We start from the raw sequence: 62,818 nt of genomic DNA, 5'->3' as shown, positions 1-62,818 counted from the left end.
GTGTTATCATCTGTAGGGTTCTAGAGACAGAGACTGTGTGTTATAATCTGTAGGATTCTAGAGACAGTGTGTTATAATCTGTAGGACTCTAGAGACTGTGTGTTATAACCTGTAGGATTCTAGAGACAGTGTGTTATAATCTGTAGGACTCTAGAGACTGTGTGTTATAATCTGTAGGGTTCTAGAGACAGAGACTGTGTGTTATAATCTGTAGGGTTCTAGAGACAGTGTGTTATAATCTGTAGGGTTCTAGAGACAGAGACTGAGTGTTATAATCTGTAGGGTTCTAGAGACAGAGACTGAGTGTTATAATCTGTAGGGTTCTAGAGACAGTGTGTTATAATCTGTAGGGTTCTAGAGACAGAGACAGTGTGTTATAATCTGTAGGGTTCTAGAGACAGAGACTGTGTGTTATAACCTGTAGGATTCTAGAGACAGTGTGTTATAACCTGTAGGATTCTAGAGACAGTGTGTTATAATCTGTAGGATTCTAGAGACAGTGTGTTATAACCTGTAGGATTCTAGAGACAGTGTGTTATAATCTGTAGGATTCTAGAGACAGTGTGTTATAATCTGTAGGATTCTAGAGACAGAGACTGTGTGTTATCATCTGTAGGGTTCTAGAGACAGAGACTGTGTGTTATAATCTGTAGGATTCTAGAGACAGTGTGTTATAACCTGTAGGATTCTAGAGACAGTGTGTTATAACCTGTAGGATTCTAGAGACAGTGTGTTATAATCTGTAGGGTTCTATAGACAGAGACTGTGTGTTATAATCTGTAGGGTTCTAGAGACAGAGACTGTGTGTTATAATCTGTAGGGTTCTAGAGACAGAGACTGTGTGTTATAATCTGTAGGGTTCTAGAGACAGAGACTGTGTGTTATAATCTGTAGGGTTCTAGAGACAGAGACAGTGTGTTATAATCTGTAGGGTTCTAGAGACAGTGTGTTATAATCTGTAGGGTTCTAGAGACAGACAGTGTGTTATAATCTGTAGGGTTCTAGAGACAGAGACAGTGTGTTATAATCTGTAGGGTTCTAGAGACAGAGACAGTGTGTTATAATCTGTAGGGTTCTAGAGACAGAGACTGTGTGTTATAACCTGTAGGGTTCTAGAGACAGTGTGTTATAACCTGTAGGATTCTAGAGACTGTGTGTTATAATCTGTAGGGTTCTAGTGACAGTGTGTTATAATCTGTAGGATTCTAGAGACAGTGTGTTATAATCTGAGGATTCTAGAGACAGTGTGTTATAATCTGTAGGGTTCTAGAGACAGAGACAGTGTGTTATAATCTGTAGGGTTCTAGAGACAGAGACAGTGTGTTATAATCTGTAGGGTTCTAGAGACAGAGACTGTGTGTTATAACCTGTAGGATTCTAGAGACAGTGTGTTATAACCTGTAGGGTTCTAGAGACAGTGTGTTATAATCTGTAGGGTTCTAGAGACAGAGACAGTGTGTTATAATCTGTAGGGTTCTAGAGACAGAGACAGTGTGTTATAATCTGTAGGGTTCTAGAGACAGAGACAGTGTGTTATAATCTGTAGGGTTCTAGAGACAGAGACTGTGTGTTATAATCTGTAGGGTTCTAGAGACAGAGACTGTCTAATCTGAGGATTCTAGAGACAGTGTGTTATAACCTGTAGGATTCTAGAGACAGTGTGTTATAATCTGTAGGATTCTAGTGACAGTGTGTTATAATCTGTAGGATTCTAGAGACAGTGTGTTATAATCTGTAGGATTCTAGAGACAGAGACTGTGTGTTATCATCTGTAGGGTTCTAGAGACAGAGACTGTGTGTTATAATCTGTAGGATTCTAGAGACAGTGTGTTATAACCTGTAGGATTCTAGAGACAGTGTGTTATAATCTGTAGGATTCTAGTGACAGTGTGTTATAATCTGTAGGATTCTAGAGACAGTGTGTTATAATCTGTAGGGTTCTAGAGACAGAGACAGTGTGTTATAATCTGTAGGGTTCTAGAGACAGTGTGTTATAATCTGTAGGGTTCTAGAGACAGAGACTGTGTGTTATAATCTGTAGGGTTCTAGAGACAGAGACAGTGTGTTATAATCTGTAGGGTTCTAGAGACAGTGTGTTATAATCTGTAGGGTTCTAGAGACAGAGACTGTGTGTTATAATCTGTAGGGTTCTAGAGACAGAGACTGTGTGTTATAATCTGTAGGGTTCTAGAGACAGAGACAGTGTGTTATAATCTGTAGGGTTCTAGAGACAGAGACAGTGTGTTATAATCTGTAGGGTTCTAGAGACAGAGACTGTGTGTTATAATCTGTAGGATTCTAGAGACAGTGTGTTATAACCTGTAGGATTCTAGAGACAGTGTGTTATAATCTGTAGGATTCTAGAGACAGTGTGTTATAACCTGTAGGATTCTAGAGACAGTGTGTTATAACCTGTAGGATTCTAGAGACAGTGTGTTATAATCTGTAGGATTCTAGAGACAGAGACTGTGTGTTATCATCTGTAGGGTTCTAGAGACAGAGACTGTGTGTTATAATCTGTAGGATTCTAGAGACAGTGTGTTATAACCTGTAGGATTCTAGAGACAGTGTGTTATAACCTGTAGGATTCTAGAGACAGTGTGTTATAATCTGTAGGGTTCTAGAGACAGAGACAGTGTGTTATAATCTGTAGGGTTCTAGAGACAGAGACAGTGTGTTATAATCTGTAGGGTTCTAGAGACAGAGACTGTGTGTTATAACCTGTAGGATTCTAGAGACAGTGTGTTATAACCTGTAGGATTCTAGAGACAGTGTGTTATAATCTGTAGGATTCTAGAGACAGTGTGTTATAACCTGTAGGATTCTAGAGACAGTGTGTTATAATCTGTAGGGTTCTAGAGACAGAGACTGTGTGTTATCATCTGTAGGGTTCTAGAGACAGAGACTGTGTGTTATAATCTGTAGGATTCTAGAGACAGTGTGTTATAACCTGTAGGATTCTAGAGACAGTGTGTTATAATCTGTAGGATTCTAGTGACAGTGTGTTATAATCTGTAGGATTCTAGAGACAGTGTGTTATAATCTGTAGGATTCTAGAGACAGAGACTGTGTGTTATCATCTGTAGGGTTCTAGAGACAGAGACTGTGTGTTATAATCTGTAGGATTCTAGAGACAGTGTGTTATGACCTGTAGGATTCTAGAGACAGTGTGTTATAACCTGTAGGATTCTAGAGACAGTGTGTTATAACCTGTAGGATTCTAGAGACAGTGTGTTATAATCTGTAGGATTCTAGAGACAGAGACAGTGTGTTATAATCTGTAGGGTTCTAGAGACAGAGACTGTGTGTTATAACCTGTAGGATTCTAGAGACAGTGTGTTATAACCTGTAGGATTCTAGAGACAGTGTGTTATAATCTGTAGGATTCTAGAGACAGTGTGTTATAACCTGTAGGATTCTAGAGACAGTGTGTTATAACCTGTAGGATTCTAGAGACAGTGTGTTATAACCTGTAGGATTCTAGAGACAGTGTGTTATAATCTGTAGGATTCTAGTGACAGTGTGTTATAATCTGTAGGGTTCTAGAGACAGTGTGTTATACTCTGTAGGATTCTAGAGACAGTGTGTTATAATCTGTAGGGTTCTAGAGACAGTGTGTTATAATCTGTAGGATTCTAGAGACAGTGTGTTATAATCTGTAGGGTTCTAGAGACAGAGACAGTGTGTTATAATCTGTAGGGTTCTAGAGACAGAGACAGTGTGTTATAATCTGTAGGGTTCTAGAGACAGAGACAGTGTGTTATAATCTGTAGGGTTCTAGAGACAGAGACTGTGTGTTATAACCTGTAGGATTCTAGAGACAGTGTGTTATAACCTGTAGGATTCTAGAGACAGTGTGTTATAATCTGTAGGATTCTAGAGACAGTGTGTTATAACCTGTAGGATTCTAGAGACAGTGTGTTATAACCTGTAGGATTCTAGAGACAGTGTGTTATAATCTGTAGGATTCTAGAGACAGTGTGTTATAATCTGTAGGATTCTAGAGACAGTGTGTTATAATCTGTAGGATTCTAGAGACAGTGTGTTATAATCTGTAGGATTCTAGAGACAGTGTGTTATAATCTGTAGGATTCTAGAGACAGTGTGTTATAATCTGTAGGATTCTAGAGACAGTGTGTTATAACCTGCAGGATTCTAGAGACTGTGTGTTATAATCTGTAGGATTCTAGAGACAGTGTGTTATAATCTGTAGGATTCTAGAGACAGTGTGTTATAATCTGTAGGATTCTAGAGACAGAAACTGTGTGTTATAATCTGTAGGATTCTAGAGACAGTGTGTTATAATCTGTAGGATTCTAGAGACAGAAACTGTGTGTTATAATCTGTAGGATTCTAGAGACAGTGTGTTATAATCTGTAGGATTCTAGAGACAGTGTGTTATAATCTGTAGGATTCTAGAGACAGAAACTGTGTGTTATAATCTGTAGGATTCTAGAGACAGTGTGTTATAATCTGTAGGATTCTAGAGACAGAAACTGTGTGTTATAATCTGTAGGATTCTAGAGACAGTGTGTTATAATCTGTAGGATTCTAGTGACAGTGTGTTATAATCTGTAGGATTCTAGAGACAGTGTGTTATAATCTGTAGGATTCTAGAGACAGAGACTGTGTGTTATCATCTGTAGGGTTCTAGAGACAGAGACTGTGTGTTATAATCTGTAGGATTCTAGAGACAGTGTGTTATGACCTGTAGGATTCTAGAGACAGTGTGTTATAACCTGTAGGATTCTAGAGACAGTGTGTTATAACCTGTAGGATTCTAGAGACAGTGTGTTATAATCTGTAGGATTCTAGAGACAGAGACAGTGTGTTATAATCTGTAGGGTTCTAGAGACAGAGACTGTGTGTTATAACCTGTAGGGTTCTAGAGACAGTGTGTTATAACCTGTAGGATTCTAGAGACTGTGTGTTATAATCTGTAGGGTTCTAGAGACAGTGTGTTATAACCTGTAGGATTCTAGAGACAGTGTGTTATAACCTGTAGGATTCTAGAGACAGTGTGTTATAACCTGTAGGATTCTAGAGACAGTGTGTTATAATCTGTAGGATTCTAGAGACAGTGTGTTATAATCTGTAGGATTCTAGAGACAGTGTGTTATACTCTGTAGGATTCTAGAGACAGTGTGTTATAATCTGTAGGATTCTAGAGACAGTGTGTTATAATCTGTAGGATTCTAGAGACAGTGTGTTATAATCTGTAGGATTCTAGAGACAGTGTGTTATAATCTGTAGGATTCTAGAGACAGTGTGTTATACTCTGTAGGATTCTAGAGACAGTGTGTTATAACCTGTAGGATTCTAGAGACAGTGTGTTATAATCTGTAGGATTCTAGAGACAGTGTGTTATAATCTGTAGGATTCTAGAGACAGTGTGTTATAATCTGTAGGATTCTAGAGACAGTGTGTTATAATCTGTAGGATTCTAGAGACAGTGTGTTATAATCTGTAGGATTCTAGAGACTGTGTGTTATAATCTGTAGGATTCTAGAGACAGTGTGTTATAATCTGTAGGATTCTAGAGACAGTGTGTTATAATCTGTAGGATTCTAGAGACAGAAACTGTGTGTTATAATCTGTAGGATTCTAGAGACAGTGTGTTATAATCTGTAGGATTCTAGAGACAGTGTGTTATAATCTGTAGGATTCTAGAGACAGTGTGTTATAATCTGTAGGATTCTAGAGACAGTGTGTTATAATCTGTAGGATTCTAGAGACAGTGTGTTATAACCTGCAGGATTCTAGAGACTGTGTGTTATAATCTGTAGGATTCTAGAGACAGAGACAGTGTGTTATAATCTGTAGGATTCTAGAGACAGTGTGTTATAATCTGTAGGATTCTAGAGACTGAGAACAGCTACCAACAACAAACCACACCCTTTTAGAAAGCTTTCTGAAAAACATACACTAGTTATTTTCTAACAGATCAGTGACAAAGAAGCAGATCTCAATATGCTCTAGTGTAACTGTGTCTGTGTGGTTCTGTTAGATTGTCCGTGTGGCTCTGTTAGATTGACTGTGTCTGTGTGGTTCTGTTAGATTGACTGTGTCTGTGTGGTTCTGTTAGATTGACTGTGTCTGTGTGGTTCTGTTAGATTGACTGTGTCTGTGTGGTTCTGTTAGATTGACTGTGTCTGTGTGGTTCTGTTAGGCCTACAGTCACAGTCAATCTATCTGTTAGGTCTGTAGATTGAACCAAAGATGTCTGCAGGGGGAGATGGAACCACTGTCTGCATCCCAAATGGCACCCTATTCCCTAAATACTGGACTCTGTTTTACCAGCGGGAGTTCTTTAAGGGACAGACCATGTGTTTTGTTTTATCCGTCTGGAGGGAAACCGGTGGGTTCAGCCCAGTGGGTCATGTGGTTCCACTGGTGTTGTTGTCCTGCAACACTAACTCTGACCCTCCCGGTGTCTGTGTGTGTTTGACAGTCGTACCGTGACCCTTTGAACAGTCTCACTCAATCACTCAATCAATCATCAATCAATCAATCAATCAACCTCCCAGATGTCCACACTAAGGTGTGTGTTTGGGGGCAGGGTAGGACACATTGTGTACACTGGGATGGCTTCTAGTGAAAACCTGTCCATCTCCTCTTTCTGCCTCTGGTGAAACCAGTTTTTATACAGTCTGTGTGAAACCAGTCTTTATACAGTCTGTGAAACCAGTCTTTATACAAGTCTGTGTGTGAAACCAGTCTGTGTGAAACCAGTCTTTATACAGTCTGTGAAACCAGTCTTTATACAGTCTGTGTGAAACCAGTCTTTATACAGTCTGTGTGTGAAACCAGTCTTTATACAGTCTGTGTGTGAAACCAGTCTTTATGCAGTCTGTGTGTGAAACCAGTCTTTATACAGTCTGTGTGTGAAACCAGTCTTTATACAGTCTGTGTGTGAAACCAGTCTTTATACAGTCTGTGTGTGAAACCAGTCTTTATACAGTCTGTGTGTGAAACCAGTCTTTATACAGTCTGTGTGTGAAACCAGTCTTTATACAGTCTGTGTGTGAAACCAGTCTTTATACAGTCTGTGGGCAAAAACAATGCACTTGAGATGGAGGTTTTAGTGAAGACTGAAGTAAGCTTCTTCTATCCTGTACCTTCAGTCAAACTACCTCAGCATGTTCTGGTCTGGTACAGGCCGTACTCTACCTTCAGTCAAACTACCTCAGCATGTTCTGGTCTGGTACAGGCTGTACTCTACCTTCAGCCAAACTACCTCAGCATGTTCTGGTCTGGTGCAGGCCGTACTCTACCTTCAGCCAAACTACCTCAGCATGTTCTGGTCTGGTACAGGCTTCTTCTATCCTGTACCTTCAGCCAAACTACCTCAACATGTTCTGGTCTGGTGCAGGCCGTACTCTACCTTCAGCCAAACTACCTCAGCATGTTCTGGTCTGGTGCAGGCCGTACTCTACCTTCAGCCAAACTACCTCAGCATGTTCTGGTCTGGTACAGGCTTCTTCTATCCTGTACCTTCAGCCAAACTACCTCAACATGTTCTGGTCTGGTGCAGGCCGTACTCTACCTTCAGCCAAACTACCTCAGCATGTTCTGGTCTGGTGCAGGCTGTACTCTACCTTCAGCCAAACTACCTCAGCATGTTCTGGTCTGGTACAGACTGTACTCTACCTTCAGCCAAACTACCTCAGCATGTTCTGGTCTGGTACAGGCTTCTTCTATCCTGTACCTTCAGCCAAACTACCTCAGCATGTTCTGGTCTGGTGCAGGCCGTACTCTACCTTCAGCCAAACTACCTCAGCATGTTCTTGTCTGGTACAGGCCGTACTCTACCTTCAGCCAAACTACCTCAGCATGTTCTGGTCTGGTGCAGGCGTACTCTACCTTCAGCCAAACTACCTCAGCATGTTCTGGTCTGGTGCAGGCTGTACTCTACCTTCAGTCAAACTACCTCAGCATGTTCTGGTCTGGTACAGGCCGTACTCTACCTTCAGCCAAACTACCTCAGCATGTTCTGGTCTGGTACAGGCCGTACTCTACCTTCAGCCAAACTACCTCAGCATGTTCTGGTCTGGTACAGACTGTACTCTACCTTCAGCCAAACTACCTCAACATGTTCTGGTCTGGTACAGGCTTCTTCTATCCTGTACCTTCAGCCAAACTACCTCAGCATGTTCTGGTCTGGTGCAGGCCGTACTCTACCTTCAGCCAAACTACCTCAGCATGTTCTTGTCTGGTACAGGCCGTACTCTACCTTCAGCCAAACTACCTCAGCATGTTCTGGTCTGGTGCAGGCGTACTCTACCTTCAGCCAAACTACCTCAGCATGTTCTGGTCTGGTGCAGGCTGTACTCTACCTTCAGTCAAACTACCTCAGCATGTTCTGGTCTGGTACAGGCCGTACTCTACCTTCAGCCAAACTACCTCAGCATGTTCTGGTCTGGTACAGGCCGTACTCTACCTTCAGCCAAACTACCTCAGCATGTTCTGGTCTGGTACAGACTGTACTCTACCTTCAGCCAAACTACCTCAACATGTTCTGGTCTGGTACAGGCTTCTTCTATCCTGTACCTTCAGCCAAACTACCTCAGCATGTTCTGGTCTGGTGCAGGCCGTACTCTACCTTCAGCCAAACTACCTCACTATGTTCTGGTCTGGTGCAGGCCGTACTCTACCTTCAGCCAAACTACCTCAACATGTTCTGGTCTGGTGCAGGCTGTACTCTACCTTCAGCCAAACTACCTCAGCATGTTCTGGTCTGGTACAGGCCGTACTCTACCTTCAGCCAAACTACCTCAGCATGTTCTGGTCTGGTACAGGCCGTACTCTACCTTCAGCCAAACTACCTCAGCATGTTCTGGTCTGGTACAGGCTGTACTGTATTTTCAGTCAAACTACCTCAGCATGTTCTGGTCTGGTACAGACTGTACTCTACCTTCAGCCAAACTACCTCAGCATGTTCTGGTCTGGTACAGGCTTCTTCTATCCTGTACCTTCAGCCAAACTACCTCAGCATGTTCTGGTCTGGTGCAGGCGTACTCGAACCCATAGCGTCAGTAGAACTCTTTTGTTTCATACCCATGGATTTCTGTTTGTATCTGCTATGAAGTCATCTTGAATGTGAATAGCGACGATCTGCTTGAAGCTGGTTGCTGCTAGTGTCTGGTCTCTGGTTGGCTGGTTGCTGCTAGTGTCTGGTCTCTGGTTGGCTGGTTGCTTTCCTCCAGTTAAAGGGAAGTGGTTTGATCTGTTTTGCACATCATCGTCAGACATCCTCTACTCTCCTCTTATCTCCCCTACTGTCTCTCCTCACTGCTGTCTGTCTGGTCTACAAGCTACTGTCTCTCCTCACTGCTGTCTGTCTGGTCTACAAGCTACTGTCTCTCCTCACTGCTGTCTGCCTGGTCTACAAGCTACTGTCTCTCCTCACTGCTGTCTGTCTGGTCTACATGCTACTGTCTCTCCTCACTGCTGTCTGTCTGGTCTACAAGCTACTGTCTCTCCTCACTGCTGTCTGTCTGGTCTACAAGCTACTGTCTCTTCTCACTGCTGTCTGGTCTACAAGCTACTGTCTCTCCTCACTGCTGTCTGCCTGGTCTACAAGCTACTGTCTCTCCTCACTGCTGTCTGTCTGGTCTACAAGCTACTGTCTCTCCTCACTGCTGTCTGTCTGGTCTACATGCTACTGTCTCTCCTCACTGCTGTCTGGTCTACAAGCTACTGTCTCTCCTCACTGCTGTCTGTCTGGTCTACATGCTACTGTCTCTCCTCACTGCTGTCTGTCTGGTCTCAAGCTGCTGTCTCTCCTCACTGCTGTCTGGTCTACAAGCTACTGTCTCTCCTCACTGCTGTCTGTCTGGTCTACAAGCTACTGTCTCTCCTCACTGCTGTCTCTCTGGTGTACAAGCTACTGTCTCTCCTCACTGCTGTCTGTCTGGTCTACAAGCTACTGTCTCTCCTCACTGCTGTCTGTCTGGTCTACAAGCTACTGTCTCTTCTCACTGCTGTCTGTCTGGTGTACAAGCTACTGTCTCTCCTCACTGCTGTCTGTCTGGTCTACAAGCTACTGTATCTTCTCACTGCTGTCTGTCTGGTCTACAAGCTACTGTCTCTCCTCACTGCTGTCTGTCTGGTCTACAAGCTACTGTATCTTCTCCCTGCTGTCTGTCTGGTCTACAAGCTACTGTCTCTCCTCACTGCTGTCTGTCTGGTCTACAAGCTACTGTCTCTCCTCACTGCTGTCTGTCTGGTCTACAAGCTACTGTCTCTTCTCACTGCTGTCTGTCTGGTCTACAAGCTACTGTCTCTCCTCACTGCTGTCTGTCTGACCATCCTTGTTGTAGTACTGTGGTGGTGCAGAGCGTCAAACTGACTTCAGGGGAAATACACACGTTCCAGTCTGAACGCTGTCAGAGTGCAGAGTATCAGACCACAGGGACATGAAGTTACAAACATCCGCTAATGACGTGTGTGTGTGTGTGTGTGTGTGTGTGTGTGTGTGTGTGTGTGTGTGTAGGAGCCAGGCGGTACAGCAGGATGTCTATAGAAGCTGAGGCGTTGCTGCAGGAGGCTAAGGAGAGTATAGAAGCAGCTCAGAATTACAGGAGCGAACTACAACAACGCCTACATGGACTCAGCCAAGCACGCAAACAGGTAACAACACAACTACACTGGTCCAACCCTCACACAACCAGGTAACAACACAACTACACTGGTCCAACCCTCACGCAAACAGGTAACAACACAACTACACTGGTCCAACCCGCACGCAAACAGGTAACAACACAACTACACTGGTCCAACCCGCACGCAAACAGGTAACAACACAACTACACTGGTCCAACCCTCAGGTAATAACACAACTACACTGGTCCAACCCTCACACAACCAGGTAACAACACAACTACACTGGTCCAACCCTCACGCAAACAGGTAACTACACAACTACACTGATCCAACCCTCAGGTAACAACACAACTACACTGGTCCAACCCTCACGCAAACAGGTAACTACACAACTACACTGGTACAACCCTCACGCAACCAGGTAACAGGTAACAACACAACTACACTGATCCAACCCTCACGCAAACAGGTAACAGGTAACAACACAACTACACTGGTCCAACCCTCATTCAGATTAGAGGTCGACCTACGGCATGGCCAATTAATTCGTTCCGATTTCAAGTTTTCATAACAATCGGTAATCTGCATTTTTGGACACCGATTCTGGCCGATTACATTGCTCTCCATGAGGAGACTGAGTGGCAGGCTGACCACCTGTTACGCAAGTGCAGCAAGGAGCCAAGGTAAGTTGCTAGCTAGCATTAAACTTATCTTGTAAAAAACAATCAATCTTCACATAATCACTAGTTAACTACACATGGTTGATGATATTACTAGTGTAACTAGCTTGTCCTGCATTGCATATAATTAATGCGGTGCCTGTTCATTTATCATCGAATCACAGCCTAATTCGCCAAACGGGTGATGATGTAACAAAAGCACAATCGTTGCACGAATGTCCCTAACTATAAACATCAATGCCTTTCTTAAAATCAATACATAGAAGTATATTGTTTTAAACCTGCTTATTTAGTTAAAAGAAATTCATGTTAGCAGGCAATATTAACTAGGGAAATTGTGTCAGTTCTCTTGCGTTCAGTGTAAGCAGAGTCAGGGTTTATGCAACAGTTTGGGCCGCCTGGCTCGTTGCAAACTAATTTGCCAGAATTGTACATAATTATGACATAACATTGAAGGTTGTGCAATGTAACAGCAATATTTAGACTTGGGGATGCCACCCGTTAGATAAAATACAGAACGGTTCCGTATTTCACTGAAAGAATAAACGTTTTGTTTTCGAAATCATAGTTTCCAGATTTGACCATATTAATTAATGACCTAAGGCTCGTATTTCTGTGTGTTTATTATAATTAAGTCTATGATTTGGTAGAGCAGTCTGACTGAGAGGTGGTAGGCAGCAGCAGGCTCGTAAGCATTCATTCAAACAGCACTTTACTGCATTTGCCAGCAGCTCTTCGCTGTGCTTCAAGCATTGCACTGTTTATGACTTCAAGCCTATCAACTCCAGAGATTAGGCTGGCAATACTAAAGTACCTATTAGAACATCCAATAGTCAAAGGTATATGAAATACAAATGGTAGAGAGAGAAATAGTCCTATAATTCCTGTAATAACTACAACCTAAAACTTCTTACCTGGGAATATTGAACCACCAGCTTTCATATGTTCTCATGTTCTGAGCAAGGAACTTAAATGTTAGCTTTTTTACATGGCACATATTGCACTTTTACTTTCTTCTCCAACACTGTGTTTTTGCATTATTTAAACCAAATTTAACATGTTTCATTTATTTATGTGAGACTAAATAGATTTTATTGATGTATTATATTAAGTTAAAATAAAAGTGTTTAATTGTGCTTTCAGTATTGTTGTAATTGTCATTATTACAAATATAAATATTAAAATCGGCCGATTTAATCGGTATTGGCTTTTTTTGGTCCTCCAATAATCAGTATCGGCGTTGAAAAATCATAATCGGTCGACTTCTAGTTGATATGGTAAATATAAAGATAAATCAATGCGCTGAATAATCAGGGCCGGAACTAAAGACTACACAGACCAGGACCTCATCTAGTATCAGGAAGATGTTACAGCCTTCCCTCTCCCCTCCCCCCCTTCCTCTCCCCCCCACCCCTTCCTCTCCCCCCACCCCACTCCCCTCTCCCCCTTCCTCCCCCCTCCCTCCCCTCTCCCCCCTCCCTCACCCCCACTCCCCTCTCCCCTCACCCCCTCCCCTCTCCCCCCCTTCCTCCCTCTCCCTCCCTCCTCCCTCTCCCCCTCCACCCTCCTCCACCCCCTCCTCCCTCCCTCTCCCCCTCTCCCCCCTCCTCCTCCTCCCTCAGGCTAATTGTAAACAATGTTGTTATTTCCTGCTCCTCTAAAAGTAAAACAGAGAAAGAGAGGTATATGAAAAGAGAGAGAGAGACTCCCCCTCCCCCTCCTCCTCCCTCCCCCTCTAAAAGTAAAACAGAGAAAGAGAGACAAACACGACTCATTGGCCAAACCGGAGGCGGAGTCGTCCTACTCCCAAACTTAAAAGCCCATTCTATTGAAAAAAGGCTGTTTAGTTCAGGTGAGGACTTCATCTGAGTCTGTAACATCCATCCATCTGGCGACAGATCAGAATGTTCTAAAATCCTGATTAAAACCAAGATGTCTCTGTTTCCCCCCCAGAGAGATGTTTCCATCCAGCTGACGTGTTGCAGGTGAAAGGCAGTGTGTGATGACGTAGTGTGTGTATAAAACAACTACTTCTGTGGTTCAATTCCCATCTACTGAATAGGGGTGTAACGGTACACGTATTGGCGCTGAACCATTCAGTACCTGTCCCTCGGTTCGGTCTGCACTGTGAAACCCGGAACACATTAAATCTCTCTATATATTTTTAGATACACGAGGTCTATAGGCTGTGACGATGCTGGGCTGTAGCTCTCTGCCTCTTGAGTAAATCTGAGCTGAAAAACATTCCAGGCTATTCCGTTTTTTTAAAAAACAGAGTCTATGTGCACATTGTGATCAACATTCAAATGTTAATTGGTTCATTTCAAACTTGTCCTTTTGTGAGGCGTAGCTGGGAACTAGTTGTGTATGATGGCGAGTGGTGGGGCTTCAATGAACCAGGAGGATTCTCCATCCTTTAAATCTACATTTTGGCTTAATAATAATAATTTTATTATTATTATTTTTTAACCTTTATTTAACTAGGCAAGTCAGTTTAAGAACAATTTCTTATTTACAATGACGGCCTAGGAACAGTGGGTTAACTGCCTGTTCAGGGGCAGAACAACAGATTTGTACCTTGTCAGCTCGGGGTTTGAACTTGCAACCTTCCGGTTACTAGTCCAACGCTCTAACCACTAGGCTACGCTGCCGCCTCTACGCTCTAACCACTAGGCTACCCTGCCGCCCCAATGGCAATGGACAGAGAGTTGTGGCTGAAACCTTCCCTGTACTGTCACCACTGCTCAGCCAGACTTGTCACAGACTCCAGTCACCCAAGTTATAGACTGTTTTCTGTGCTACCGGAGCACCAAGTCTAGGACCTTAAAGGCTCCTCAACAGCTTCTACCCCCAAGCCATAAGACTGCTGTTTTATATACTGCTGCTACTCGCAGTTTATTATCTATGCACAGTCACTTCACCCCTACCTACATGTACAAATGACCTCAACCAACCTGTAAATAGCCTCCACACTGACTCAGTACCGATACCCCCTGTATATAACCTCCACACTGACTCAGTACTGGTATCCCCTGTATATAACCTCCACACTGACTCAGTACTGGTACCCCCTGTATATAACTTCCACACTGACTCAGTACCGGTACCCCCTGTATATAACCTCCACACTGACTCAGTACCGGTACCCCCTGTATATAACCTCCACACTGACTCAGTACTGGTACCCCCTGTATATAACCTCCACACTGACTCAGTACTGGTACCCCCTGTATATAACCTCCACACTGACTCAGTACTGGTACCCCCTGTATATAACCTCCACACTGACTCAGTACCGGTACCCCCTGTATATAACCTCCACACTGACTCAGTACCGGTACCCCCTGTATATAACCTCCACACTGACTCAGTACCGGTACCCCCTGTATATAACCTCCACACTGACTCAGTACTGGTACCCCCTGTATATAACCTCCACACTGACTCAGTACCGGTACCCCCTGTATATAACCTCCACACTGACTCAGTACCGGTACCCCTGTATATAACCTCCACACTGACTCAGTACCGGTGCCCCCTGTATATAACCTCCACACTGACTCAGTACCGGTACCCCTGTATATAACCTCCACACTGACTCAGTACCGGTACCCCCTGTATATAACCTCCACACTGACTCAGTACCGGTACCCCCTGTATATAGCCTCCACACTGACTCAGTACCGGTACCCCCTGTATATAACCTCCACACGGACTCAGTACTGGTACCCCCTGTATATAACCTCCACACTGACTCAGTACCGGTACCCCTGTATATAACCTCCACACTGACTCAGTACTGGTACCCCCTGTATATAACCTCCACACTGACTCAGTACCGGTACCCCTGTATATAGCCTCCACGCTGACTTCGAGCGTTACGAACTTGACCCCTCTCACAGCAAACAGGTAGTACCCGCTCTATATAACCAAGAGAACAGGTAGTACCCGCTCTATATAACCAAGAGAACAGGTAGTACCCACTCTATATAACCGAGAGAACAGGTAGTACCCGCTCTATATAACCAAGAGAACAGGTAGTACCCGCTCTATATAACCAAGAGAACAGGTAGTACCCGCTCTATATAACCAAGAGAACAGGTAGTACCCCCTCTATATAACCAAGAGAACAGGTAGTACCCCCTCTATATAACCGAGAGAACAGGTAGTACCCGCTCTATATAACCAAGAGAACAGGTAGTACCCGCTCTATATAACCAAGAGAACAGGTAGTACCCGCTCTATATAACCAAGAGAACAGGTAGTACCCGCTCTATATAACCAAGAGAACAGGTAGTACCCGCTCTATATAACCAAGAGAACAGGTAGTACCCGCTCTATATAACCAAGAGAACAGGTAGTACCCGCTCTATATAACCAAGAGAACAGGTAGTACCCCCTCTATATAACCGAGAGAACAGGTAGTACCCGCTCTATATAACCAAGAGAACGGGTAGTACCCCCTCTATATAACCAAGAGAACGGGTAGTACCCCTCTATATAACCGAGAGAACGGGTAGTACCCCCTCTATATAACCGAGAGAACAGGTAGTACCCGCTCTATATAACCGAGAGAACAGGTAGTACCCGCTCTATATAACCAAGAGAACAGGTAGTACCCGCTCTATATAACCAAGAGAACAGGTAGTACCCGCTCTATATAACCAAGAGAACAGGTAGTACCCGCTCTATATAACCGAGAGAACAGGTAGTACCCGCTCTATATAACCGAGAGAACAGGTAGTACCCGCTCTATATAACCGAGAGAACAGGTAGTACCCGCTCTATAAAACCGAGAGAACGGGTAGTACCTGCTCTATATAACCGAGAGAACGGGTAGTACCTGCTCTATATAACCGAGAGAACGGGTAGTACCCCCTCTATATAACCGAGAGAACGGGTAGTACCCCCTCTATATAACCGAGAGAACGGGTAGTACCCCCTCTATATAACCGAGAGAACGGGTAGTACCCACTCTATATAACCGAGAGAACGGGTAGTACCCACTCTATATAACCGAGAGAACGGGTAGTACCCCTCTATATAACCGAGAGAACGGGTAGTACCCCTCTATATAACCGAGAGAACGGGTAGTACCCCCTCTATATAACCGAGAGAACGGGTAGTACCCCTCTATATAACCGAGAGAACGGGTAGTACCCCTCTATATAACCAAGAGAACAGGTAGTACCCACTCTATATAACCGAGAGAACAGGTAGTACCCCCTCTATATAACCGAGAGAACAGGTAGTACCCGCTCAATATAATCAAGGGAACGGGTAGTACCCCCTCTATATAAATGAGAGAACGGGTAGTACCCGCTCTATAAAACCAAGAGAACGGGTAGTACCTGCTCTATATAACCGAGAGAACGGGTAGTACCCCCTCTATATAACCGAGAGAACGGGTAGTACCCCCTCTATATAACCAAGAGAACGGGTAGTGTCTCCTCTATATAACCAAGAGAACGGGTAGTACCCCCTCTATATAACCAAGAGAACGGGTAGTACCCCCTCTATATAACCAAGAGAACGGGTAGTACCCACTCTATATAACCGAGAGAACGGGTAGTACCCACTCTATATAACAGAGAGAACGGGTAGTACCCACTCTATATAACCAAGAGAACGGGTAGTACCCCTCTATATAACCGAGGGAACAGGTAGTACCCACTCTATATAACCAAGAGAACGGGTAGTACCCCCTCTATATAACCAAGAGAACGGGTAGTACCCACTCTATATAACCGAGAGAACGGGTAGTACCCACTCTATATAACCGAGAGACTGACAAAGTTATCAATGAATTGAAACGGACACTTTTATCTACAGAATGGTTCTGTTCTGCTGCTCTCTGGGCCCACTGTTCCCACCCCATTATCTGGCACACATCTCTCTCCTTTCCCAGCTGTAGAGTCCAGTTTTGGGCCATTTTTCCCATAACCCCCCTCTTCCCCAGGGATGAGTCATCATCACTGTAATATGAGACAAGGCAGGCAGGAAAAGCTGCTCTGTCACACACACACAGATTACCAGGATGGTGTGACGTCCGTGAGCAGTGTGTGTGCCTTAGATACTGGCTTCTGGAAGAGAGGGAGTCAAAACATCCTGTAGTTGTCTCTCTCTGGTCTCTTTCTCTCTGGTCTCTCTGGTCTCTCTCTCTCTGGTCTGTCTCTCGCTCTCTCTGGTCTGTCTCTCGCTCACTGGTCTCTCTCTGGTCTCTCTCTCGTCTCACTCTCTCTCTCCTCTCACTCTCTCTCAGGTATCTCGCTCTCTCTAACTCCTCTCTCTCTCTCTCTCATACCTCTTATCTCTCTCTCTCCAGCCTGTATGCCCTCTACTCCCAGTGGACATGTCATTGTATTCCAGATGACAATATTAGCTTTCCCATCCTTCACCGTCCCAAAATATACATGATCTTTGGCCACATCCCAAATTGCACCCTATTCCCTCCATAGTGAACTACCTTTGGGTCCTGGTCAAAATGAGTTCACTATATAGAGAATAGGCTGCCATTTAGGATACTGCCCTTATCTCCACAAAACTGATAGACACCAGGAAGTGATGCAATGGCTCCAGTGAGGCATTTCCTGTGTCCTGCTGTCCATACACACTGATCTCTGATAGTGTTCCATGTAGGTCTTTCCATCCTCATCCAACTATTATTTTATCTTGTTTATCAGTGCAGCTCCTCCTTCTCTTCTGTTTCCTTCTCTCTCTCTCTCTCTCTCTCTCACTGGTCTCTCGCTCACTGGTCTCTCTCGCTCTCACTGGTCTCTCTCGCTCTCACTGGTCTCTCTCGCTCTCACTGGTCTCTCTCTCTCACTGGTCTCTCTCTCTCACTGGTCTCTCTCGCTCACTGGTCTCTCTCGCTCACTGGTCTCTCTCGCTCACTGGTCTCTCTCGCTCTCACTGGTCTCTCTCGCTCTCACTGGTCTCTCTCGCTCACTGGTCTCTCTCGCTCATTGGTCTCTCTCGCTCATTGGTCTCTCTCGCTCATTGGTCTCTCTCGCTCATTGGTCTCTCTCGCACTGGTCTCTCTCTCACTGGTCTCTCTCTCACTGGTCTGGTCTCTCTCTCACTGGTCTCTCTCGCACTGGTCTCTCTCGCACTGGTCTCTCTCGCTGGTCTCTCTCTCTCTCTCTCTCACTGGTCTCCCCTTCTCTGGTCTGGTCTCTCTCACTGGTCTCTTTCTCTCACTGGTCTCTCTCATTCACTGGTCTCCACTGGTCTCTCTCTCTCACTGGTCTCTCTCTCTCACTGGTCTCTCTCTCTCTCATAGTCAGAGTCATAGTGAGAGGAGGACTGTCAGTCAGTGGGTGTGTCCCAAAAAGCTCCCTATATAGTGCACTACTTTTGACCAGAGCTCTATTGGCCCTTCCTCCCTTATGGGCCCCTCCTCTCTATGAGCACTAGTGCACTATAAAGACACTAAGGGTGCCATTTGGGACTGAGACAGTCTGGTAGTTTCATAATGACAGGAGTTCAGCTCAGCATGATTGTCTGTTAAGAGGAACTGAAACAGAGACTAAGTTTCACTGCAAACGACTAACCACCAGCTTCCTGTTCCGTTGGGGGACTGGGTACGATTTGGAAACAGTGCGTTTTAGCATTTTTGGTACAAAGTTAGTATATCAATTGAGCCTCTCCCACCCCCTCTCTCTCTTCCTCTCCTCTCTCTTCCTCTCTCTCTCCCTCCTCTCTCTTCCTCTCCTCTCACTCCCCCTCCTCTCTCTTCCTCCTCTCTCTCTCCTCTCTCTTTCCCTCCTCTCTCTTCCTCTCCTCTCCTCCCCCTCACTCTCTCTCCCTCCTCTCTCTCTCCTCTTCTCTCTCTCCCTCCTCTCTCTTCCTCTCCTCTCCCACCCCTCTCTCTCTCTCCTCTCCTCTCTCTCTCTCTCTCTCTCTCTCTCCTCTCTCTTCCTCTCCTCTCTCTTTCTCTCCCTCCTCTCCTCTCGCTCCCCCTCGCTCTCTCTCCCTCCTCTCTCTCTCTCCCCTCTCTCTCTCCCTCCTCTCTCTTCCTCTCCTCTCGCTCCTCCAGGTACGAGGCAGCTCGTCTCAGGCCAGAGAGGGGTTGAAGCGTCATTTCTCAGAGCTCCAGACGGCTGTGACCCGCCTCCTGACGGAGCGTCTGAGCGTGCTCCTTAGCGAGGTGGATGTCATCGAGCAGGACAGCGTTCGACCGCTGGACGACTGCCAGAAACTCATAGAACACGGAGTCAACACTGCAGACGAGCTGCTCCGAGAGGGTGAGGTATAGATAGACGGAGGGACGCATGGTTCAAATCCCGGAGCCCTTGAGCAAGGCACTTAACAAGGTGACCCTGGCCGTGACCCCACTCCCTGAGACTGTCTCAGGGGGAGTAGGGATATGCAAAATACACATGTCCCTTACACACTGTGTGTAACAGGACTAATATAATATAATAATAATATAATAATAATAATATAATAATATAATCACCTCAAATTATTATGACTCTTACACACCATCAGAATCATGTTTCTCCTGTCCTCCTCTTCCTCCTCTTCCTCCTCAGTACAATCAGAATCATGTTTCTCCTGTCTTCCTCTTCCTCCTCAGTACCATCAGAATCATGTTTCTCCTGTCTTCCTCTTCCTCCTCAGTACCATCAGAATCATGTTTCTCCTGTCTTCCTCTTCCTCCTCAGTACCGTCAGAATCATGTTTCTCTTCCTCCTCCTCCTCCTCCTCCTCAGTACCATCAGAATCATGTTTCTCCTCCTCCTCCTCAGTACCATCAGAATCATGTTTCTCCTCCTCCTCCTCCTCTTCCTCCTCAGTACCATCAGAATCATGTTTCTCTTCCTCTTCCCCCTCAGTACCGTCAGAATCATGTTTCTCTTCCTCCTCAGTACCGTCAGAATCATGTTTCTCCTGTCCTCCTCTTCCTCCGCAGTACCGTCAGAATCATGTTTCTCCTGTCCTCCTCTTCCTCCGCAGTACCGTCAGAATCATGTTTCTCCTGTCCTCCTCTTCCTCCTCAGTACCGTCAGAATCATGTTTCTCTTCCTCCTCCTCCTCCTCCTCAGTACCATCAGAATCATGTTTCTCCTCCTCCTCCTCAGTACCATCAGAATCATGTTTCTCCTCCTCCTCCTCCTCTTCCTCCTCAGTACCATCAGAATCATGTTTCTCCTCCTCCTCCTCCTCAGTACCATCAGAATCATGTTTCTCCTGTCCTCCTCTTCCTCCTCAGTACCATCAGAATCATGTTTCTCTTCCTCCTCCTCTTCCCCCTCAGTACCGTCAGAATCATGTTTCTCCTGTCCTCCTCTTCCTCCTCAGTACCATCAGAATCATGTTTCTCTTCCTCCTCCTCTTCCCCCTCAGTACCATCAGAATCATGTTTCTCCTCCTCCTCCTCCTCTTCCTCCTCAGTACCATCAGAATCATGTTTCTCCTCCTCCTCCTCTTCCTCCTCAGTACCGTCAGAATCATGTTTCTCTTCCTCCTCCTCCTCAGTACCATCAGAATCATGTTCCTCCTCCTCCTCCTCCTCCCTCCTCAGTACCGTCAGAATCATGTTTCTCTTCCTCCTCCTCCTCAGTACCATCAGAATCATGTTTCTCCTCCTCCTCCTCCTCCTCCTCAGTACCATCAGAATCATGTTTCTCTTCCTCCTCCTCAGTACCATCAGAATCATGTTCCTCCTCCTCCTCCTCAGTACCATCAGAATCATGTTTCTCTTCCTCCTCCTCAGTACCATCAGAATCATGTTCCTCCTCCTCCTCCTCAGTACCATCAGAATCATGTTTCTCCTCCTCCTCCTCCTCTTCCTCCTCAGTACCGTCAGAATCATGTTTCTCTTCCTCCTCCTCCTCAGTACCATCAGAATCATGTTTCTCCTCCTCCTCCTCCTCCTCCTCAGTACCATCAGAATCATGTTTCTCTTCCTCCTCCTCAGTACCATCAGAATCATGTTTCTCCTCCTCCTCCTCCTCCTCCTCAGTACCATCAGAATCATGTTTCTCCTCCTCCTCAGTACCATCAGAATCATGTTTCTCCTGTCCTCCTCCTCCTCCTCCTCCTCCTCAGTACCATCAGAATCATGTTTCTCTTCCTCCTCCTCCTCAGTACCATCAGAATCATGTTTCTCCTCCTCTTCCTCCTCCTCCTCAGTACCATCAGAATCATGTTTCTCTTCTTCCTCCTCCTCAGTACCATCAGAATCATGTTTCTCCTGTCCTCCTCCTCCTCCTCCTCCTCCGTACAATCAGAATCCTGTTTCTCCTCCTCCTCCTCAGTACAATCAGAATCCTGTTTCTCCTTCTCCTCCTCCTCAGTACAATCAGAATCCTGTTTCTCCTCCTCCTCCTCCTCAGTACCATCAGAATCCTGTTTCTCCTCCTCCTCCTCCTCAGTACCATCAGAATCCTGTTTCTCCTCCTCCTCCTCAGTACAATCAGAATCATGTTTCTCCTCCTCCTCCTCCTCAGTACCATCAGAATCCGGTTTCTCCTCCTCCTCCTCAGTACCATCAGAATCCGGTTTCTCCTGTCCTCCTCCTCCTCAGTACCATCAGAATCCTCCTCCTCCTCCTCAGTACCATCAGAATCCTCCTCCTCCTCCTCAGTACAATCAGAATCATGTTTCTCCTCCTCCTCCTCCTCAGTACAATCAGAATCCTGTTTCTCCTCCTCCTCCTCCTCCTCAGTACAATCAGAATCCTGTTTCTCCTGTCCTCCTCCTCAGTACCATCAGAATCCTGTTTCTCCTCCTCCTCCTCCTCCTCAGTACAATCAGAATCCTGTTTCTCCTGTCCTCCTCCTCAGTACCATCAGAATCCTGTTTCTCCTGTCCTCCTCCTCAGTACAATCAGAATCCTGTTTCTCCTGTCCTCCTCCTCCTCAGTACAATCAGAATCATGTTTCTCCTCCTCCTCCTCAGTACCATCAGAATCCGGTTTCTCCTCCTCCTCCTCAGTACCATCAGAATCCTGTTTCTCCTCCTCCTCCTCAGTGATGTCCTATTTAATGACTCATGCTGTAATTAAACACTGATTAAAGGTTTTAATCCCTCCCCCTGTCTCCAGGTGAGGTAGCTATCCGTTGTGGTCTGGGGGAGAAGGAGGACCTGCTGGGGTGTTTCACCAAGAAGGCCCTTCAGATCCATCTGGACAGGTGAAGGAGAGAGAGGGAGTTGTCGTACTCTCTTTCACTATGTCATAACTCTAAGACGACAATGTAAAGGTTAACTCGGCGTATGTGTTTATTTTAACGGTGTGTGTGTGTGTGTCTCAGCCTCCCGGAGGTACCAGTATTAGTAGACGTGCCGTGTGTGTCTGCCCAGCTGGATGACTCTCTGCTGTACGCGGTGAGAGACAGAGTGTCACGACACGGATCAGTCTCTTCACACCCTCCGGTCCAGATAGAGGAGCTCCAGGAGAGACCTGGCAGTGTGTTAGTACGCTGGTGTAAGGTGAGGACACACACACTCTACAGGTGTTTTGACACTGATATTAACTAACTACTACTACTGTACTGTGGGGGTGTGTGTTTCATAACATCTCTGTCTGTGTCTTTCTGTGTGTCTCTCTCTGTGTTTCGCTGTCTCTCTGTGTCTGTGTCTCTGTGTTTCTCTGTCTCTCTGTGTCTCTCTGTGTCTGTGTCTCTCTGTTTGTGTGTCTCTCTGTTTCTGTGTCTCTCTCTCTGTCTCTCTGTTTCTCTGTGTCTCTCTCTGTTTCTCTGTCTCTCTGTGTCTCTCTCTGTTTCTCTGTCTCTCTGTGTCTCTCTCTGTTTCTCTGTCTCTCTGTGTCTCTCTCTGTGTCTGTGTCTCTCTCTGTGTGTCTCTCTCTCTCTGTGTGTCTCTCTCTGTGTGTGTCTCTCTCTCTGTGTGTGTCTCTCTCTCTGTGTGTGTCTCTCTCTCTGCCTCTCTCTCTGCCTCTCTCTCTGCCTCTCTCTCTGCCTCTCTCTCTAGGTGGATGATGAGTTTGCGGTGCAGGACTACCGTCTGCAGTATCGTCGCTCAGTGTCTGGTCAGTACCCAGGTCAAAAATGATTTAATATCCCAGAACTTCTTCATTTCTTTGTGATGGTATATCAATCGTATTTATTCAAAATTATAATAATAATCTAAGTCGGAATGTTTTAATAAAACATAACTTTTAAAAACGGATAAATACGTTTCTGAACAAAGGGACCGGCGACTGTCTCTCAGTGCAACAAAGGGACCAGCGACTGTCTCTTAGTGCAACAAAGGGACCGGCGACTGTCATCTCAGTGCAACAAAGGGACCGGCGACTGTCTCTTATGGCAACAACGGGACCGGCGACTGTCTCTTATGGCAACAAAGGGACCGGCGACTGTCTCTCAGTGCAACAAAGGGACCGGCGACTGTCTCTCAGTGCAACAAAGGGACCGGCGACTGTCTCTTAGTGCAACAAAGGGACCGGCGACTGTCTCTCAGTGCAACAACGGGACCAGCGACTGTCTCTTATGGCAACAAAGGGACCGGCGACTGTCTCTTATGGCAACAAAGGGACCGGCGACTGTCTCTCAGTGCAACAAAGGGACCGGCGACTGTCTCTTATGGCAACAAAGGGACCGGCGACTGTCTCTTATGGCAACAAAGGGACCGCGACTGTCTCTTATGGCAACAATGGGACCGGCGACTGTCTCTTAGTGCAACAAAGGGACCGGCGACTGTCTCTCAGTGCAACAAAGGGACCAGCGACTGTCTCTTAGTGCAACAAAGGGACCAGCGACTGTCTCTTAGTGCAACAAAGGGACCAGCGACTGTCTCTTAGTGCAACAAAGGGACCAGTCCTGATCCCATGAATCTGTTTGGGCCTGTGGATATGTTGTCCTAACCACAGAATTACATATTAGTACTTTATTAATAGAGCTTAATAATATTAATACTATATTATATTATAACGTGACATATATTATTAAATGTAATTGTATGAATGGTACATTATAATATGAATAATATGTTTTAATTGAATAGTACTTTATAATATGAATAGTACTTTATCATATGAATACTACGTTCTAATTGAATAGTGCTTTATCAAATGAATAGTACTTTATAATATGACTAGTACTTTATAATATGAATAGTACTTTATAATTGAATGGTACTTTATATGTATAGTATTAATGTTACTTTACAGTATGAATAGTACTTTATCATATGAATAGTACTTTATCATATGAATAGTACTTTATCATATGAATAGTACTTTATAATATGACTAGTACGTTCTACTAGAATAGTGCTTTGTTAATGGTAGCCGATGGTCCTAACCTTGGTATCTTCCCCTTCAGGTCAGTACGAGGACACCTACATCGGGCCGGAGCAGGAGTTCCTGGTCCTACACCTGGACCCCCACACTGATCATCTGTTCAGGGTGTGTGCCCGGGGGGAGGGACGTACCGAGTGGAGCCCCTGGAGCGTCCCACAGACAGGATACACCACGCTGGCACCCCATGGTAAACACACACACACCACAGGGTAAACACACACACACAACAGGGTAAACACACACACACAACAGGGTAAACACACACACATACACCACAGGGTAAACAGAGACACACACCACAGGGTAAACAGAGACACACACAACAGGGTAAACAGAGACACACACCCCCAGGGTAAACTTACACCCCCAGGGTAAACACAGACACACCTGGAGCAGATACAGGGTGATGCGTTCAGCTCCAGGTTCTGCATGCTGACACAGCGTGGTCTACGAACCTCAAAGTACGTCTCTGATGGTATTTCTGTGTCTCTGATGGTATTTCTGTGTCTCTGATGGTGTTTTTGTGTCTCTGATGGTGTTTTTATGTTTCTGATGGTATTTCTGTGTCTCTGATGGTGTTTTTGTGTCTCTGATGGTGTTTTTGTGTCTCTGATGATGTTTTTGTGTCTCTGATGGTGTTTCTGTGTCTCTGATGGTGTTTTTGTGTCTCTGATGGTGTTTTTGTGTCTCTGATGATGTTTCTGTGTCTCTGATGGTGTTTCTGTGTCTCTGATGGTATTTTTGCATCTCTGATGGTGTGTGCTCGCGTAACCTGTAGACGTTTGTTGGTCTCGTGTATCATGAGTCTCTAGCTCTGGTCCAGGGCATCAGTGTGTTAGGCACATAATAGTCAGGGAACTAGCTCTGGTCCAGGGTGTAATGTTAACCATTGTTGCTTGTGCAGCTAGCTAGTACGCACACACTAGCTACTTAGTACACACTAGTTACTTAGCACACACTAGCTACTTAGCACACACTAGCTACTTAGCACACACTAGCTACTTAGCACACACTAGCTACTTAGCACACACTAGCTACTTAGCACACACTAGCTACTTAGCACACACTAGCTACTTAGAACACACTAGCTACTTAGCACACACTAGCTACTTAGAACACACTAGCTACTTAGCACACACTAGCTACTTAGCACACACTAGCTACCTAGTACACACTAGCTACTTAGCACACACTAGCTACCTAGTACACACTTGCTACCTAGCTTGTAATTTCACCTCCCGTGCTGTTGGTGTCAGTAAAGCACCGTCCTCTCTGGCAACACTCAACCTCCTGTCTCATCTCCTGTGTCTCAGTGTCTGTGGCGTGAGAAGGTGTGTCTCCTGGAGCCAGACCTGTTGAAATGCAGTCGGCCTCGACTGAAGATGTACTGTTGTCATGGTTCCTGTCTTCTTCTCGGTGGTGTGTGTTTCTCTGACTGTGTGTGTGTGTGTTTCTCTGACTGTGTGTGTGTGTGTGTGTTCCAGAGTGGTGTCCAGGCAGTGAGGGCTACATCCTCAGCAGTAGAAGGAACATCGCCATGCGGAGTGACTCGTCCCCCTCTAAAGCTGGGGTTCTCTACTCCAACGCCCCGACCTACTTCTGTGGACAGACGCTCACCTTCAAGTCAGTACACACACACTCCCTCTCTCTCTCTCCATCACAATCTCTAGCGTAATGTTATGCTGTGATTAATGTGTGTTTTGTGTGCTTGCGTAGGATCTCTGCGACGGGCCAGGTGGACAAGCGGGACAGTATCGGGGTGTGTGTGGGGTGTGAGGGAGAGGCGGAGTCTCTGCAGAGGGACCAGGCTGTCTGCATCTCCACCAACGGTACGCTCACAATCACTTTTTATTTTGGGTAAAGCGTACAATTGCAGAGTAGCAGCAGCGTTAAGGTAGCAAAACATATATTTTTTTTCTCACCTTCTCTCTCTCCCTCCCTCTTCTCTCTTTCCCTCCTCTCTCTTTCCCTCCTCTCTCTTTCCCTCCTCTCTCTTTCCCTCCTCTCTCTTTCCCTCCTCTCTCTTTCCCTCCTCTCTCTTTCCCTCCCTCTTTTCTCTCTCTCCCTCTTTTCTCTCTCTCCCTCTTTTCTCTCTCTCCCTCTTTTCTCTCTCCCTCTTTTCTCTCTCTCCCTCTTTTCTCTCTCTCCCTCTCTTCTCTCTCCCCCTCTTTTCTCTCTCCCCCTCTTTTCTCTCTCTCCCTCTTTTCTCTCTCTCCTCTCTTCTCTCTCTCCCTCTTTTCTCTCTCTCCCCCTCTTTTCTCTCTCTCTCTCTTTTCTCTCTCTTCCTCTTCTCTCTTTTCCTCTTCTCCACCTTCAGGAGCAGTGTTTGTCAACGGTAAAGAGATGACCAACCAGCTGCCTTCCATCACCCTCGGCTCTGCTGTGACCTTCGATATGGAAGTGGTCAACCTACTTCCTATTAGCAACAACAACAACCTTAGCGACGGAGGCAACTTCAAGCTGAGGGTTACGATTGGCTCAGGGAACCGGGAAGTGGTGTTTGATTGGCTGCTGGACCAGGGGGTGGACTGCCTGTTCTTTGGCTGCTCCTTAGCCCACCCTGGTTGGAAGGTGCTGGTGTTCTGAGGCTGCTGATTGGACAGCAGCCCTGTCAGTCAACACAAAGGGACAAGCAGGGTAACAGTCCTGTCTGCTGGAGTTGTCCTGTCCCAAATCAACCCCTAGACCCAACCCCTTAGACCAGTGCTATTCAAACTTTTTTAGCAGGGACCCTGTTTTGTTGTGTGCAATTTCTCATGAACCCAACCCCAAAAATAATAAAAACCAGTACATTTTAGATTTTTACATCAACGAATAACCCTTGATTCATTACATTTACAAGAAACCAAAATAAATGTACTCAATTTTATTTTTCAAATACGTTTGTATATTGTCTCATACAATAATCTGTACTCTACTTTTTGTTTAGTGGGGGGGGTTGCGATCCTGGCCTTTTGAATACCACTGCCTTCGACACTTAGCCTCTACCCCCTATAGCAACTGTTCAGTGTTGGGGTATTTCTAAATGTGCATTCCACTGTTGTTTACAGTAAAATGTACCCCTCTTTTACCCACTGTGACTCATCTGGTCCTTTCACCCTGGGAAAGGTTTCATCTGGCCCAGCGATCTGTGCTTCCTCCAGGTATGACTGGTGATGGTTGAGAGTTGTGTGCTCTGGTATCAGAACATCTCAGCTTTCTCCTCTTGGGCACCTGGATGGACAATGTACACAAAGCCCTTTCTGACCTGTCTGATAAGATATCCTGCCATTTGATACAGACTGGTGTACCAGAACTGACCAATTATTATTCCTTTTCAAGACACACTCAGGCTGTGCATGAAATGGCACCCTATTCCTTACATAGTGCTATGGGCCTTGGTCTAAAGTAGTGCACTATAATAGGGAATAGGGTGTCATTCCTGTGCCCTATTTCAGATGCACATTCTTTCCAAACGTCCTAAAATGGTGTTTTTTAAACTTTTGAATGTGAGAACAATAAGGGGGTGGTCTCGCTCAGAGAAGTGATCAGAGAGCGAGACGTTGCCTTTCATCAAACACTTGAGCTGCAAAGCATGCTGGTCTGGTTTACCGCAGAATAAAACACCATCACTGTGAAAAACGACTCACTCCAGAGATCGTAACCTCTTCTTCGTCGGTCTCTCCTCTCCCTGTCGACCCGTTTTCAGTTCTCTAGCTCGGTGTGAGCAGAACTCATGCGGTGTTCAGATTCTGTAAGTGTTCTGAATCAGATTCAGATCAGATTTCATGCTCTTAATGTGCTTTTTAAAAACTTTTTTTTTTTGCTAACAGTATTCACAACCATGTAATGTAACTTCACTTGTAGACATTGATGTACTTTCATGTGAATTTTTGGGGGAACTTGTGAGGTGAATTCATATTTTAAAACGGCATCCCATTACCTCTAGACCACTATAGGGACTAGGGGGCCGTTTTGGGTTGCTTCCTGTGGTTCGGCAGAGATGGTATGGTTGCTGTGGTTACAGAGCGCTCTTCAGCAGACTGACTGTTGAGTTCGATGGTTCAAATTTAAATGAACCTTTATTGAAATAGGCAAGTCAGGAAAGAACAAAATGTTATTTACAATGACTGCCTACCCCCCTCCCCTAACCCGGACGATGCTGGGCCAAACCCTATGGGACTCCCGATCATGGCCGGTTGTGTGACAGCCTGGAAACGAACCAGAGTCTGTAGTGACGCCTCTAGCACTGCAATACAGTGCCTTTGACCGCTGCGCCACTCGGGAGTTTAACAGTGGTCATACATACTGTAAGACACTGCTAGATAAAAGCTATAGCTTGGATACAGTATATAGCTGTATAGTTACTCTGTGGCAGTGTTGCTTCACATCCAAATCATCTGATATCAGTGAAAGGCTGCCAATGGCGCAAGGGTAGGGTTGTGGGGTTGGAAATGGAACCAGGCCACCTGTTATAGTGGGGTCGTCCTCAGCTGTCTGTCATCCACCACCCTCTTCATGCAAACATCCGTCTCCGATTCCTTTAACTGTGTAGGAGTCCCAAATAGCACCCTATCCCCTATCTAGTGCACTACTTTTGACCAGGATCCATAGGGCTGGTCAAAAGAAGTGCATCAGATAGGGTGCCATTTGGAATGCTGACTGTGACTTGTAAATCAGGGTTGGGGGCTCAGTTCCATTTCAATTCGGGAGATTAACTGAAATTCCAATTTGCGTTAAAGTGGAATGTGAGTCGACTTCCTAAAATGGCATTGACCCCAGTCCTGCTTGTTATTGACATCTGTGTTTGTGCCTTCCTTCAGTACAGAACGAATGCCCCAGAAACATCCAATAAATTGCTTAGTCATCCATTTTTGGTTATATTTTTTTGTCTGAAATATGAAACAATCCAAAATTGGAGCTACACCAAGAGATGGTCAGGATTTTGGGTCAGCCAGGCTAGCAGACCATTTCTACTAGCCAGGGTAACAACGGGGTCCAAAATGTTCCGGCCCGTGTCATGTTTGGAAATACAACATTTGGCTGGTCTGACGGGCTAGTTGGGCACATTCCTACCGGCCCCGTCTGAAAAGTTCTATTCTCGAGCTCATTGAAGGTCTATCCACTATCCTAACATGTGAATGAGATAGAACCGTATCAATGAGACAGTAACGTGACCAGTAGTGTTAGAACCGTATCCATGAGGTAGTGTGAGAACCGTATCCATGAGATAGTTACAGTAACCAGTAGTGTTAGAACCGTATCCGCGATAACGTGACCAGTAGTGTTAGAACCGTATCCACGAGAACGTGACCAGTAGTGTTAGATCCGTATCCGTGAGAACGTGACCGGTAGTGTTAGAACCGTATCCGTGAGAACGTGACCAGTAGTGTTAGATCCGTGAGAACGTGACCAGTAGTGTTAGATCCGTGAGAACGTGACCGGTAGTGTTAGATCTGTGAGAACGTGACCGGTAGTGTTAGAACCGTATCCATGAGAACGTGACCAGTAGTGTTAGAACCGTATCCGTGAGATAGTTACAGTAACCAGTAGTGTTAGAACCGTATCCGTGAGATAGTTACAGTAACCAGTAGTGTTAGAACCGTATCCGCGAGAACGTGACCAGTAGTGTTAGATCCGTGAGAACGTGACCGGTAGTGTTAGATCCGTGAGAACGTGACCGGTAGTGTTAGAACCGTATCCATGAGAACGTGACCGGTAGTGTTAGAACCGTATCCGTGAGAACGTGACCGGTAGTGTTAGAACCGTATCCGTGAGAACGTGACCGGTAGTGTTAGAACCGTATCCGTGAGAACGTGACCGGTAGTGTTAGAACCGTATCCGTGAGAACGTGACCAGTAGTGTTAGAACCGTATCCGTGAGAACGTGACCAGTAGTGTTAGAACCGTATCCGTGAGAACGTGACCGGTAGTGTTAGATCCGTGACGTGACCCGTGTTAGAACCGTGAGAACGTGACCGGTAGTGTTAGAACCGTATCCGTGAGAACGTGACCGGTAGTGTTAGATCCGTGAGAACGTGACCGGTAGTGTTAGATCCGTGAGAACGTGACCGGTAGTGTTAGATCCGTGAGAACGTGACCGGTAGTGTTAGATCCGTGAGAACGTGACCGGTAGTGTTAGATCCGTGAGAACGTGAGATCCGTGAGAACGTGACCGGTAGTGTTAGAACCAGATCCGTGAGAACGTGACCGGTAGTGTTAGAACCGTATCCATGAGAACGTGACCGGTAGTGTTAGAACCGTATCCGTGAGAACGTGACCAGTAGTGTTAGAACCAGATCCGTGAGAACGTGACCAGTAGTGTTAGAACCGTATCCGTGAGAACGTGACCAGTAGTGTTAGAACCGTATCCGTGAGAACGTGACCAGTAGTGTTAGAACCGTATCCGTGAGATAGTTACGGTAACCAGTAGTGTTAGAACCGTATCCGTGAGATAGTTACAGTAACCAGTAGTGTTAGAACCGTATCCATGAGATAGTTACAGTGACCAGTAGTGTTAGAACCGTATCCGTGAGAACGTGACCAGTAGTGTTAGAACCGTATCCATCCAATTAAAACCATAGGAGGCGTTTATGGTAATAGCACAAAACATCTTTATTCTTTTAAATAGAAAACATTTTCTATGACTCCTTGATTACTAAATTCCAACGTCCAGCTGGTTTTAGGATGTTGGTGAACAAAAGTCCTGTTTTTCTTTTGCATTTTCCATTCTGGGTTCGCTAGAGCAAAATGTTGCTCCTTTTTCCTGAAGTGATATATATATATATATATATATACACAAAACCTGGGTCATGTTCACTGAGGCGCACTGTAGCAAAACGTTTTGCAACAGAAGATAAGTGTTTTATTGGATTAGTACAGAGAGTACCTCCAACTCCCTCGTTTTGAGTGCTTTCTAACGTTTTGTGCCAAAATGAACATGACCCTCGTCAACATACTGCACACAGCTACTGCACACAGCTACAGAACGTAGGAACAGCTTCCTTTGTTTGGGTCCTGATTGATTGCAATTCAAGTTCACACCTGAAAAGATCCACCCCATCACTGGAGAAGCAATGACACCCTGTTTCCTATATCTGAAATGACACCCTATTTCCTATATAGTGCACTCCTGTTGACCAGGGCCCTTACCAGTGGAGGCTGCTGAGGGGAGGACGGCTCATAATGGCATCAAACACATGGAAATCACATGTTAGATACCATTCCGCTCCAGCCATTACCACGAGCCCGTCCTCCCCAAAAGGTGCCACCAACCTCCTGTGGTCCATGCTACTTTTGACCAGGGCCCTATGGTACACTATATATATAGGAAATAAGATGCTAATTGGGACAGTTTCACAGGTGAGGAAAACAGTAGAAAATCTGCAGCAGATCCAACTCCCTTTGGCCAGGAAACTCAACATTTAACTCTCCACTGTAATACTTACTACAGTTGATGTCCAGCAGGTCAACATGTCACCTTTCTAAAGACGTCAACACTGACCGTGCCCAAATTACTCCAACATAGTAAGAGTACGTCCCAAATGGCACCCTATTCCCTATAAGTAGTGCACTACCCTGTGGACCCTGGTCAAAAGTAGTATACTATATAGGGAGCCATTCGGGACACTGCCCAAAAGCAGTGAGTGGATGCGGGTGCTGCACGGTTTCAGCTTGATGATGAATGTGGTCATACAGTGTAACTGAACCTTGACCTAATGACCTGACAACCTCAAAAAGGTTACAGATGACTGCGATCTGTGCTCGCTGAGGGCCTGAATCATCTGTCTAGTAGCACCATTGGATCCGGACTGACTTGAGTGCTAACCAGACCCGAGTTCAAATACTCGATCTGTGCTTGATTGAGCTTGCCTGGCTTAAATGGACCTAAAGACTAGTCCCAAAACTGCAACTCCCCTCCCATCTAGCACTCCAGGCAGGCTAGAGCAAACGTTAAAGACTCCAAATAGTATTTAAACAGAGGTCTGACAGCAATACACATTTAGTTTAGGATGGATGGGGGGGGGCAAAGGGATGTTTCTACCCTGAGCCAGACACCTTCTAGTCCAACAACACTGTTTCCAAGAGCTAGACTTCAGACCAGCGTACCGTCCCTCAAGGTTAGCCTCAAAATGGCCCCCATAGTAATAAACATAACTATCAAATGTTGAAATTCAGAATGCATCATCATTACAACCAACCATTCCCCTTAAATAACAATACAGCAGAGTCTGTCCGTCATCAGGGTTGTATTCATTAGTGCACACTGTAGCAAAAACGTTTAGCAAAAGAAAACGAAAACAAACGTTTATATTGTTCAGGTAGTCCATCCCAAGTGAAGACGACCCAAGTCTTTTCGGTTTGTCCCAAATCAAATATCCCAAATGGCACCTTATTTCCTATCTAGTGCACAGACGGCCAAGGAAATAAGCTTTAAAATCTGCAACATTTTAGGGGTGTGAACCGTTTGTGTCATGAACAGTGCTTGTGCCCATAGAAATGAATGTTCCCCAATGCTGGAAGAGGGACCTGAGTGAAACAGTTTGGGAACCACTGATCTATACAGGACCCTATGGGCCTCGGACTAGAGTACTAAAGCCTTGTAACAGCCAGAACGGCCCAGAGGGCAGGAGCCCACCTCCTGCTTCTGTAGTGAGGCAGCTTGATGTACAAGTACCACTCCTGGACAGAATGCTAGTCTATAGCAGACAGCTTGATGTACAAGTACACCTCCTGGACAGAATGCTAGTCTATAGCATGATGTGCAAGTACACCTCCTGGACAGAATGCTAGTCTATAGCAGACAGCTTGATGTACAAGTACACCCCCTGGACAGAATGCTAGTCTATAGCAGACAGCTTGATGTACAAGTACACCTCCTGGACAGAATGCTAGTCTATAGCAGACAGCTTGATGTACAAGTACACCTCCTGGACAGAATGCTAGTCTATAGCAGACAGCTTGATGTACAAGTACACCCCCTTGTCTATAGTAGACAGCTTGATGTACAAGTACATCTCCTGGACAGAATGCTAATCTATAGCAGACAGCTTGATGTACAAGTACACCCCCTTGTCTATAGCAGACAGCTTGATGTACAAGTACACCTCCTGGACAGAATGCTAGTCTATAGCAGACAGCTTGATGTACAAGTACACCCCCTTGTCTATAGTAGACAGCTTGATGTACAAGTACACCTCCTGGACAGAATGCTAATCTATAGCAGACAGCTTGATGTACAAGTACATCCCCTAGTCTATAGCAGACAGCTTGATGTACAAGTACATCCCCTAGTCTATAGCAGGGCCTGGTAAAAAGTAGTGCACACTAGTATAAAGGAATATGGTGCCAGTTGGGACTAAGTTATTGCTAAAGTGATGTGTTTACAGACCTCATGGTCACTGTAACATCAGTCTAATGACATCAAAGCAAGACTGAATAACCAGACATGGGGAAAAACTAGACCACGGTTTCCCTGCTATAACCAGTGGGACTCTGTGTGTGTGTGTGTGTGTGTGTGTGTGTGTGTGTGTGTGTGTGTGTGTGTGTGTGTGTGTGTGTGTGTGTGTGTCCGTCCAAATTGACTTAAATGATTCTGGCCCACCACCTCTATACGGTAAACCCAACACCCAGTGCTTGTTTGGAATGATGTCATCATGAGTCTCTCTTATTATTTTCATCCTCCACTCAGCCAATCACCGGGCATCCTTTTAGATACTCATCACTCCTCCAGGAGAGGGCCGGAGTGTACCTCACAACTTATGCCTCTTGCTCGGCCTGGACGTTTCCACAGCAACAGAACTACCAGCTTCATCGCCATCGCCGTTTCCGTTCGTGCGGCCATTACCATGGTTACTCTTACCATCCGCGTGGTCGTCATTACATATGGCATAGTCGGGTTGCAGCTCAGACGGAGACTCCAGCGCTGTCACCCAATACTCTCCTCCATCCCCCTCTCCTCCTTCCTGCCGCTGGGTCTGCTGGATGTGTCGGAGGCGTGTCATGGCCTGGTTGATGGTTGCCGTGGTAACCAGTTTAAAGTCATGCATGCTGACCAGGTGTAACAGGAAGTTCCTACAGAGGTTCTTCCTGGCAATGTACGCTCCGCAACCTTCCACAAACGCCAGACAGGCTCCGTTCATCTGGTTATCTGCTATGTAGCTGAGGGGCAGAGAGAGAGAGGGGGGAGAGGGGGGAGGGGGGGAGGGGAGAGAGAGAGAGGAGGGGGATTAGAGTAGGGACGTCAAACGTTCAGCCTGCGCCACAGACACTACGGAGCCTCTAGTCGAGAGCGCCTGGTTCATACGAATTCATTTGGGGGCGGCAGGTAGCCTAGTGGTTAGAGGGGCGGCAGGTAGCCTAGTGGTTAGAGGGGCGGCAGGTAGCCTAGTGGTTAGAGCAGGTAGCCTAGTGGTTAGAGGGGCGGCAGGTAGCCTAGTGGTTAGAGGGGCGGCAGGTAGCCTAGTGGTTAGAGCAGGTAGCCTAGTGGTTAGAGCAGGTAGCCTAGTGGTTAGAGGGGCAGGTAGCCTAGTGGTTAGAGCAGGGAGCCTAGTGGTTAGAGCAGGTAGCCTAGTGGTTAGAGCAGGTAGCCTAGTGGTTAGAGCAGGTAGCCTAGTGGTTAGAGCAGGGAGCCTAGTGGTTAGAGCAGGGAGCCTAGTGGTTAGAGCAGGGAGCCTAGTGGTTAGAGCAGGTAGCCTAGTGGTTAGAGCAGGTAGCCTAGTGGTTAGAGCAGGTAGCCTAGTGGTTAGAGCAGAGAGCCTAGTGGTTAGAGGGGCGGCAGGTAGCCTAGTGGTTAGAGCAGGTAGCCTAGTGGTTAGAGGGGCGGCAGGTAGCCTAGTGGTTAGAGCAGGTAGCCTAGTGGTTAGAGGGGCGGCAGGTAGCCTAGTGGTTAGAGCAGGGAGCCTAGTGGTTAGAGCAGGTAGCCTAGTGGTTAGAGCTTTATTTAACTCTCTGCAAACTGGAAACGATTTATCCGGAGGCTGCATTCATTGTAGCTGGGGATTTTAACAAGGCTAATCTGAAAACAAGACTCCCTAAATTTTATCAGCATATCGATTGTGCAACCAGGGGTGGAAAGACCCTGGATCATTGTTACTCTAACTTCCGCGACGCATATAAGGCCCTGCCCCGCCCCCCTTTCGGAAAAGCTGACCACGACTCCATTTTGTTGATCCCTGCCTACAGACAGAAACTAAAACAAGAAGCTCCCACGCTGAGGTCTGTCCAACGCTGGTCCGACCAAGCTGACTCCACACTCCAAGACTGCTTCCATCACGTGGACTGGGAGATGTTTCGTATTGCGTCAGACAACAACATTGACGAATACGCTGATACGGTGTGCGAGTTCATTAGAACGTGCGTTGAAGATGTCGTTCCCATAGCAACGATTAAAACATTCCCTAACCAGAAACCGTGGATTGATGGCAGCATTCGTGTGAAACTGAAGGCACGAACCACTGCTTTTAATCAGGGCAAGGTGTCTGGTAACATGGCTGAATACAAACAGTGCAGCTATTCCCTCCGCAAGGCTATCAAACAAGCTAAGCGCCAGTACAGAGACAAAGTAGAATCTCAATTCAACGGCTCAGACACAAGAGGTATGTGGCAGGGTCTACAGTCAATCACGGACTACAGGAAGAAACCCAGCCCAGTCACGGACCAGGATGTCTTGCTCCCAGGCAGACTAAATAACTTTTTGCCCGCTTTGAGGACAATACAGTGCCACTGACACGGCCTGCAACGGAAACATGCGGTCTCTCCTTCACTGCAGCCGAAGTGAGTAAGACATTTAAACGTGTTAACCCTCGCAAGGCTGCAGGCCCAGACGGCATCCCCAGCCGCGCCCTCAGAGCATGCGCAGACCAGCTGGCCGGTGTGTTTACGGACATATTCAATCAATCCCTATACCAGTCTGCTGTTCCCACATGCTTCAAGAGGGCCACCATTGTTCCTGTTCCCAAGAAAGCTAAGGTAACTGAGCTAAACGACTACCGCCCCGTAGCACTCACATCCGTCATCATGAAGTGCTTTGAGAGACTAGTCAAGGACCATATCACCTCCACCCTACCTGACACCCTTGACACACTCCAATTTGCTTACCGCCCAAACAGGTCCACAGACGATGCAATCTCAACCACACTGCCACTAACCCATCTGGACAAGAGGAATACCTATGTGAGAATGCTGTTCATCGACTACAGCTCGGCATTCAACACCATAGTACCCTCCAAGTTCGTCATCAAGCTCGAGACCCTGGGTCTCGACCCGCCCTGTGCAACTGGGTACTGGACTTCCTGACGGGCCGCCCCCAGGTGGTGAGGGTAGGCAACAACATCTCCTCCCCGCTGATCCTCAACACTGGGGCCCCACAATGGTGCGTTCTGAGCCCTCTCCTGTACTCCCTGTTCACCCACGACTGCGTGGCCATGCACGCCTCCAACTCAATCATCAAGTTTGCGGACGACACAACAGTGGTAGGCTTGATTACCAACAACGACGAGACGGCCTACAGGGAGGAGGTGAGGGCCCTCGGAGTGTGGTGTCAGGAAAATAACCTCACACTCAACGTCAACAAAACTAAGGAGATGATTGTGGACTTCAGGAAACAGCAGAGGGAACACCCCCCATCCACATCGATGGAACAGTAGTGGAGAGGGTAGCAAGTTTTAAGTTCCTCGGCATACACATCACAGACAAACTGAATTGGTCCACTCACACAGACAGCATCGTGAGGAAGGCGCAGCAGCGCCTCTTCAACCTCAGGAGGCTGAAGAAATTCGGCTTGTCACCAAAAGCACTCACAAACTTCTACAGATGCACAATCGAGAGCATCCTGGCGGGCTGTATCACCGCCTGGTATGGCAACTGCACCGCCCTCAACCGTAAGGCTCTCCAGAGGGTAGTGAGGTCTGCACAACGCATCACCGGGGGCAAACTACCTGCCCTCCAGGACACCTACACCACCCGATGCTACAGGAAGGCCATAAAGATCATCAAGGACATCAACCACCCGAGCCACTGCCTGTTCACCCCGCTGCCATCCAGAAGGCGAGGTCAGTACAGGTGCATCAAAGCTGGGACCGAGAGACTGAAAAACAGCTTCTATCTCAAGGCCATCAGACTGTTAAACAGCCACCACTAACATTGAGTGGCTACTGCCAACACACTGTCAATGACACTGACTCTACTCCAGCCACTTTAATCATGGGAATCGATGGGAAATGATGTAAATATATCACTAGCCACTTTAAACAATGCTACCTTATATAATGTTACTTACCCTACATTGTTCATCTCATATGCATACGTTGATACTGTACTCTATATCATCGACTGCATCCTTATGTAATACATGTATCACTAGCCACTTTAACTATGCCACTTGGTTTACATACTTATCTCATATGTATATACTGTACTCGATATCATCTACTGTATCTTGCCTATGCTGCTCTGTACCATCACTCATTCATATATCCTTATGTACATATTCTTTATCCCCTTACACTGTGTATGACAGTAGTTTTTTTTGGAATTGTTAGTTAGATTACTTGTTCGTTATTACTGCATTGTCGGAACTAGAAGCACAAGCATTTCGCTACACTCGCATTAACATCTGCTAACCATGTGTATGTGACAAATAAAATTTGATTTGATTTGATTTGAGGTAGCCTAGTGGTTAGAGCAGGGAGCCTAGTGGTTAGAGCAGGTAGCCTAGTGGTTAGAGCAGGTAGCCTAGTGGTTAGAGCAGGGAGCCTAGTGGTTAGAGCAGGTAGCCTAGTGGTTAGAGCAGGTAGCCTAGTGGTTAGAGCAGGTAGCCTAGTGGTTAGAGCAGGTAGCCTAGTGGTTAGAGCAGGTAGCCTAGTGGTTAGAGCAGGTAGCCTAGTGGTTAGAGCAGGTAGCCTAGTGGTTAGAGCAGGTAGCCTAGTGGTTAGAGCAGGTAGCCTGGTGGCTAGAGCAGGTAGAATGGTGGTTAGAGCAGGTAGCCTAGTTGTTAGAGCAGGTAGCCTGGTGGTTAGAGCAGGTAGCCTAGTGGTTAGAGCAGGTAGCCTAGTGGTTAGAGCAGGTAGCCTAGTTGTTAGAGCAGGTAGCCTGGTGGTTAGAGCAGGTAGCCTAGTGGTTAGAGCAGGTAGCCTGGTGGTTAGAGCAGGTAGCCTGGTGGTTAGAGCAGGTAGCCTGGTGGTTAGAGCAGGTAGCCTGGTGGTTAGAGCATTGGGACAGTAACCGAAAGGTTGCTAAATCGAATCCCCGAGCTGACAAGGTAAAAACCTGTAGTTCTGCCCCTGAACAAGGCATTTAACCCACTGTTCCTAGGCCGTCATTGTAAATAAGAATTTGTTCTCAACTGACTTTCGTAATTAAATAAAACATACAAATAATACAGATTCTGTTGTGTTTGAGAGCATTTTTAAACTCTAAATGAGTGAGAAATAGATGTCATTAAGCAGGTTTCCATCCAACCATCATATGGAAGTAAACTTGGAGTCATGCGACGATGTGATTCACAGTTTAAGCTACAGATGTAATAAGTGATGAACAGGGAGGTGAAAGATGAACTTGCCTACTTGATGCTCCTTCACAATAAATATCCAGGGTCATTTGACCCCCCCCCGTCCCCCAAAATAAATCTAGCCCTTATCCATAATAATCTCATCATGTAGGCTAACCCCACACTGTATGTGCCAGCTGTTGGCTCAAGTGCACAGGCCAAGACCACAGCAACGTCTTATAGAGAACGACACACAACAACAACGTCTGATGAAGCTCGGCACCGACACACAGCAACGTCTAGAGAACGGCACACAGCAACGTCTAGAGAACGGCACACAGCAACGTCTAGAGAACGGCACACAGCAACGTCTAGAGAACGGCACACAGCAACGTCTAGAGAACGGCACACAGCAACGTCTAGAGAACGGCACACAGCAACGTCTAGAGAACGACACACAGCAACGTCTTATAGAAACGACACACAGCAACGTCTAGAGAACGGCACCGACACACAGCAACGTCTAGAGAACGACACACAGCAACGTCTAGAGAACGACACACAGCAACGTCTAGAGAACTGCACACAGCAACGTCTAGAGAACGGCACACAGCAACGTCTAGAGAACGACACACAGCAACGTCTAGAGAACGACACACAGCAACGTCTAGAGAACGACACACAGCAACGTCTAGAGAACGACACACAGCAACGTCTGATGAAGCTCTAGAGGACACACAGCAACGTCTAGAGAACGACACAGCAACGTCTGATGAAGCTCTAGAGAACGACACACAACAACGTCTAGAGAACGACACACAGCAACGTCTGATGAAGCTCTAGAACGACACACAGCAACGTCTAGAGAACGACACACAGCAACGTCTAGAGAACGACACACAGCAACGTCTAGAGAACGACACACAGCAACGTCTAGAGAACGACACACAGCAACGTCTAGAGAACGACACACAGCAACGTCTAGAGAACGACACACAGCAACGTCTAGAGAACGACACACAGCATGAAGCTCTAGAGAACGACACACAGCAACGTCTAGAGAACGACACACAGCAACGTCTGATGAAGCTCTAGAGAACGACACACAACAACGTCTAGAGAATGACACACAGCAACGTCTGATGAAGCTCTAGAGAACGGCACCGACACACAGCAACGTCTAGAGAACGACACACAGCAACGTCTAGAGAACGACACACAACAACGTCTAGAGAACGACACACAGCAACGTCTGATGAAGCTCTAGAGAACGACACACAGCAACGTCTAGAGAACACACACAGCAACGTCTGATGAAGCTCTAGAGAACGACACACAACAACGTCTAGACACACAGCAACGTCTGATGAAGCTCTAGAGAACGACACACAGCAACGTCTAGAGAACGACACACAGCAACGTCTAGAGAACGACACACAGCAACGTCTGAGAACGACAACAGCAACGTCTAGAGAACGACACACAGCAACGTCTAGAGAACGGCACACAGCAACGTCTAGAGAACGACACAGCAACATCTAGAGAACGGCACACAGCAACATCTAGACGTCTAGAGAACTGCACACAGCAACGTCTAGACGGCAGCAACGTCTAGAGAACGGCACAGCAACGTCTAGAGAACTGCACACAGCAACGTCTAGAGAACGGCACACAGCAACGTCTAGAGAACGACACACAGCAACGTCTAGAGAACGACACACAGCAACGTCTAGAGAACGACACACAGCAACGTCTAGAGAACGACACACAGCAACGTCTGATGAAGCTCTAGAGGACACACAACAACGTCTAGAGAACGACACACAGCAACGTCTAGAGAACGACACACAGCAACGTCTAGAACGACACACAGCAACGTCTAGAGAACGACACACAGCAACGTCTGAGAACGACACACAGCAACGTCTAGAGAACGACACACAGCAACGTCTAGAGAACGACACAACGTCTGATGAAGCTCTAGAGAACGACACACAACAACGTCTAGAGAACGACACACAGCAACGTCTGATGAAGCTCTAGAGAACGACACACAACAACGGTCTAGAGAATGACACACAGCAACGTCTGATGAAGCTCTAGAGAACGGCACCGACACACAGCAACGTCTAGAGAACGACACACAGCAACGTCTAGAGAACGACACACAGCAACGTCTGATGAAGCTCTAGAGGACACACACAACGTCTAGAGAACGACACACAGCAACGTCTGATGAAGCTCTAGAGAACGACACACAGCAACGTCTAGAGAACGACACACAACAACGTCCGTCTAGAGAACACACAGCAACGTCTTATAGAGAACGACACACAACAACAACGTCTGATGAAGCTCTAGAGAACGACACAGCAACGTCTGATGAAGCTCTAGAGAACGACACAGCAACGTCTAGAGAACGACACACAGCAACGTCTAGAGAACGGCACACAGCAACGTCTAGAGAACGACACACAGCAACGTCTAGAGAACGACACACAGCAACGTCTAGAGAACGGCACACAGCAACGTCTAGAGAACGGCACAGCAACGTCTAGAGAACGGCACACAGCAACGTCTAGAGAACGGCACACAGCAACGTCTAGAGAACGACACACAGCAACGTCTAGAGAACGACACACAGCAACGTCTAGAGAACGACACACAGCAACGTCTGATGAAGCTCTAGAGACACACAACAACGTCTACACACACAGCAACGTCTGATGAAGCTCTAGAGAACGACACACAACAACGTCTAGAGAACGACACACAGCAACGTCTGATGAAGCTCTAGAGAACGACACACAGCAACGTCTAGAGAACGACACACAGCAACGTCTAGAGAACGACACACAGCAACGTCTGATGAAGCTCTAGAGAACGACACACAGCAACGTCTAGAGAACGACACACAGCAACGTCTGATGAAGCTCTAGAGGACACACAGCAACGTCTAGAGAACGACACACAGCAACGTCTGATGAAGCTCTAGAGAACGACACACAGCAACGTCTAGAGAACGACACACAGCAACGTCTGATGAAGCTCTAGAGAACGACACACAACAACGTCTAGAGAACGACACACAGCAACGTCTGATGAAGCTCTAGAGAACGGCACCGACACACAGCAACATCTGATGACACACAGCAACGTCTAGAGAACGACACACAGCAACGTCTAGAGAACGGCACACAGCAACGTCTAGAGAACGGCACACAGCAACGTCTAGAGAACAACACACAATGTCTGATGAAGCTCTAGAGAACGGCACCGACACACAGCAACATCTGATGAAGCTCTAGAGAACGACACAGCAGCACACAGCAACGTCTGATGAAGCACAACAACGTCTAGAACGAACCGACACACAGCAACGTCTGATGAAGCACTAGAGAACGGCACCGACACCGACACACAGCAACATCTGATGAAGCTCTAGAGATCGACACACAGCAACGTCTAGAGAACGACACAGCAACGTCTGATGAAGCTCTAGAGAACGACACAGCAACGTCTAGAGAACGACACAGCAACGCCTGATGAAGCTCTAGAGAACGACACACAGCAACGTGATGCTTTAAACAGAGGCTGTATAACGAGGCCAGGGCTTTAATGCGGGGTACGTACCCATACTTCATAACGTGAAGGTTCCATAGCTTCATCACCTCCTTCTCTCCATCGTTCACGTCTGTAAACTCCTGGATTTGCTGTAGACAGAACAACAGTCAGAGTGGATCCAGAGTCAAGTTGGAGACTCCAAACCCAATGTCTACCTGCTACCTGCTCAGTGTGTATCTCACCATGTGTGGTAGCTACCTGCTCAGTGTGTGTTTGTGTCTCTCACCATGATGGTCCTCTCTCGGAGCCAGAAGGGGTCTGTCTCATCCTCACTGTCGTGATCTACCTCCTGGGGTGTTTTGGGGGTACAGCTGTCTGAGCGGAAGTAGAGGCGGTTGTGACCTGGGATGATTCTCTGCTGGTCTCCCTCTCCTCCATCAGCCTCCAGGAACTCACACAGACTGGGGGGGAGGAGACGCTTTGGTCTAAGGGGAGGAGAGGGAGGGGTTAGTAAGTGAATGTCAATTGTACCTGAATACATACATGCTTTAGCCTACAGGAAGAGGGGAGATGGGTAGGGGGAGAATGAATATAAATATGAGAGAGAGAGAGAGAGAGAGAAGAGAGAGAGAGAGGGAGGTAAAGATCCTATTGGAAGGAGAACAGAAGAGAGGGAAAGAGAGAGAGGTAAATATCCTATTGGAAGGAGAACAGAAGAGAGGGAAAGAGAGAGAGGTAAAGATCCTACAGGAAGGAGAACAGAGGAGAGGGAAAGAGAGAGGTAAAGATCCTATTGGAAGGAGAACAGAAGAGAGGGAAAGAGAGAGGAAAGGTAAAGATCCTATTGGAAGGAGAACAGAAGAGAGGGAAAGAGAGGGAAGGAGAGGGAAAGATCCTACTGGAAGGAGAACAGAGGAGAGGGAAAGAGAGAGAAAGATCCTACAGGAAGGAGAACAGAGAGAGGGAAAGATCCTATCCTATTGGAAGGAGAACAGAGGAGAGGGAAAGAGAGAGAAGGAGGGAAAGAAAGATATCCTACAGGAAGGAGAACAGAGGAGAGGGAAAGAGAGAGAGGTAAAGATCCTATTGGAAGGAGAACAGAAGAGAGGGAAGGAGAGAGAGGTAAAGATCCTATTGGAAGGAGAACAGAAGAGAGGGAAAGAGAGAGAGGTAAAGATCCTATAGGAAGGAGAACAGAAGAGAGGGAAGAGAGAGAGGTAAAGATCCTACAGGAAGGAGAACAGAAGAGAGGGAAAGAGAGAGAGGTAAATATCCTACAGGAAGGAGAACAGAAGAGAGGGAAAGAGAGAGAGGTAAATATCCTACAGGAAGGAGAACAGAAGAGAGGGAAAGAGAGAGAGGTAAATATCCTACAGGAAGGAGAACAGAAGAGAGGGAAAGAGAGAGAGGTAAATATCCTACAGGAAGGAGAACAGAGGAGAGGGAAAGAGAGGGAGGTAAAGATCCTATTGGAAGGAGAACAGAGGAGAGGGAAAGAGAGAGAGGTAAAGATCCTACTGGAAGGAGAACAGAGGAGAGGGAAAGAGAGAGAGGTAAATATCCTACAGGAAGGAGAACAGAAGAGAGGGAAAGAGAGAGGTAAATATCCTACAGGAAGGAGAACAGAAGTGAGGGAAAGAGAGAGGTAAAGATCCTATTGGAAGGAGAACAGAGGAGAGGGAAAGAGAGAGAGGTAAAGATCCTACAGGAAGGAGAACAGAGGAGAGGGAAAGAGAGAGAGGTAAAGATCCTATTGGAAGGAGAACAGAGGAGAGGGAGAGAGAGAGGTAAATATCCTACAGGAAGGAGAACAGAGGAGAGGGAAAGAGAGAGGTAAAGATCTTCTTGAAGAGGCAGCTGCTAACGTTAGCTTGCTAAAGCTAGCTATGCTCTTCCTCCATTTCTGAATGAATTTGTGAACATTTCTTTCTAGCTGGCAACATAAGTGAGCAAGATTTTGTTTGTGTACTGCTACATGTGGATAACATAGCTAAGTTTGTCACTGGTTTGGGCTAGTAAAGGTAGCAAGCTAGATGGCAAACCAGAACTGGGAAGAGAGGGAGGAGAGAACTCTGTACAGTAGACTACAGACAGACAATATGTTCCTCCATGTACAGTAGACTACAGACAATATGTCCCTCCATCATGTTTAGTAGACTACAGACAGACAATATGTCCCTCCATCATGTACAGTAGACTACAGACAGACAATATGTTCCTCCATCATGTACAGTAGACTACAGACAGACAATATGTTCCTCCATCATGTACAGTAGACTACAGACAGACAATATGTTCCTCCATCATGTACAGTAGACTACAGACAGACAATATGTTCCTCCATGTACAGTAGACTACAGACAGACAATATGTTCCTCCATCATGTACAGTAGACTACAGACAGACAATATGTTCCTCCATCATGTACAGTAGACTACAGACAGACAATATGTTCCTCCATGTACAGTAGACTACAGACAGACAATATGTTCCTCCATCATGTACAGTAGACTACAGACAGACAATATGTTCCTCCATCATGTACAGTAGACTACAGACAGACAATATGTTCCTCCATCATGTACAGTAGACTACAGACAGACAATATGTTCCTCCATGTACAGTAGACTACAGACAATATGTTCCTCCATCATGTACAGTAGACTACAGACAGACAATATGTTCCTCCATCATGTACAGTAGACTACAGACAGACAATATGTTCCTCCATCATGTACAGTAGACTACAGACAGACAATATGTTCCTCCATCATGTACAGTAGACTACAGACAGACAATATGTTCCTCCATCATGTACAGTAGACTACAGACAGACAATATGTTCCTCCATGTACAGTAGACTACAGACAGACAATATGTTCCTCCATGTACAGTAGACTACAGACAGACAATATGTTCCTCCATGTACAGTAGACTACAGACAGACAATATGTTCCTCCATCATGTACAGTAGACTACAGACAGACAATATGTTCCTCCATCATGTACAGTAGACTACAGACAGACAATATGTTCCTCCATCATGTACAGTAGACTACAGACAATATGTTCCTCCATCATGTACAGTAGACTACAGACAGACAATATGTTCCTCCATCATGTACAGTAGACTACAGACAGACAATATGTTCCTCCATCATGTACAGTAGACTACAGACAATATGTTCCTCCATCATGTACAGTAGACTACAGACAATATGTTCCTCCATGTACAGTAGACTACAGACAGACAATATGTTCCTCCATCATGTACAGTAGACTACAGACAGACAATATGTTCCTCCATCATGTACAGTAGACTACAGACAGACAATATGTTCCTCCATCATGTACAGTAGACTACAGACAATATGTTCCTCCATCATGTACAGTAGACTACAGACAGACAATATGTTCCTCCATCATGTACAGTAGACTACAGACAGACAATATGTTCCTCCATCATGTACAGTAGACTACAGACAGACAATATGTTCCTCCATCATGTACAGTAGACTACAGACAATATGTTCCTCCATGTACAGTAGACTACAGACAGACAATATGTTCCTCCATGTACAGTAGACTACAGACAGACAATATGTTCCTCCATCATGTACAGTAGACTACAGACAGACAATATGTTCCTCCATCATGTACAGTAGACTACAGACAATATGTTCCTCCATATACAGTAGACTACAGACAATATGTTCCTCCATCATGTACAGTAGACTACAGACAATATGTTCCTCCATGTACAGTAGACTACAGACAGACAATATGTTCCTCCATGTACAGTAGACTACAGACAGACAATATGTTCCTCCATCATGTACAGTAGACTACAGACAGACAATATGTTCCTCCATCATGTACAGTAGACTACAGACAATATGTTCCTCCATCATGTACAGTAGACTACAGACAGACAATATGTTCCTCCATCATGTACAGTAGACTACAGACAATATGTTCCTCCATCATGTACAGTAGACTACAGACAATATGTTCCTCCATCATGTACAGTAGACTACAGACAGACAATATGTTCCTCCATCATGTACAGTAGACTACAGACAGACAATATGTTCCTCCATCATGTACAGTAGACTACAGACAGACAATATGTCCCTCCATCATGTACAGTAGACTACAGACAATATGTTCCTCCATCATGTACAGTAGACTACAGACAGACAATACGTTCCTCCATGTACAGTAGACTACAGACAGACAATACGTTCCTCCACTGTGTGACTCTCAGAAATGACCATCTTGCGTTCAGGCTTTCCAGCAGTCTTCTTAGATTTGAAAAGCAGGGAGCATATCATTTTACAATTGTAAAGTAACAAACCAGTCAGAACCCATGTATATTAGTTCATATACAGCAGCAACTACATACATGTCTGATAGGTCCCTTTATCTGCTACCTGGACTTCTAGTTGACTTGGCCTTTACGACTATAGGGGTGTGTGTTACCTGCAGATGAAGGTGTGTGTGTGTGTCTGTCTGCGTTACCTGCAGATGACGGTGTGTGTGTCTGTCTGCATTACCTGCAGATGAAGGTGTGTGTGTGTGACCCACACGTGTGTACCCAGTTACCTGCAGATGAAGGTGTGTGTGTGTGTGTGTGTGTGACCCACACGTGTGTACCCAGTTACCTGCAGACGAGGATGTGTGTGACGGGGGATCTCTTGACGGGTCCGTTCCTGCTGAAGGCGAAGCCGGGCTGACTGTGAATATCCCGAGGATTCCCAGCGTGCACCCCGTCATAACGCTCATTAATAGACACGTCTATCCTCGCTCCTTTAGGGTGGGGCTGGTGAGGTCATAGAACATGTCAATCACAACGGACCTGTATGGTTTAATAACCAGCCCTTAATTCAGCCCCCAATATGTACAGCTCCTGACAGTACAACCCCCCCCCCCCACACACACCCCCGGTCTCTCTCACCTCCTAGGCTGTTTACACAGCCAACCCAAATATTGGCAAAATATCAGAATTGGGCTGCCTGTCTAAATGTAGTCATAGTTGAAGAAGTATCTGCTGTGGGCCAGTTTGAGGTGACTGTAGTCCTCTACAGTTCAGAGTGCACCAGACACACACACACTCTGTCTCTGGGTCTCTCTCTCGCTTCCCCTCGTTCTCACCACGTAGTTGAAGATGAATCTGCTGTGGGCCAGTTTGAGGTGTTTGAGGAGACTGTAGAGTCTCCTACAGTTCAGAGTGCACCAGGGACAGTGGAGGTCATCTCTAGCCTCGGTCTGCTGCTGTGTGTTGTGGTTATACAGGAACTAGAGACAGAAGGAGAGAGAGAGAGGAAGGGAGAGAGAGAGGGGTGAGGGAGGGAGGGGGGTGAGGAGAAGGAGAGAGGGAGAGAGAGGGAGAGCGTGAGAAGGATATAGACTATGTAATTCTACACAAAAGGTCAGCCAGTCTGACCATAGAGTAGGAGTCAGTAGAAACTATGAAACTCCCCATCATAGACAGCCAAGTCTGAAATACATTGTACCAAATGGGACCCTATGGCCTACATAGTGAACCATGGGCCCTGGTCAAATGAAGGGCACTATATAGGGAACAGGATGCAGACCTGCTATAAAGGACCAGGTCTCTAATACCATCCACCCCCCAGTCAGACCTGTTATAAAGGACCAGGTCTCTAATAACCCCTAGTCAGACCTGTTATAAAGGACCAGGTCTCTAATAACCCCCAGTCAGACCTGTTATAAAGGACCAGGTCTCTAATAACCCCCAGTCAGACCTGTTATAAAGGACCAGTCTCTAATAACCCCCAGTCAGACCTGTTATAAAGGACCAGGTCTCTAATAACCATCCACCCCAGTCAGACCTGTTATAAAGGACCAGGTCTCTAATAACCCCCAGTCAGACCTGCTATAAAGGACCAGGTCTCTAATAACCCCCAGTCAGACCTGCTATAAAGGACCAGGTCTCTAGACCTAAAGTTATAAAGGACCAGGTCTCTAATAACCCCCAGTCAGACCTGTTATAAAGGACCAGGTCTCTAATAACCCCCAGTCAGACCTGCTATAAAGGACCAGGTCTCTAATAACCCCCAGTCAGACCTGCTATAAAGGACCAGGTCTCTAATAACCCCCCCAGTCAGACCTGCTATAAAGGACCAGGTCTCTAATAACCCCCAGTCAGACCTGCTATAAAGGACCAGGTCTCTAATAACCCCCAGGACCAGGTCTCTAATAACCCCCAGTCAGACCTGTTATAAAGGACCAGGTCTCTAATAACCCCCAGTCAGACCTGTTATAAAGGACCAGGTCTCTAATAACCCCCAGTCAGACCTGTTATAACCAGGACCAGGTCTCTAATAACCCCCAGTCAGACCTGCTATAAAGGACCAGGTCTCTAATAACCCCCAGTCAGACCTGTTATAAAGGACCAGGTCTCTCATACCATCCACCTCCAGTCAAGACACATAACAAGAGAACAAAAGACAAGCACAACACAACTGTGATTCAGACATGGATTGCACAATGCAATCTGCTCTAAAGTCAAGAATACGAGTGTGTTTCTTCCTCTCACCTGGTAGAATATGCGTAGATTGTCACTTGGTTCCTCAAGTGTGTGTTCTTGTCTCATCTGAAACTCTGTACTGCTGAAGGAGTCTTTCACAGCTACAGAGAGAGGGAAGAAACGTGTTCCACGTTTAAAGGGATTCTTTGGTGAGGTCATAGAACGTGTCCCACGTTTAAAGGGATACTTTAACCTGCTCCACGTTTAAAGGGATACTTTAACCTGCTCCACGTTTAAAGGGATACTTTAACCTGCTCCACGTTTAAAGGGATACTTTAACCTGTTCCACGTTTAAAGGGATACTTTAACCTGTTCCACGTTTAAAGGGATACTTTAACCTGTTCCACGTTTAAAGGGATACTTTAACCTGTTCCACGTTTAAAGGGATACTTTAACCTGTTCCACGTTTAAAGGGATACTTTAACCTGTTCCACGTTTAAAGGGATACTTCAGGGGATTTTGGTTGGTAATGAGGCCCTTTATCGACTTCCCCAGAAATCAGATGAACTCGTGGATACTACTTTTATTTCTCAGTGTCCAGTATGAAGGATGTTGCTAACTATCACTGGTGCAATTGCTAACTAATGTTCGCTAGCAGACACCACAGACTTCCAGTCATTGTGCTAACGCTAGTTAGCATTGGCTCACAAAACTACCTCTTAACTTCCTTTATACCGGACGCAAAGACATAAAAATGATATTAATTTAAACATGGTATATGTTAAAGTATCCCTTTAAATTGACACCATTTAGTGAGCTTCTACAGATTACAACAGTCCGTATGTGTGCGTGTGCGTCGTCTGGCCCGTGTCTCACCTACGGTCTGAGTGGGTCTGAGGGAGCAGGGCTTAGGGTCGGAGGTCAGGCTGCTAGCGTCAGCGTTCCGCGTGGCGAGGGGTTTGGCCACAGGGGCCGTCGACCTATCACTGGGCTCGCCTGTCCAACGCAGTGTGAACTGGAGAGTAGGACCCTTGGAGAACGTCTCAAACGGAGGGAGGAGCTACAGAAAGTGGGGGAGAGAGAGAGAGACAAAGACATGAGTAAAGGGAAGTGCTGACCTCTTCCTGTCTGTTCAGAGGGGAAGACCAGAGGCCTGGGAGGAGGAATTACATACTAGTGATGCACCGTATACAAAACTTCTGGACTTTTTTTTGATACAATCATTTTTATTTTCGGTACTTTCTGCCAAATGTATCTCACGGATCAAATTTGTTTATCAACGCAGTCGATGTCCCCAACGGAGTGCACCGTGCCTGTCGCCACTTAGCCTGTACTGGGAGTCTGGACTGTATCATGTTAGCTCTCCACTTAGCCTGTACTGGGAGTCTGGACTGTATCATGTTAGCTCCCCACTTAGCCTGTACTGAGAGTCTGGACTGTATCATGTTAGCTCTCCACTTAGCCTGTACTGGGAGTCTGGACTGTATCATGTTAGCTCTCCACTTAGCCTGTACTGAGAGTCTGTACTGTATCATGTTAGCTCTCCACTTAGCCTGTACAGTCTGGACTGTATCATGTTAGCTCTCCACTTAGCCTGTACTGGGAGTCTGGACTGTATCATGTTAGCTCTCCACAGCCTGTACAGTCTGTCTGTAGTACTGTATCATGCCTGTACTGGGAGTCTCTCATGTTAGCCACTTAGCCTGTACTGGGAGTCTGGACTGTATCATGTTAGCTCTCCTGTACTCAGTCTGGACTGTATCATGTTAGCTCCCCACTCAGTCTGGGAGTCTGGACTGTACTGTATCATGTTAGCTCCCCACCTGTACAGTCTGGACTGTATCATGTTAGCTCCCCACTCAGTCTGGACTGTATCATGTTAGCTCCCCAGCCTGTACAGTCTGGACTGTATCATGTTAGCTCCCCAGCCTCAGTCTGGACTGTATCATGTTAGCTCCCCACTGGTCTACTGTAGCTTAGCTCCCCAGCCTCAATCTGGACTGTATCATGTTAGCTCCCCACTCAGTCTACTGTATCTGTGTAGCTCCCCACCTCAGTCTGGACTGTATCATGTTAGCTCCCCACTCAGTCTACTATATCATGTTAGCTCCCCTGTACTGGGAGTCTACTGTATCATGTTAGCTCCCCACTCAGTCTACTGTATCATGTTAGCTCCCCACTCAGTCTGGACTGTATCATGTTAGCTCCCACTTAGCCTCAGTCTGGACTGTATCATGTTAGCTCCCCACTCAGTCTGTACTGTATCATGTTAGCTCCCCTTAGCCTGTACAGTCTGGACTGTATCATGTTAGCTCCCCACTCAGTCTACTGTATCATGTTAGCTCCCCACTCAGTCTGGACTGTATCATGTTAGCTCCCCACTCAGTCTACTGTATCATGTTAGCTCCCCACTCAGTCTACTGTATCATGTTAGCTCCCTACTTAGCCTGTACTGGGAGTCTGGACTGTATCATTTCAGCTCCCCACTCAGTCTACTGTATCATGTTAGCTCCCCACTCAGTCTACTGTATCATGTTAGCTCCCCACTCAGTCTACTGTATCATGTTAGCTCCCCACTCAGTCTACTGTATCATGTTAGCTCCCCACTCAGTCTACTGTATCATGTTAGCTCCCCACTCAGTCTACTGTATCATGTTAGCTCCCCCACTCAGCCTCTACTGTATCATGTTAGCTCCCCACTCAGTCTACTGTATCATGTTAGCTCCCACACCTCAGTCTACTGTATCATGTTAGCTCCCCAGTCTGTATCAGTCTACTGTATCATGTTAGCTCCCCACTCAGTCTACTGTATCATGTTAGCTCCCCACTCAGTCTACTGTATCATGTTAGCTCCCCACCTCAGTCTGGACTGTATCATGTTAGCTCCCACTCAGTCTGTATCATTTCAGCTCCCCACTCAGTCTACTGTATCATGTTAGCTCCCCCTGTACTCAGTCTACTGTATCATGTTAGCTCCCCACTCAGTCTACTGTATCATGTTAGCTCCCCACTCAGTCTACTGTATCATGTTAGCTCCCCACTCAGTCTACTGTATCATGTTAGCTCCCCTGTACTGGGAGTCTGGACTGTATCATGTTAGCTCCCCACTCAGTCTACTGTATCATGTTAGCTCCCCACTTAGCCTCAGTCTACTGTATCATGTTAGCTCCCTACTTAGCCTGTACTGAGAGTCTGGACTGTATCATGTTAGCTCCACTTAGCCACTCAGTCTACTGTATCATGTTAGCTCCCCACTCAGTCTACTGTATCATGTTAGCTCCCCACTCAGTCTACTGTATCATGTTAGCTCCCCACTCAGTCTACTGTATCATTTCAGCTCCCCACTCAGTCTACTGTATCATGTTAGCTCCCCACTCAGTCTACTGTATCATGTTAGCTCTCCCCACTCAGTCTACTGTATCATGTTAGCTCCCCACTCAGTCTACTGTATCATGTTAGCTCCCCACTCAGTCTACTGTATCATGTTAGCTCCCCACTCAGTCTACTGTATCATGTTAGCTCCCCACTCAGTCTACTGTATCATGTTAGCTCCCCACTCAGCCTACTGTATCATGTTAGCTCCCCACTCAGTCTACTGTATCATGTTAGCTCCCCACTCAGCCTACTGTATCATGTTAGCTCCCCACTCAGTCTACTGTATCATGTTAGCTCCCCACTCAGTCTACTGTATCATGTTAGCTCCCCACTCAGCCTGTACTGAAGTTAACACACTTGAATAATGCAACATTACGTGGAGAAATGTTGAAACTGATAATTACTAGTCGTAAATCATACAGGGTAGAATAACTTTACAATGCATGAAGATACCGGTAGCTTCCAACTGTGTAGGCTAACTTTCCATGCTAGCGGACAGCTAAAGTTCAATAGTTAGGCTCCTGATCCAGTCAGATGAACTCAGCTACTACTCTGTTCAATAGTTAGGCTCCTGATCCAGTCAGATGAACTCAGCTACTACTCTGTTCAATAGTTAGGCTCCTGATCCAGTCAGATGAACTCAGATACTACTCGGTTCAATAGTTAGGCTCCTGATCCAGTCAGATGAACTCAGCTACTACTCTGTTCAATAGTTAGGCTCCTGATCCAGTCAGATGAACTCAGCTACTACTCGGTTCAATAGTTAGGCTCCTGATCCAGTCAGATGAACTCAGCTACTACTCTGTTCAATAGTTAGGCTCCTGATCCAGTCAGATGAACTCAGCTACTACTCTGTTCAATAGTTAGGCTCCTGATCCAGTCAGATGAACTCAGCTACTACTCTGTTCAATAGTTAGGCTCCTGATCCAGTCAGATGAACTCAGATACTACTCTGTTCAATAGTTAGGCTCCTGATCCAGTCAGATGAACTCAGCTACTACTCTGTTCAATAGTTAGGCTCCTGATCCAGTCAGATGAACTCAGCTACTACTCTGTTCAATAGTTAGGCTCCTGATCCAGTCAGATGAACTCAGATACTACTCTGTTCAATAGTTAGGCTCCTGATCCAGTCAGATGAACTCAGCTACTACTCTGTTCAATAGTTAGGCTCCTGATCCAGTCAGATGAACTCAGATACTACTCTGTTCAATAGTTAGGCTCCTGATCCAGTCAGATGAACTCAGCTACTACTCTGTTCAATAGTTAGGCTCCTGATCCAGTCAGATGAACTCAGATACTACTCTGTTCAATAGTTAGGCATCTTAGAAGTTCAATATCGTTAAATTTAAAATAGGGATGTGACAAATGTACAACATTGAAACAGCCATTTAAAAACACAAACGCTGAAACATAAAATGATGTGAATTCACATTTTAAATAGGGTCCTGCTCTGACTGGATCAGGAGCCTAACTATTGAACAGAGTAGTAGCTGAGTTCATCTGACTGGATCAGGAGCCTAACTATTGAACAGAGTAGTAGCTGAGTTCATCTGACTGGATCAGGAGCCTAACTATTGAACAGAGTAGTAGCTGAGTTCATCTGACTGGATCAGGAGCCTAACTATTGAACAGAGTAGTAGCTGAGTTCATCTGACTGGATCAGGAGCCTAACTATTGAACAGAGTAGTAGCTGAGTTCATCTGACTGGATCAGGAGCCATTCTGGGACTTGTTAATATACCTTTTATTTATTTACATTTTTTATTGAACTTTATTTAACGAGGCAAGTCAGTTAAGAACAAATGTATCTTATTTACAATGACGGCCTACCAAAAGGCAAATGGCCTCCTGCGGGGACGAGGGCTGGGATTAAAAATGACATACATACATACCATACATATAAAAAAATATAGTACCAAACACACATCACGACGAGAGACAACACAACAGCACATAAAGAGAGACCTAAAGACAACAACATAGCATGGCAGCAGCACATGACAACACAGGTATTGTTTTGGTATGGAGTAACGTGATACTAAACCTGGTTTCCAAGTCCAAATTGTGGTCTGGTGACAACACACACACGTACCTTTCCATCCAGGTTCGTTTCCCAGGTGGCTCTCTTCTTGTTGACAGGACAGTCCACCATCTGCTGCATAGACACCTCATACTCTCCATCTAACAACTGCAGACGCCTACACACACACACACACACACACACACACAAAAACATTAACAGCAACAGATACAACCCATCTAACAACTGCAGACGCCTGAAAGGAGGAAGGGACATCGGCCGTCTTCCAGAGCTTCAGATCGGTGATGCAGAGTGAGTCGTTTTTTGTAAAGAAAGTTGATTTCTAGACGGCCAACTGCAATGCAGTTGTTGTGGACCAAGCCCCACAGTCCTCCAGAGACGTGGACCAAACCCCACAGTCCTCCAGAGACGTGGACCAAGCCCCACAGTCCTCCAGAGACGTGGACCAAGCCCCACAGTCCTCCAGAGACGTGGACCAAGCCCCACAGTCCTCCAGAGACGTGGACCAAGCCCCACAGTCCTCCAGAGACGCGGACCAAGCCCCACAGTCCTCCAGAGACGCGGACCAAGCCCCACAGTCCTCCAGAGACGCGGACCAAGCCCCACAGTCCTCCAGAGACGCGGACCAAGCCCCACAGTCCTCCAGAGACGCGGACCAAGCCCCACAGTCCTCCAGAGACGCGGACCAAGCCCCACAGTCCTCCAGAGACGTGGACCAAGCCCCACAGTCCTCCAGAGACGCGGACCAAGCCCTCCAGAGACGCGGACCAAGCCCCACAGTCCTCCAGAGACGTGGACCAAGCCCCACAGTCCTCCAGAGACGCGGACCAAGCCCTCCAGAGACGCGGACCAAGCCCCACAGTCCTCCAGAGACGCGGACCAAGCCCCACAGTCCTCCAGAGACACGGACCAAGCCCTCCAGAGACGCGGACCAAGCCCTCCCTCCAGACGTGGACCAAGCCCCACAGTCCTCCAGAGACGTGGACCAAGCCCCACAGTCCTCCAGAGACGCGGACAAAGCCCCACAGTCCTCCAGAGACGCGGACAAGCCCCACAGTCCTCCAGAGACGCGGACAAAGCCCCACAGTCCTCCAGAGACGCGGATCAAGCCCCACAGTCCTCCAGAGACGCGGACCAAGCCCCACAGTCCTCCAGAGACGCGGATCAAGCCCCACAGTCCTCCAGAGACGCGGACCAAGTCCCACAGTCCTCCAGAGACACGGAACAAGCCCCACAGTCCTCCAGAGACACGGAACAAGACCCACAGTCCGCCGGAGGCGCGGAACAAGCCCCACAGTCCTCCAGAGACGTGTGCAGCATATGAGAGTGAGAATGAGAAAGAGACAGAATGTGTGTGAAAGAGGAATAACAAAAGAACACAACCCTGTGTGTGTGTGTGTGTGTGTGTGTACACTGTACTATACTGGTGAGTACCTAAAGTCCAAGAGTAGTAAACCAACTATAATTCAGACAAGTGAGGACATTCAGCCGGTCCTCACTTGTTAAAGTCTATTTTAGGGTTAGGTTTAGGGGTTAAGTTTAAGGGTTCAGGGTTAGGTTTAGGGGTTAAGTTTAAGGGTTCAGGGTTAGGTTTAGGGGTTAAGTTTAAGGGTTCGGGGTTAGGTTTAGGGGTTAAGTTTAAGGGTTCAGGGTTAGGTTTAGGGGTTCAGGGTTAGGTTTAGGGGTTAAGTTTAGGGGTTCAGGGTTAGGTTTAGGGGTTAAGTTTAAGGGTTCAGGGTTAGGTTTAGGGGTTAAGTTTAAGGGTTCAGGGTTAGGTTTAGGGGTTAAGTTTAAGGGTTCAGGGTTAGGTTTAGGGGTTAAGTTTAAGGGTTCAGGGTTAGGTTTAGGGGTTAAGTTTAAGGGTTCAGGGTTAGGTTTAGGGGTTAAGTTTAAGGGTTCAGGGTTAGGTTTAGGGGTTAAGTTTAAGGGTTCAGGGTTAGGTTTAGGGGTTAAGTTTAAGGGTTCAGGGTTAGGTTTAGGGGTTAAGTTTAAGGGTTCAGGGTTAGGTTTAGGGGTTAAGTTTAAGGGTTCAGGGTTAGGTTTAGGGGTTAAGTTTAAGGGTTCAGGGTTAGGTTTAGGGGTTAAGTTTAAGGGTTCAGGGTTAGGTTTAGGGGTTAAGTTTAAGGGTTCAGGGTTAGGTTTAGGGGTTAAGTTTAAGGGTTCAGGGTTAGGTTTAGGGGTTCAGGGTTAGGTTTAGGGGTTAAGTTTAAGGGTTCAGGGTTAGGTTTAGGGGTTAAGTTTAAGGGTTCAGGGTTAGGTTTAGGGGTTAAGTTTAAGGGTTCAGGGTTAGGTTTAGGGGTTAAGTTTAAGGGTTCAGGGTTAGGTTTAGGGGTTAAGTTTAAGGGTTCAGGGTTAGGTTTAGGGGTTAAGTTTAAGGGTTCAGGGTTAGGTTTAGGGGTTAAGTTTAAGGGTTCAGGGTTAGGTTTAGGGGTTAAGTTTAAGGGTTCAGGGTTAGGTTTAGGGGTTAAGTTTAAGGGTTCAGGGTTAGGTTTAGGGGTTAAGTTTAAGGGTTCAGGGTTAGGTTTAGGGGTTAAGTTTAAGGGTTCAGGGTTAGGTTTAGGGGTTAAGTTTAAGGGTTCAGGGTTAGGTTTAGGGGTTCAGGGTTAGGTTTAGGGGTTCAGGGTTAGGTTTAGGGGTTAAGTTTAAGGGTTCAGGGTTAGGTTTAGGGGTTAAGTTTAAGGGTTCAGGGTTAGGTTTAGGGGTTAAGTTTAAGGGTTCAGGGTTAGGTTTAGGGGTTAAGTTTAAGGGTTCAGGGTTAGGTTTAGGGGTTAAGTTTAAGGGTTCAGGGTTAGGTTTAGGGGTTAAGTTTAAGGGTTCAGGGTTAGGTTTAGGGGTTAAGTTTAAGGGTTCAGGGTTAGGTTTAGGGGTTAAGTTTAAGGGTTCAGGGTTAGGTTTAGGGGTTAAGTTTAAGGGTTCAGGGTTAGGTTTAGGGGTTAAGTTTAAGGGTTCAGGGTTAGGTTTAGGGGTTAAGTTTAAGGGTTCAGGGTTAGGTTTAGGGGTTAAGTTTAAGGGTTCAGGGTTAGGTTTAGGGGTTAAGTTTAAGGGTTCAGGGTTAGGTTTAGGGGTTAAGTTTAAGGGTTCAGGGTTAGGTTTAGGGGTTAAGTTTAAGGGTTCGGGGTTAGGTTTAGGGTTTAGGTTTAGGGAAAATAAGAACTTGAATGGGAATCCAATTGTTGGTTCCCAAAAAGTCCTCAAGTATAGTAAGACATATCTGTGTGTGTGTGTGTACCTGTTTTTATCAAACACAGTCATCTGAGCTACGAACGTCGTTTCTCCAACTTCTTCTTGCCTGACGGTGGAGCTTCTCTTCTTCCTGTTACACACCTCCTCTGTACCAATACAAGACTGGGGTTAACACACACACACACACACACACACACATCCTCTGTACCAATACAAGACTGGGGTTAACACACACACACACACACATCCTCTGTACCAATACAAGACTGGGGTTAACACACACACACACATCCTCTGTACCAATACAAGACTGGGGTTAACACACACACACACACACACATCCTCTGTACCAATACAAGACTGGGGTTAACACACACACACACACACACACTCCTCTGTACCAATACAAGACTGGGGTTAACACACACACACACACACACACATCCTCTGTACCAATACAAGACTGGGGTTAACACACACACACACACACACACACCCTCTGTACCAATACAAGACTGGGGTTAACACACACACACACACCAATACAAGACTCCTCTGTACCAATACAAGACTGGGGTTAACACACACACACACACATCCTCTGTACCAATACAAGACTGGGGTTAACACACACACACACACACACCTCCTCTGTACCAATACAAGACTGGGGTTAACACACACACACACACACATCCTCTGTACCAATACAAGACTGGGGTTAACACACACACACACACACACACACATCCTCTGTACCAATACAAGACTGGGGTTAACACACACACATCCTCTGTACCAATACAAGACTGGGGTTAACACACACACACACACACACACACATCCTCTGTACCAATACAAGACTGGGGTTAACACACACACATCCTCTGTACCAATACAAGACTGGGGTTAACACACACACACACCTCCTCTGTACCAATACAAGACTGGGGTTAACACACACACACACACCTCCTCTGTACCAATACAAGACTGGGGTTAACACACACACACACACACACATCCTCTGTACCAATACAAGACTGGGGTTAACACACACACACACTCCTCTGTACCAATACAAGACTGGGGTTAACACACACACACACACACACACACATCCTCTGTACCAATACAAGACTGGGGTTAACACACACCTCCTCTGTACCAATACAAGACTGGGGTTAACACACACACACACACACACACACCTCCTCTGTACCAATACAAGACTGGGGTTACACACACACACCTCTGTACCAATACAAGACTGGGGTTAACACACACACACACACACACACACATCCTCTGTACCAATACAAGACTGGGGTTAACACACACACATCCTCTGTACCAATACAAGACTGGGGTTAACACACACACACACAATACTCCTCTGTACCAATACAAGACTGGGGTTAACACACACACACACACCTCCTCTGTACCAATACAAGACTGGGGTTAACACACACACACACACACATCCTCTGTACCAATACAAGACTGGGGTTAACACACACACACCTCCTCTGTACCAATACAAGACTGGGGTTAACACACACACACACACACATCCTGTACCAATACAAGACTGGGGTTAACACACACACACCTCCTCTGTACCAATACAAGACTGGGGTTACACACACACACACACACACACCTCCTCTGTACCAATACAAGACTGGGGTTAACACACACACACACACACACACACACACACATCCTCTGTTCCAATACAAGACTGGGGTTAACACACACACACACACACACACATCCTCTGTTCCAATACAAGACTGGGGTTAACACACACACACACACCTCCTCTGTACCAATACAAGACTGGGGTTAACACACACACACACACACACACACACATCCTCTGTTCCAATACAAGACTGGGGTTAACACACACACACACATCCTCTGTACCAATACAAGACTGGGGTTAACACACACACACCCTCTGTACCAATACAAGACTGGGGTTAACACACACACACACACACACACACACTCCTCTGTACCAATACAAGACTGGGGTTAACACACACACACACACACACACACCTCCTCTGTACCAATACAAGACTGGGGTTAACACACACACACACACAAGACACACACCTCCTCTGTACCAATACAAGACTGGGGTTAACACACACACACACCCTCTGTACCAATACAAGACTGGGGTTAACACACACACACACACACACACCTCTGTACCAATACAAGACTGGGGTTAACACACACACACACACACACACACCTCCTCTGTACCAATACAAGACTGGGGTTAACACACACACACACACACACCTCCTCTGTACCAATACAAGACTGGGGTTACACACACACACACACATCCTCTGTTCCAATACAAGACTGGGGTTAACACACACACACACACATCCTCTGTTCCAATACAAGACTGGGGTTAACACACACACACACACACACACATCCTCTGTACCAATACAAGACTGGGGTTAACACACACACACACACACACACACACACACACATCCTCTGTTCCAATACAAGACTGGGGTTAACACACACACACACACACATCCTCTGTACCAATACAAGACTGGGGTTAACACACACACACACCCTCTGTACCAATACAAGACTGGGGTTAACACACACACACACACACACACACATCCTCTGTGCCAATCCAAGACTGGGGTTAACACACACATCCTCTGTACCAATACAAGACTGGGGTTAACACACACACACACACACACACACACACACACACACACACACACACATCCTCTGTTCCAATACTAGACTAGGGGTTAACACACACACACATCCTCTGTACCAATACAAGACTGGGGTTAACACACACACACCTCCTCTGTACCAATACAAGACTGGGGTTAACACACACACACACACACATCCTCTGTACCAATACAAGACTGGGGTTAACACACACACACCTCCTCTGTACCAATACAAGACTGGGGTTAACACACACACACACACACACCTCCTCTGTACCAATACAAGACTGGGGTTAACACACACACACACACACACCTCCTCTGTACCAATACAAGACTGGGGTTAACACACACACACACACACACACACCTCCTCTGTACCAATACAAGACTGGGGTTAACACACACACACACACACACACTCCTCTGTACCAATACAAGACTGGGGTTAACACACACACACACACACACACACCTCCTCTGTACCAATACAAGACTGGGGTTAACACACACACACACACACACACACATCCTCTGTTCCAATACAAGACTGGGGTTAACACACACACATCCTCTGTACCAATACAAGACTGGGGTTAACACACACACACACACACACACATCCTCTGTACCAATACAAGACTGGGGTTAACACACACACATCCTCTGTACCAATACAAGACTGGGGTTAACACACACACACACACACCTCCTCTGTACCAATACAAGACTGGGGTTAACACACACACACACACCTCCTCTGTACCAATACAAGACTGGGGTTAACACACACACACACACACACATCCTCTGTACCAATACAAGACTGGGGTTAACACACACACACCTCCTCTGTACCAATACAAGACTGGGGTTAACACACACACACACACACACACATCCTCTGTACCAATACAAGACTGGGGTTAACACAACACACACACACACTCCTCTGTACCAATACAAGACTGGGGTTAACACACACACACACACACACCTCCTCTGTACCAATACAAGACTGGGGTTAACACACACACACACATCCTCTGTTCCAATACAAGACTGGGGTTAACACACACACACACACATCCTCTGTTCCAATACAAGACTGGGGTTAACACACACACACACACACACACACACATCCTCTGTACCAATACAAGACTGGGGTTAACACACACACACACACATCCTCTGTTCCAATACAAGACTGGGGTTCACACACACACACACACACATCCTCTGTACCAATACAAGACTGGGGTTAACACACACACACACCCTCTGTACCAATCAAGACTGGGGTTAACACACACACACACACACACACACACACACATCCTCTGTACCAATACAAGACTGGGGTTAACACACACACACACCCTCTGTGCCAATACAAGACTGGGGTTAACACACACACCTCTGTACCAATACAAGACTGGGGTTAACACACACACACACACACACACACACACACACACACACACACATCCTCTGTTCCAATACTAGACTAGGGGTTAACACACACACACACATCCTCTGTACCAATACAAGACTGGGGTTCACACACACACACACACACACACAGTGCCAATACAAGACTGGGGTTCACACACACCCTGTACCAATACAAGACTGGGGTTCACACACACACACACACAGTGCCAATACAAGACTGGGGTTCACACACACACACACCCTGTACCAATACAAGACTGGGGTTCACACACACACACACACACACACACACACACACACACACACACACACACACACACACACACACACACACACTGTACCAATACAAGACTGGGGTTCACACACACACAGTGCCAATACAAGACTGGGGTTCACATACACACACCCGGTACCAATACAAGACTGGGGTTCACATACACACACCCTGTACCAATACAAGACTGGGGTTCACATACACACACACACACACACACACACACACACACCCTGTACCAATACAAGACTGGAGTTCCCCCCACCCACATGTAGTTTAACTCCAGCACTAAGCCTACCTATATTCTCATTGGTCTGTCCATTGACCAGTCCGTTGTGCTGCGTCCTGCCTGGTCCAGACACTCTGAACAACAGGGAGTAGGACTTAACCGTGTGGCCGTTGCTGGCATCAAACTCACTACTGGACACCACCAGAGAAGGACAGGAGCCCGGCTTGGGCTGACTGCTGGGAGTGCTGCTGTCTGGGTTCAGAGGCACCTGTTTCTTCCCTGTAGGAACCTGCTTCACTGGACAGCTCACATCCTGGGGGAGGGAAGAGAACGGGGGGGAGTGGAAATGTGTATGGGAGAGTGGGGAGAGAAGAGAGAAAGAGGATGAGAGAGAACAGGGGAGGGGAAATGTGTATGGGAGAGTGGGGAGAGAAGAG

At 46.4% G+C, this 62,818-nt stretch overlaps 2 protein-coding genes across 3 annotated transcripts; one reads left to right on the top strand and one right to left on the bottom strand.

Moving 5' to 3' along the window:
• The first annotated feature begins 10,467 nt into the window (after window positions 1–10,467).
• LOC112256838 (cytokine receptor-like factor 3) lies at window positions 10,468–29,402 on the top strand. 2 transcript variants are annotated; one of them, XM_042313165.1, is made up of 9 exons: window positions 10,468–10,632; window positions 19,324–19,531; window positions 22,339–22,426; window positions 22,547–22,724; window positions 23,223–23,292; window positions 24,575–24,739; window positions 26,037–26,175; window positions 26,269–26,381; window positions 26,870–29,402. In XM_042313165.1, the coding sequence occupies exons 1-9, from the start codon at window positions 10,516–10,518 to the stop codon at window positions 27,136–27,138; spliced, it is 1,347 nt and encodes a 448-aa protein (XP_042169099.1). In that variant the 5' UTR covers window positions 10,468–10,515; the 3' UTR covers window positions 27,139–29,402. The 2 variants fall into 2 exon arrangements, with proteins under 2 accessions (XP_042169099.1, XP_042169100.1); XM_042313166.1 differs by having other exon boundaries at window positions 10,469–10,632; window positions 23,223–23,280.
• Window positions 29,403–31,124: 1,722 nt separating this feature from the next.
• Window positions 31,125–62,694, bottom strand: LOC121843529 (polycomb protein SUZ12-like; the record flags this gene model as incomplete). Its single annotated transcript, XM_042313167.1, has 10 exons — window positions 31,125–34,691; window positions 42,652–42,731; window positions 42,869–43,067; window positions 47,247–47,404; window positions 47,737–47,880; window positions 49,145–49,236; window positions 49,952–50,135; window positions 54,542–54,647; window positions 57,720–57,819; window positions 62,451–62,694. Coding segments are annotated over 10 exons (1,716 nt in total), but the record flags the coding sequence as incomplete, so codon positions are not given.
• Window positions 62,695–62,818: the final 124 nt, after the last annotated feature.

Source organism: Oncorhynchus tshawytscha, unplaced genomic scaffold (genome assembly GCF_018296145.1).
Source record: "Oncorhynchus tshawytscha isolate Ot180627B unplaced genomic scaffold, Otsh_v2.0 Un_contig_11228_pilon_pilon, whole genome shotgun sequence".
Classification (NCBI taxonomy): domain Eukaryota; kingdom Metazoa; phylum Chordata; class Actinopteri; order Salmoniformes; family Salmonidae; genus Oncorhynchus; species Oncorhynchus tshawytscha.
This window is presented reverse-complemented; position numbering and strand designations above follow the sequence as displayed.

Bases quoted from the DNA above. Each gene is read 5' to 3' on its own strand.
- LOC112256838 (XM_042313165.1), top strand. From the start codon at position 10,516: ATGTCTATAGAAGCTGAGGCGTTGCTGCAGGAGGCTAAGGAGAGTATA. The intron at 22,725-23,222 runs GTGAGGACACAC...CTCTCTCTCTAG, and splicing joins TGTTAGTACGCTGGTGTAAG to GTGGATGATGAGTTTGCGGT. The intron at 26,176-26,268 runs GTCAGTACACAC...GTGCTTGCGTAG, and splicing joins GGACAGACGCTCACCTTCAA to GATCTCTGCGACGGGCCAGG.